Genomic DNA, 72,089 nt, shown 5'->3' on the forward strand with positions numbered 1-72,089 from the left:
TGCAGAACAGGGAATCAGTGATCATAAGGCCGTTGCAGCATCCCTGAATATGGAAGTAAATAGGAATATAAAAAAAGGGAGGAAGGTTTATCTGTTTAGCAAAGGTAATAGAAGGCAGATTTCAGACTACCTAACAGATCAAACCAAAAATTTCTGTTCCGACACTGACAATGTTGAGTGTTTATGGAAGAAGTTCAAGGCAATCGTAAAATGTGTTTTGGACAGGTATGTGCCGAGTAAAACTGTGAGGGTTGGGAAAAACCCACCGTGGTTCAACCACAAAGTTAGGAAACTACTGCGAAAGCAAAGAGAGCTTCACTGCAAGTTTAAATGCAGCCAAAACCTCTCAGACAAACAGAAGCTAAACGATGTCAAAGTTAATGTAAGGAGGGCTATGCATGAAGGGTTCAGTGAATTTGAAAGTAAAATTCTATGTACCGACTTGACAGAAAATCCTAGGAAGTTCTGGTCTTACGTTAAATCAGTAAGTGGCTCGAAACAGCATATCCAGTCACTCTGGGCTGATGATGGCATTGAAACAGAGGACGACACGCGTAAAGCTGAAATGCTAAACACCTTTTTCCAAAGCTGTTTCACAGAGGAAGACCGCACTGCAGTTCCTTCTCTAAATCCTCGCACAAACGAAAAAATGGCTGACATCGAAATAAGTGTCAAAGGAATAGAAAAGCAACTGAAATCACTCAACAGAGGAAAGTCCACTGGACCTGACGGGATACCAATTCGATTCTACACAAGAGTACGTGAAAGAACTTGCTCCCATTCTAACAGCCGTGTACCACAAGTCTCTAGAGGAACGGAAGGTTCCAAATGATTGGAAAAGAGCACAGGTAGTCCCAGTCTTCAAGAAGGGTCGTCGAGCAGATGCACAAAATTATAGACCTATATCTCTGACATCGATCTGTTGTAGAATTTTAGAACATGTTTTTTATTCGTGTATCATGTCATTTCTGGGCACCCAGAATCTACTCTGTAGGAATCAAGACGGATTCCGGAAACAGTGATCGTGTGAGACCCAACTCGCTTTATTTGTTCATGAGACCCAGAAAATATTAGATACAGGCTCCCAGGTAGATGCCATTTTCCTTGACTTCCGGAAGGCATTCGATACAGTTCTGCACTGTCGCCTGATAAACAAAGTAAGAGCCTACGGAATATCAGACCAGCAGTGTGGCTGGATTGAAGAGTTTCTAGCAAACAGAACACAGCATGTTGTTCTCAATGGAGAGATGTCTTCAGACGTTAAAGTAACTTCTGGCGTGCCACAGGGGAGTGTTATGGGAGCACTGCTTTTCACAATATATATAAATGACCTAGTAGATAGTATCGGAAGTTCCATGCAGCTTTTCGCGGATGATGCTGTAGTATACAGAGAAGTTGCAGCATTAGAAAATTGCAGCGAAATGCAGGAAGATCTACAGCGGATAGGCACTTGGTGCAGGGACTGGCAACTGACCCTTAACATAGACAAATGTAATGTATTGCGAATACATAGAAAGATGGATCCTTTACTGTACGATTATATGATAGCAGAACAAACACTGCTAGCAGTTACTTCTGTAAAATATCTGGGAGTATGCGTGCAGAATGATTTGAAGTGGAATGATCATATAAAATTAATTGTTGGTAAGGCGGGTGCCAGGTTGAAATTCATTGGGAGAGTCCTTAGAAAATGTAGTCCATCAACAAAGGAGGTGGCTTACAAAACACTCGTTCGACCTATACTTGAGTATTGCTCATCAGTGTGGGATCCGTACCAGGTCAGGTTGACAGAGGAGATAGAAAAGATCCAAAGAAGAGCGGCGCATTTCGTCACAGAGTTATTTGGTAAGCGTGATAGCGTTACGGACATGTTTAGCAAACTCAAGTGACAGACTCTGCAAGAGAGGCGCTCTGCATCGCGGTGTAGCTTGCTGCCCAGATTTCGAGAGGGTGCGTTTCTGGATGAGGTATCAAATATATTGCTCCCCCCTACTTATACCTCCCGAGGAGATCACGAATGTAAAATCAGAGAGATTCGAGCGCGCACTGAGGCTTTCTGGCAGTTGTTCTTCCTGCGAACCATATGCGACTGGAACAAGAAAGGGAGGTAATGACAGTGGTACGTAAAGTGCCCTTCGCCACACACCGTTGGGTGGGTTGCGGAGTATAAATGTAGATGTAGATTTCATTAACTGATGGTTATCATTAGTGCTGCATAAGAAAGTATATTGAACTATAAAACTGCTTGTTCTATTACCAATATTCAGGATGAGCACAAAGTCTTGCCCTGATTATTTTTTTTATTATTTTATCTATTTATTAATTTTTTGAAGACCACTTACATTACTAAACCTCAATGTGTTCTCCCTTGGTAGTTCGGAGAATGTCGAGGCAGTATTCCAGTTCCCACCAGGTGTTTCGTAACATGTGTTCTGTCACATACCCACAGCAGCTTGTTGACCTCAGCAACTGGTGTGATGAAGACTCTGTCCTTGATATAGCCCCAGAAAAAAAAAGTCAAGGGGCATAATGTCTGGAGAGCGAGGTGGTCAGGGTGTTGGACCGTTCCTTCCAATCCACCGATCCGGACATTACTCCTCTCTCCAGACATTATGCCCCTTCACTCTTTTTTTTCTAGGGCTATATCAAGGACAGTGTCTTCGTCACACCAGTTGCTGACGTAGACGAACTGAAGGCTAGGATACAAGCTGCTGTGGGTACTGTGACAGAACACATTTTACTTAACACCTGGCAGGAACTGGAATACTGCCTCGACATTCTCCGAGCAACCAAGGGTGTACACGTTGAGGTTTACTAACGTAAGTGGTCTTTTTAAAATAAATAAATAAAAATAAAATAAATAAAAAAATAGTAACACTAACCTATGTAACGGCATCAAATGTAAATTATTTTGTCAAATGATTATTCTGTAATAAACTGTTATAATCAGGGCAAGACTTTGTGCTCTCCCTGTATTATTGATGCAAATTGTTGGAAAAGAGCTAGAAACTAACACTTTATTAAGATGGTTAGTGCAGGATTGCTGAGTTGGATTCAGCCAAACATCCCCACCTATGTTAATTCAAAGTACAATCACTATTGTCATCTATAAGTTTTCCAGATAAGTACCATTAAAAGAGACAATATCACCTAGTTAATTAGCCTACTTATTACGGGGTGTTTAACCATATTACATCTAACTTAGCTTTCTCCTGAGATGATTCAGTGTACCAACCACTTAAGAAGTTAAAGCACTTGGAATCATCTCAGAAAAAAGCGAAGTTAGACGTAATGCACATGAAGTTGCTAGCATGTGCAATCAATCTGGGCAGAACCACGGAACTAGCGTATCAAAAAACACGATTAATCCAACCAGGCAACACATTTCCAGTGGTCTGTGATCCAATCTCAAAGACCCCACTGCAGTTGCAATTGGGAATGTCACTGAGTCAGTATGGAAACACAAAGGGATTGTCTCATGTAGAACCCCAAGTTCGGTAATGTGTACTGAGCTCTATGCTCTGAAACACTTGGATCCACACTAGCACTGTACTGTGTTGTTAACATTTCCCACAGATCACCGCCTAGTTTGCTTTACAGAGAGGATAAACAACTGACCAACGCTTCATATACTAAGGTGGGGACACCCAGCACCTTGTTGTTTACTCATAGTTTATTTATCCTTCAGCCACTTTTCGTAAATGCCCGCAGCAGCAGCAGCAGCAGCAGCATAGGAAGGGTCAACCAGCGTTACATTTCTCAGCTATTCTTTCTAGGCAGCAGGCGATGACAGTCTACCCTTTATTAAAATCGCTTATATCAACTGAATGTTTTTCAGAACTGTATGTTGATACGATGATTTTCCTTATGCCTATGTTCCACTTCTATAATTTCCTTACCACATCATATGCCCGCAATGCCACCAGGTGACATTAACTGTTGTGATGGGCAGTGTTCGCAATGTTTTGGCTCAATTGTGTGTTAACTCAATGTAAGGTATATCATTTGTAATAGCTGCAACTAGATAAAATGCATGTATTGTGGAAACCATAAGTTAGGAACAGCATGGAATAAAAGCCCCTTTTTACACTCTTCAGTGAACTGTCACAAAAAAGGCGTACAAATACTGCCAACTTTAATGTTTTAACCAATATTGTGTTATTTACCATAATTTTATAATGGTTATCAATAATAAATCTCACATTAGAAAATGACTATCTTTTTAATGTGGCTTCATGAAAGGCTTTTGATCTATGTTTTATTTATGCCATTGGACACGATCGGAATGAAAAAGGAAGCGCATATTTGTGTGTGTTACCACTCAGCCAATGCCTTCATAACCACACAGGCAATGGCTGAGTGCTTGTGTGCCCCCCCCCCCCCTCCCCCTCCCCATTACATACAGATTTTTCCTTCTTTATTATACAAACATGATTGTATAAATTAATGTGAAATTAAATTAAAGCTGTTGTAAAACAACACAATGACCAGAAGGAAGGCTGCTCCTAGAGTCACTAACGCCAGATAGTGATCATTGTTAAGGCACTGATTCAGCATACTTTCCCACTCTTCCAGCCTATAATACAAGCATCCATGACCCAACATGCCAACAATGAAAATCTTGCTTATCGTGCTAAAACTATGTTACATGATTGATAACTTTGTATATAGTGTGCATTTTCTACTTTGTTCTGAGGCCAGCTTCGAGCACGAATACAATGCACTTTTGGCAGAAATTTGTAGGAAATTCAGTGCTAAACGTTGTGATAACGCCAAAGAAAACTTAAAATGTAGGAAATGTTGTGACACAAAATCAGTAGTGACATGAAAGCATTGTATTGAGAGTACAGAACTTCTGTTGGGGCTAACAAAATTAATGTACAAAGTGGGAAAACATAAAATGCAGGAAAGTGAAAATGGGTTTTTACAGTGTATGATACATGACACCACCAAGAAATCCTTCTAGTCCTATTACCACTCCTGAATGTCTGTCTGTATCTGTGAGTTAGAGAGAGAGAGAGAGAGAGAGAGAGAGAGAGAGAGGTGTACAAAAGAGAACCAAACATTACGCTTCAGGACAGAACTTTCAATCAGCTGTAGAATGAACTTATACTGGAGAGAAGCTTGCTGACTGCAAGTGTCGTAACTCTTGTACTTAGCTAGAAATTCAGGATTAATAGCGGGATTTCCAGAGTGACCATAAGCAGAATTTCAAAGCCACCACTAACATTTATTATATAATTATCAACACTTCAGATAATATAAGAACACAATCTTCAAACTGAATGCAATTGAAATACAATAATGTACATTTAGAAATAAAATTTGTACCTACAATTCATAAAATCAGTCATGTGTAACAAATCAGTTCAATAAAACAAATTCTCTAGTGGAAATCACATACATGATGTCAAGTTCTGACACGGCACAGTTAATTATACATTACGAAGCAGTAAAAGCACAATTTCTGAAAAGTCAGCTAACTGGACAAGAATCATTCAAGAAACCACAACACACCAAGCTTTGTCGTTAGATATGGCAAAAGGACACCACCATGACAAAGGTGCCACTGATGCCCACACAGGAACACTTCAACAAGCAGAAATAACAAGACATTAACAAAAAAAATTCTTTTCAGTTTGCCACTGTACAATTTATAACTGTTACAGCCAAACAGTACAAATCATTGAAATACAATACAATAATAAATATCAATTTAAATTCAATGGAAACACATGAGTGTCATTACTTCAACACACTACATAAAATCATTCCAAAAAATGTAAAAACTCATGCTGTTATACAATATTTTCAAGTAGCAATGACAAGACAAGAAAATCTTATATGACTTCAGCTCGCTGCGAGTTCCATATGCAATGTAATGCAGAAAATTTCTGTAAGTTAAATACAGACTCCTGTGACAGTTTGTTTTTAAAGTTAGAGGCACTGTAAATTATATATGTTGCTCAGAATTCATAAATTACAGGTAGAGGTCTGCACAGATGTGGATATCCACAGTAGTATTAGCTTTGTGGATAAGAGACTGCATCTATACAGATATGCATGGGCATATTTGCAAATATCCGTAATGTCAGAGCTGCAGATGGTAGTGATCATGTGTGTATGGCGAGTGCTGGCTTGTGTGAATACGTGTGTGTGTGTGTGTGTGTGTGTGTGTTTTTTTCTTTACTGAAGAAGGCTTTGGCTCAAAGCTATAATGTGTAACAGTATTTTCATTGTGCCTGTCTACAGCTCAACAAGTCATCTTTACTCTGAGTAGCAAGCTATCTTTTTCCTAATATTGTTGATATTCCAACCTTGAGTTTCTGTTGTTTGATAATAATTACTTTGTTCTTTAAATTTCAAACACAGCATCAAGATTACAATGTTTATCTGGTTTTGTCTTACAAGCATCCTGTAAGAGTGATTATTACTGTTTAAATTATCCTCATCCTCAACTGAAAATTCTGGATGGAAAAATGACAACATTACAAAACAAACAGGATAGACTGATACCACATACTGGAGATACTGGGTCGGAGACAGAACAACAAGAAGACTACTAAACAAGTATGCTTTCAGTCAAAAGCCCTTCTAAATTATGCCACACACACACACACACACACACACACGCATGCACGCCCCCCCCCCCCCCCCCCACACACACACACACTAAGTATTATTATTATTATTATTATTATTATTATTTACCCATTTGAGATAAGTAACATTTGGTTTAAAATCAATGTTTATTTCTAAAATATTTACAGGTACACAAAACTATGTATATTAACATTTGATAAATAGGCTATATGGCTAACACTAAATATTATGCAAGAAGTGACGACAACTCTTAACACAACTTTACTAGACTTCCCAATGTTGAAGGAATCTTTTGCTGAATGTTTTGCAAAATCAATTTCTGTAAAAACAGTTGACAGTGGTAACTTGGGGAATGTATAAAGATTCTTATATGACTATGTCACGAGTGGCCACTACATTCTTAGTAAATAAAATGTGAATTATGAGGTCCAGCTTCAATGTACCAAATAGATTAAAGTGGTTTATAATATTTTAATAGCTGCAATTGCAGGTAAGACTTGCAAATGCAGGTAAGGAACTTGTGGATGCAATGTGGCTAACATTTTTCTTATCTGTGCAGGCCTCTAGTTACAAACTATAGAATGAGATGCCTATGATACCTGACTTTGGACATAAATTTATACACTGTATACATTATTCAGCTATTATCAGGTTCCTTTGTATGTGGTATGGTAACTTATTCATCAGAATTCATTCAGTCTGAGATACAAAGTATGCTAACTTATCATAATTATTCCCCAATTTCCTTTGCTCATGTTAAACTCAGAACTGAATGTGTGCCACTCAGGCATCCAAAATATACTGATAATTGCTTTCCCATTATTCAGTACAAAATTATTTGCTGCTGTATAGCTTTCTGAATTCCATTTTTCTTCTCGACAGAAAGCCTATTTAATTTCATAGAAAAGCAGTGGAACAATTGTGAAATGTAACAACTATTACAAACTGAGTTGGTGTAACAAATTCTTGATCATTTATGAGTGCCTGGTAGTGTTTTTTAATCTTAGCAGCTGCCTTTTCTCTTTAAATACTTCATGTATGTCTATTACTTGACAAATAACACATGTAATTAACACATTGACTGCTGTGTGGTCACCGGTGGCCATGGCAGAAATGCATGCCTGATAGCATGTAGCCACCGGCAGCAAAAGCAGAGCTTCACGCCGTAATGTGTGCCTCACCTGGCATGACCATGAAACATCCATCACTAAGCATATGGCAGTCAATGTGATGAACAGAAGGAGGCTTTGGTGGGTAGTGCTACAGAGAAGAAATTGAACATGACAATATATAAACATTAACATAAAATTAAACAGTTTCACTGAGTACATTTAGTTAGGCTTTAGATAAATATTGTTTACCTCACACAAAAGCAAGTACACAAATTGCAACCATTTGCTTCATTATGTTTCTTTTGCTACAGTGCTACCTCATGTTCACAAAAATACTTCTCTTGGTAAATACTTTATGAGTCAACAAAAAAGCTTTCTATTAATACAAAAATCTTGACCTATTCATCTTAGAAATTTTGTACAATGACAACTGATGTGTTAACTGAAGCATTCAGATAAAGTCTAAGGTAACTGTGAAATTAACTAAATGATTTGCTTTGGTTGTAGCTCCTAAAACAATACCATTATTCACACTAATGTCTGTCGAGCATTTCTATAAAAGCAGTTTTCTACATTTTTAAAACAAAAAGAAAGAAATTAAGAATGCAAGCAATTCATTTAACTGTGAAATCTGGTACCTTGCTAATTTTTATTTAAGAACAGCTACTCAATTAGAATAAGCAGGTACTTCTGACATTAATACTGAAGTTTAGCAATCTACCATTTTCACATGTGCAACCAAAAATTTTGTTTGCATGAATGACCAAGTTTGTTACCATATTGATAAAATGAGCTGCATTCAGCTCAATCTGTCCTTGAGTAACTAGCTTTGAGCAATACTCTGTATTGTAATAATACAGTTACAAATTTCACACTTAATTTGGCTGGTTTTATGCAAGTTAAAGTAACAAAATTCAGTATATTTATTTTGTTGACAGCATTAGTGTCAAACTCCCTGAATATCACCAGAATGACATTCTGGGTAGTTAATTGCAAAAATAGATGGGAAAAATTTCTTCTTGCCAGTCTCTGCAATCAAGTGCCTAGCAGTCACTCAATGCCCCCTCCCCTCTCCCCCATAACCAGTTGTATGCAGTGAGTACACTGGTAATATATAATATTGCACTGCTGTAATTTGTAACTTTTAACAATATTAAGTACTTTAACTAACATGAGGCAGTGAACAATCAATATGACATTCACACTTCGAACACAGAGGAAGACTATACAATGTGACTGAATTCTTCTACGACTTCACATTTAAATGTCCAGCCATGATGAAAATGATAGCATATGAGCCAATTTGTGGTTCACATACCAAAATGTTTACCACAAAAGGTCCTTTACAGAAATCAAAGCACAAATAAGAGACATATTCCACATTTCCATTTCTAGTCTACTTCAGATCTGTAAAATTCTCAGAAAAAGATTGACATTGTGCCTTCTAGGGAACAGGGTAGGTTAAAAGCTGCTCTCAATCAATTATTAGCTGTTAACAGTAACAAAATATTTACATGAGACAAATAAAGAAATACCTTGTGGTGAAAAAAATACAAAGAAATACAAAGACATTTCTACAGGTAACACAGAAAAGCAGAAAAGTAGTTCTAGGATACGAATACCACACAACCTGTTGCTATTCTGCGTATTCTGTACTTTTTTCAAAGTAGAATTAGATTCCAGGAAGCTATTTTCTTCATAGTCTCAGATTTGCCAGGTACTTAGCTATATCTTGACAGTCACTATTTGCAGTATCTGCATAATATCATATCTTTTTAGATCCCAACAAGAGTAAGGACTAGACAGTCTTAAGAGATTCATAACAAGTGAGCAAAATGATTTGTTATCACAATTATTAATTTTGTCAAGCAGACGGTTTCATGGAAATGTTATGATAACAATAATTTCATTTTCAATCACTACTGCCAACAGGAATAATAATGCTGTAACAAAACATATCACCCTACATATGGTAGATTGTAGCTGCTACCTGACAAAAAAGACTGCATACTATATGTAAGTCAGAACTCAATGATATTACATATCTTAAAAAAACTAAAAAGTATGCAACTCTTCATATTGTTTAGGATATCTATACTGAGTACAAGAACTACAGCCATTTCACAATACTGGTTTAAAATAAGTATGGTAGCAAAACAACATTACTTTTGCTTAACAACTGACACTATTTATCAATTATAAAAATAAATAAAGCATGTAATTACATCTAACAGTCAGTCAGAACAATACAAACAAGCGCTATAAGGTCGTTATTCATATGTACGATAATGAATGAAAATGGAACTTTGTAAAAAGTGGTGCAAACAAAAGGATAACAGAATAAAATGTTAAAACATACAATAGTACAATTGATCTTTTCCAAGTGAATATTTTGCTTATATAAAGAAATCGTTTCTATTACTAAAATGAGTGCTTTACGCAACAGAATCGGCATCAGATAGTACAGAACAGAAGAATGAGATGCACGATCATGACCAGTACATGAAGAATTTAATGATTAAACTTAAGAGAGTATCCAGCATGAAAGGCAACAATTTTTTATGCAGATGGAATAGTTTTATCTTCAACCCTTATGGCAAGAAAGAAGTGAGAATATGATTGAGATTCAAAATACTGGGAGGCAAAAAATAAAACAAGTTTACATAAAACTACTTAAACCCAATTACATACTCTTGGGTAACTCTTCCTGATTTTCACCTAAAATTATTTTTTAAAATGATCAACAAATGCCTGGATGTCATTACAAAAATGCTGCCAATAAAAACTTATGAACTACATTCCATTATTGACACACATTTGTAGTGTTTCCAGGAATGAATGAGTATCTGAATAATACCTATGAAACTGGTAACATATTTTAGTTTCTATCAGCAAATAACATTTTATTGGTGTTTCAGTACACCAATCTCCTATCTAAAATTGCAATATATCCTAAAACTAATATAAAAAATAAGTTTTAAAAGAAAAAAGTGTTGCTTGATAAAATCGGATCTGAATTGGAAAAAAAGAGCAAACATAATTACCACATTAGGGATAAAAGTATTCTGAAATGAGGAAAGTAAGAGTGCACAGGCTAGTTACTTTTTGCTGTCAAACTCTGTAATAGCATCTAAAAGAGATGGACATCCATCAACTTTTATACCACGGCGACGGAGGTCGTCTAACCTTGCTTCCAGGGGTCTTTTGTCACGTCCAAGTGCCCACCACAGCCGAACACAAAGTTGTAGCAGTGGTACATAAAAACGCAACAAATCAATATCACTTACAGCTTCATAGCGATGCAAAGCTAAATCAGCAAAACGTTCAGGGCGTGCAGACTCTCCTGCTGCATGGCTGCATGCTACAAGACGACACAGTGCCAACAGGACTGCTGGATGCCTGTGAATAAATGTAACTTCCATAAAACCATTTTTGTTGATGCCGATATTAATGATCATAACAGAAAAAGATATAAAATATATGTGACAATATTGTGAAAAGGATAGTTGCTACTCATCATATAGTGGAGATGCTGAGTCACAGATAGGCACAATAAAAAGATTTTCACTTTTATAGCTTTCGTCCAATGGCCTTTGTCAACAATAGTACACACACACACACACACACACACACACATATACATGAATGCAGTCTCAAGTAACTGAAACCACACTGCAGTTTCAGTTGCCTGAGACTGCAGTCATGTGTGTGAGTTGCGTCTGCATGAGTTTTTAGTGTGTGTGTGTGTGTGTGTGTGTGTGTGTGTGTGTGTGTCTACTACTGATGACAAAGGCCACTGGCCGAAATCTGTAAGTGTGAAAATCTTTTTGTTGCACCTATCTGCGACTCAGCATCTCCGCTATATGGTGAGTAGCAACTTTCCTTCTCAGAATATTATGTTCCAGCCTGGATTTTCCACTGTTTGACTTCTCATAATATTATTACATTCCATCCCGGATTTTTCATTGTTTAAAATATATGTGCCATACATATAAAAATAACACTCAACAACGGTCCACTGTATATCAGCAAACCTACCTTTTTTAGGGAAGTATTTTTTCTCAAGAGCAACTGCGATACAGAAAATAATAAAATCACTTATTAACTACAAACACTATGTGATCCAAAGTATCCAGACACCACCAAATAGATATGTTTTTCATACCAGGTGCATTGAGCTGCCACCTACTGCCAGTCACTACATATTAGCCACTTCAGTGGTCATTAGACATCGTGAGAGAGCAAAATGGGGCGCTCCGCAGAACTCACGGACTTCGAACGTGGTCAGGTGATTGGGCGTCACTTGTGTCATGTGTCTGTACACATAATTTCCACACTCCCAAAACATCTCTAGGTCCACTGCTTCCGATGTGGTAGTGAAGTGGAAACGTGAAGGGACACGTACAGTATAAAAGCATACAGGCTGACCTCGTCTGTTGACTGACAAAGACCGCCGACAGCTGAAGACGGTCATAATGTGTAGTAAGCAGACATCTATCCAGACCATCACACAGGAATTCCAAACTGCATCAGGATCCACTGAAAATACTATGACAGCTAGGTGGGAGGTGAGAAAACTTGGGGTTTCATGGTTGAGTGGCCACTCATAAGCCACACATCATGTCAGTAAATGCCAGACCATGCCTCGCTTGGTGTAAGGAGCATAAACATTGGACAATTGAACAGTGGAAAAATGTTGTGTGGAGTGACGAATCACAGGACACGATGTGGCGATCCGATGGCAGGGTGTAGGTATGGTGAATGCCCGGTGAACATCATCTGCCAGCATGTGTAGTGCCAACTGCAAAATTCGCAGGCGGTGGTGTTATGGTGTGGTTGTGTTTCTCATGGAGGGGTCTTGCATCCCTTGTTGTTTTGCATGACACTATCACAGCACAGGCCTACACTAAGCACCATCTTGCTTACCGCTGTTGAAGAGCAATTCGGGGATGGCGATTGCATCTTTCAACACAACGAGTACCTTTTCATAAAGCATGGTCTGTGGCAGAATGGTTACACGACAATAACATCCCTGTATTGGTCTGGCCTGCACAGAGTCCTGACCTGAATCCTACAGAACACCTTTGGGATCTTTTGGAACACTGACTTCATGCCAGGCATCACCTACCGACATCAATAACTCTCCTCAGTGCAGCACTCCATGAAGAATGGGCTGCCATTGCCCAAGAAGCCTTCAATCACCTGATTGAATGTATGCCTGTGAGGGTGGAAGCTGTAATCAAGGCTAAGGGTGGGCCAAAACCACTTACTGAATCCCAGCATTATCCATGGAGTCCGCCACGAACTTGCAAATCATTTTCAGCCTGGTGTCCGGATACTTTTGATCACATAGTGTACATGTATCAGCTGCATTAATATGTGACACAGTATGGGATATGACATACGGTATTAATTAGTATTGTCTACTTTCTTCACTCACTTTGATGGAAAATTAGCATCTATATCAATATGAAGCTATGGTTGTTTTGTGTGCTTGCAAAAAAGAATGACTGATAAAATCATCATCCTGGTAAGAATACATTACGTACTTAATTTAACACAACTATAACTTTCTTTAAGCATTTAGATATTTCTTCATGGATTACATTTGATATCTCCTACCACCAACTATTCATTTCAGTCCCACACCCATACTAAACACAGATCACCACTACTGTTGGAGTGAGTGTACGGCCAGCTTTGCTGGCTGGAATACTGATGGTTTTTTTATGTTGTTTCTGACACAGGTATTGACGTATTTGCAAGGTTTTCTGATCATACAGTGCTATCCAGTGCTATTTAGTAAATATAGTACAGGTCTATTTAAGTGTTTTTTTTTTAATTTATTATGCATGAATTAAATCACTTTCTCCTCATACCATTTATACAGTATGTCAGCTGTCTAAGCGGTAAGATTGCACAAAATGAACTGATTAACGTGCAGATCATAATTACAAGTAACTTTAAAGCTCATATCCTTTCCCTTCAATTTTTAATAACCCCTTTCCCTCATATGCTGTGCAGCGCTTAAGATAAATCCTCCTTCAGCTTCACAGCTCTCCCTCCCCGAGAGAGAGAGAGAGAGAGAGGGGGGGGGGGGGGGGAGCTGTCATCCCAAGGCAGAGACAGCAGGTTGTATTGCTGCAGAGATGAGTGGTTGTATGTGTGCAGTTGTTAGCTATAAAAGAACATTGTTAAACATTTTGAAATCACCTATCAGAAAAAGAAATAGATAAATATTTAACTCTACATGAACGCAATTTTGAGGACTGATAAAAAGTAGCACTTTTGACATAGTTTTACATAAGTTATACACTGCCATTTCAACTGTCTACCAAAGAGCCTGCACGGAAACAACATACCGCAGCCAACTGTTTAAAACTTCACAAGATTATTTTTCTACAGTGATTTATAATTAGAATCTACAAATTAATCAATGTTGAGAAACTTCAACTGTAATATAAATGTTGTATGTGTGCAAATGCGAATGAAAGTAATCTATTTCAGACAGAACCAATTTGTGACAAATTATATATAGTTGAAGCAAAGCACTTCCTATCATTGAACAATATAAAGTTATGATCTGTACTTCAGAATCCATCAAAGAGCTTGCAGTTTCTCAAAAGTTTAACTATCTAAAGACACACATCCAAAAAAGTTCTGCATCACCTCAGTTCCCAGAGTTCTGGAACCTGTGCAGAAAATTGGAATAGAGATCAACATAAACTTCATTTCTACCTTTTTTATTGCTCATGAAAACCACACACTGCATGATGTATCACCATACAGCAAGACCTTCAGAGCTGGTCACCCACATTGCTGTACACAGTGGTACCTCTAATACCAGTGGCATGTCCTCTTGCAATGATGCATGCCTGTATTCGTCATGGCGTACTATCCACAAGTTCATCAAGGCACTGTTGGTCCAGATTGTCCCACTCCTCAATGGCAATTCGGCAAAGATACCTCAGAGTGGTTGGTGGGTCACGTCATCCATAAACAGCCCTTATAAATCTATCCCAGGCATGTTCGATAGGGTTCATGCTTGGAGAACATGTTGGCCATTCTAGTTGAGCGATGTCGTTATCCTGAAGCAAGTCATTCACAAGATGTGCACGATGGGGGCACAAATTGTTGTCCATGAAAACGAATGCCACACTAATATGCTGCCAATATGGTTGCACTATCGGTCAGAGGATGGCATTCATGTATTGTACAGCCGTTCGGTGCCTTGCATGACCACCAGCAGTGTACGTCAGCCCCACATTATGCCACCCCAAAACAGCAGGGAACAGCCACCTTGCTGCACTCGCTGGACAGTGTATCAAAGGTGTTCAGCCTGACTGGGTTGCCTCCAAACACATCTCCAACGATTGTCTGGTTGAAGGCATATGCGACACTCATCGGTGAAGAGAACATGATGCCAATCTTGAGCGGTCTGTTCGGCATGTTGTTAGACCCATCTGTAATGCACTGCATGGTGCCATGGTTGCAAAGATGAACCTCACCATGGATGTCGGAAGTGAAGTTGCGCATTATGCAGCCTATTGCGCACTGTTTGAATCATAACACGACATCCTGTGGCTGCATGGAAAGCATTATTCAACATGGTGGCATTGCTGTCAGGGTTCCTCTAAGCCATAGTCCTCAGGTAACGATCATCCACTGCAGTAACAGCCCGTGGACGGCATGAGCAACCATGTCATCAACAGTTCCTGTCTCTCTGTATCTCCTCCATGTCCGAACAACATCGCTTTGGTTCACTCCGAAACTGGACACTTCCCTTGTTGAGAGTCCTTCCTGGCACAAAGTAATAATGGGGATGTGATCGAACTACGGTGTTGACCGTCTAGGCATGGTTGAACTACAGACAACATGAGCCGTGTACCTCCTTCCTGGTGGAATGACTGGAACTCATGGACTGTTGGACCCTCTCCATCTACTAGGTGCTGCTATTGGGCGAATTTAGTGACATCTCTGAACAGTCAAAGGGACTGTGTCTGTGATGCAATAGCCACAGTCAACATCTATCTTCAGGTGATCTGGGAACCAGTGTGATGTGAAAGTTTTTTTGATGTGTGTGTATCTGAAAAGTAATGACCACTGCACTTTTGCTTCTAAATAACTTGCAAAGATATTTTCTGAAAACTGCTAAAAAACAAAAATAGTAGTTAATTTAAATCATTATTTATGACCCAGCTCCCCTTTATTTGTAACGGAGAAGATTATCTTTTACCATCTTCTTTCAAACTGTCAACAGCTGCAACATTATATTTATCTTATGATCACAAGGCACCATAATTGAAGGGAAACGTGTGCAGAGGAAAATGATTCTGTTCCTTCCATGCTGAAAATGGGTGTAATAAAACATAGGGTAATCACAAAGTTTTTTTTAAAATGCAAATACACCTAAAACAAACTACTACCACTGTGTCCGATAAAAAATAGTGAACACATGAAAGTGTTGAAACAGAAGACTTAGTTTTCCTCTAACCTGTATTGTGTCACACACATATACTTAATTGTGCATCTGACATAACATTACGGAGACTGCAGGAAATGGAAATTTCCAGCAGATGTGATACTAGGTTGTGCCAGTTACAATGATTTTCCTTGGCATCGAACATATATTCATGACTCCCTCAACATTTGGTTCATCGCTACTAAAGCCTTTGTCACTGTTGCTTGCTTTGTAGCCATTAGATGACCGTCGCATTCTCTCTATGTTTGACAATAGTCCAGATTACATGTCGCCTGCAAATAGTGTAAGTCTAGATTTGTTTGGAGCTAAGTTGCTGCATATCTTTATTGTTAATATTTTTACAGACTGTGTTGATATGAATGATTCTGATGAAGGTATGTGGTATGCGGTGAAAATGAAAAAAAAAATTCGCAGAGAAGGCTGACAGAAAGGACATCTCATAACAGTGCATAAACTGGCTGTAAAGGAAATACAAACAGAAAGAACACATAATTGCTTATGTATTTTTGGCAATAAAAACTACTATACAAATGCATAGTTTCACGCCGATATATACTAGTAAAATTTTTTCTGGCTTCCAGACGCGTCACCACTTGACAATGGCTGAGGAAAACTCAGCCGAAAGCTTGTAGATTTTAAACGACTGGACGTGGCTCGAAGCCTCAGAAAATTTTATGAATAAAAACTACTGAAATAAAGTTTAATAGTGTATTTAATTTTGACACCAGCAATATGAAAATTAGTGAGTTGAAGTAGAAAGACCAATATACCAAACAATGTTTTGAAATTCCAACAACAGATTTCTACACACAAGTTGGACCTTCCTGAAAGCCACAGACTTCAGCCAGTTCATAAGTAATGGCAGCTATCTATGAGACCAGCACCATAAGTGTTTTTAAAAAATGAATAAATACAATGGCAGATTTTAAGTGCCTACGCACGATATGTTTAACCTTTTTTTCTTCACATTTTATTTGCATTTTTCCATTTTAGATAAACCACAATTTTATAACTACAGCTCTTAATTTGTATATACAGAACTAGGAGTAGTATATGGAAGACTAGGAGTACACTTTTACATCAGAATGATAACACTCTCCCCATACCTCAGATATTGCACCCTTTGGACTTTGTGACAGAAAACTCTCTTTAGTGCATCTTGTGTTTTTGCTATTTCCTGGAGAGAATTACAAAAATTTTGCAATGATTTCCTCCCTTTACAAATCATTCCCAGTTAATATTTGTCTTTCTTGATTTTCATTGTTCATTCCATCTTTCCTATCACCATCCTCCTTTAATTTAGTCCTCATTTTAGTTTTGTGTTGACCATTTCACCCTTTTTCCATGTATTATTATTTTATTAATCATAATCGTTACGCTGTGCTCACTTCCCAATAGTATATCTAACCCCTGTTTACCAGCTACGTAATACGAGTTGACCACCAGCTGAACACATGAACATGACTTCAATATGAATTGCACCACTAACTACTACACTAACTACTAGCTGCAGACTCAATGTTCTACTCTTCATTTGAATCTTTGGACTAGTCTCTTCCATTTAGTGATTTCAGTAAGAAAGGAGTTTAGTATTTGAGATAATTATACATACCTGTCAGTGTACAATTTATTGAGCAATCTGAAGATGTTTTCAAGAAGGGGGACAGCTTGGTCATACTGCTGAGCTTGCATCCAATGCCGAGCTTCTGCCTCTTCCCTATTCTGTAAGAAGTTCATGAGGGCAGCAGACTCTCTCAGCTGTGTTTCACGACCTATATGTTCCAGTAAAGCCTCAAATCCTGAACTTCGGGCAGATATGAGACTAGGATTCAAATTTCCTAAAAAACAGAGGGAGATAATGAAAATATACATAAAGATCAAAACTTTTAATGCACTATAGTACACAGGGATTTCAAACAGTAAGTTAAACATCATAATGACAGTCACAGTAGCTTTTACTGAATGGTGCATTACACTTCAAAGTGACACAGATACATAACACTATTTTCCAACAGTCCATAAACAATGGTTGAAACATTCTATCAATCATTCACTTTCTTTATGGTAGAAATTTACTCTTTGGTCACAGAGCCATTCAAGAACTGATGCATGAACGTCCTGATTGTCAGAAAAACTGTGACTATTGTGAATCATTTCTTCGACTGCCTGGACATTGTCGCCGTCAGCATGACATGCATGTGTAGCCGTTGTTAAGTTGATGGCACCATTTCACTACAGCTGGATGTAAAATTGCATTTGGTCCACATGAGACTACAATTTGTTGTGACTCTGTCTACAATTTAGATGCTTCTCATACAAGAATCATTCTGTCGTCCTGTGTACTTCAATTTTGGAGTTGTTTCCATTTGATGCAGTATTTCAGCCATTATCCGTACTGCAGTAGAACTGTTTCTGCAGGAAACCACAACATGTACTCTCTTCTGACAATGCTGTGTAATGGTCTTAGTGGGGGACATCGTCTGAAATTCACTTTTTGAAGTCCCTTTGTGCGCAAGGGGGAAAAAAGAATAAACTCCCCTCTGTTTTGCTTCCCTGTCTGTTTATTACAAGTCACCATTTTTGAAAGACACACATTATCATTTAACACAATATGCACTACAGCAGATTTCTCTCGGCCCACGCTGAAAGCAATCAGCCGGCTAAAAACCAACAATAAGTTTGTTTGTAACTTGTCTATAATGAGATCATACCAAACTTTCGAAAACAAATTTTGCGTTCCGTACAGGCCCTTTTTTACTCAAATAAATCCACTTCAATGTTACCTGTTCTGAGGGAAAAAGTAATACATTTTTGAGCACTGTCGCTTAAGAAATATCTCACATCCACTTAACTACACCTGGAAAGCTCAAAAGAAATTAAATACAGATGCATTTATTGTTTACTGCCAATGGTTTGTCATATTTAAGCCGTTCATTTTCAAACTGGCACATTGCATACTATATTAGGTTTTTTCCGAACTTCATAACCCATAGCAAACTACTGCTTTTGCCTACCTTCACAGGATTCGATAACTTGACAATCATGCTTAAGCATTTAACCGTAATATTTTTCCATCTGTTAACATCAAGGTCATTAGAGTAGGGACACCAGCTGAACTTGACATGGCCGAGGTAGGGAATCAGCCATGACATAACTAAAGGAACTTTCCTTGCACTCTCCTGAAGTGATTAAGATGAAGCATGGAAAAAGTGAATCAGAACTGTCAGACTAAGACTTTAATCCCTCTTCTCCAAAATATGAGTCCAGCTTCTCAATCATTGCACACTTTCATTTAGGGCAAAAATCAAAATTTCTTGGCACATAATAAAAATTCAAATTGGTTTATTATTTGGTTTTGAAGCTCTAGCAGTAGCCATGTTCACAAACAAAAAATACTGGGTTTCAGGTCCACCTATTATGCAAACAGCCATTTTTTTTCCCAATAAAGCCCAAATGTGTGTGAGTACTTTTATGCCACCATTGGAGGGTACATTAATTCAGTTTTGTAAAATGTCAACTTGTTTTAAGTTACAATTATTGTAATGAAATTACACCTAAAACAGTTTTTGTCTGTTGTTGTTATTACCTTAACTTTTCTACATTTTTGGGTTCTGTAGGACACTTTTAATTATAGCATATCGATTGCTAGTGATCACCAATTACACGACATTACTGTGAATTTGGTTGTCACATTAACAAATCACTTTATCTACACTCCTGGAAATTGAAATAAGAACACCGTGAATTCATTGTCCCAGGAAGGGGAAACTTTATTGACACATTCCTGGGGTCAGATACATCACATGATCACACTGACAGAACCACAGGCACATAGACACAGGCAACAGAACATGCACAATGTCGGCACTAGTACAGTGTATATCCACCTTTTGCAGCAATGCAGGCTGCTATTCTCCCATGGAGACGATCGTAGAGATGCTGGATGTAGTCCTGTGGAATGGCTTGCCATGCCATTTCCACCTGGCGCCTCAGTTGAACCAGCGTTCGTGCTGGAGGTGCAGACCGCGTGAGACGACGCTTCATCCAGTCCCAAACATGCTCAATGGGGGACAGATCCAGAGATCTTGTTGGCCAGGGTAGTTGACTTACACCTTCTAGAGCACGTTGGGTGGCACGGGATACATGCGGACGTGATTTTGTCCTGTTGGAACAGCAAGTTCCCTTGTCGGTCTAGGAATGGTAGAACGATGGGTTCGATGACGGTTTGGATGTACCGTGCACTACTCAGTGTCCCCTCGACGATCACCAGTGGTGTACGGCCAGTGTAGGAGATCGCTCCCCACACCATGATGCCGGGTGTTGGCCCTGTGTGCCTCGGTCGTATGCAGTCCTGATTGTGGCGCTCACCTGCACGGCGCCAAACACGCATACGACCATCATTGGCACCAAGGCAGAAGCGACTCTCATCGCTGAAGACGACATGTCTCCATTCGTCCCTCCATTCACGCCTGTCGCGACACCACTGGAGGCGGGCTGCATGATGTTGGGGCGTGAGCGGCAGACGGCCTAACGGTGTGCGGGACCGTAGCCCAGCTTCATGGAGACAAAGTCCGTCAACTGCACATACGATTCACGTCCACGCTGTCGCGGCATGCTACCAGTGTTAAAGACTGCGATGGAGCTCCGTATGCCACGGCAAACTGGCTGACACTGACGGCGGCGGTGCACAAATGCTGCGCAGCTAGCGCCATTCGACGGCCAACACCGCGGTTCCTGGTGTGTCCGCTGTGCCGTGCGTGTGATCATTGCTTGTACAGCCCTCTCGCAGTGTCCGGAGCAAGTATGGTGGGTCTGACACACCGGTGTCAATGTGTTCTTTTTTCCATTTCCAGGAGTGAATAAATGTAACTTTGCTGTGTGAAAATATTTTGTGATTAGTTACAGTTACTTTCAAAATATCTGTTCTCACCTGTTTTGGAGATACACAGACAAACACAATTTATGTTTTTGTAGAACTTCACACCCAAGGTATACTGACTGACGAGAGTTCCACTTAAAAACCTGTAAGCCTGCTTGGTTGAATTTATCTGTGGGCTTTTCTGTGTTCTGGATTTCTTCTCTGTTGTGTCTGTATGTGAATTGTTTTATTATTGTAGGTGAAGTGTGTGCCATTTTGTTTTGTGCATCGGTTTTGCTCGCCTGTACTCTTTGTGTGGTCACTGTGTGTGTGTGTGTGTGTGTGTGTGTGTGTGTGTGTGTGTGTGTGACATGAGTTGTTTAATATTGTTACTTGTTGTTGCTGTGCAAGGTCAAAATGGACCACTAGATGATCAACAAAAATGACAATATTTCCCGGATACTCAACAAAATTGACTGTCTAGGTGTGAGATTGAAAGGTTGTGCAATAACATTGGGAACTTCAAAACTTTGGAAATATATTGCACTGCCCAGAAATATTATGCTGTCTCCGGGCAGTATTAACAATATCTTTGACACTGACAGTCTCTCGCATGCTACACAGACCAAGAAAGTTAGATTTCTGTTGTGTGGAAAATGAGTTCAAAACAGGACGACCGAGCATTATTATTAGAGTGCATTGAAATGTATAAGTTATAGCCAGCATTGTGGGGTGTATCGGCAAATGAGTACAAAAACAGAGTGCCTATGTATGGAGATACCAATGTATCAAATTTCAAATGTATGGATTGGGCATATATTAAGAAAGAATGATGGACTGATAAAAACAGTTTTAGAAGGTTATGTAGAAGGGAAAAGGAAGTGAGGAAGGAAGAGATTCCAGATACTGGATGACTTGATGGACGGTACAACATACAGCAGCCTTAAGAAGGAAGCAATGGATCACAGAAAATGGAGAGGCAAAGGACCTGCTAATATAGCAGATAACTGATGATGATGATGATTTAACTCCTGCGTGCAAATTCGTTTGTTTATGAGTGTTCTGTTTAATCTTTACATGAATCTGAAGCTTGCTTGCTTGGGCATCAAGGGTGGTTTGATTGACTGTCAATAGTGGTGGTGCTTGTGGTTGTGGGTTTCCTATATACTGTGAAATCATGCGTGTTGTTTATTCTCTGTGTGTTGAGATCCAGAAAATTTAGTGTGTTATCTGTTTCTAATGTGAAATGAATTTTAGGATGTAAATTATTTATTTCATGATGTTTTACGTGTGTATATGGTTCATCAATAACACATATTATGGCAATAACAGTACCAGTATATAACTTTGTATTTTGTTGTTTTATCGTATGTCTGAAGACCTGGTCCTCTAGGCTGTTCATGAATTTGTGGCTAAGAACCTACTATGTGATGGTCTGACTGACAGTCATTGCCTTGTTGTTTTAGTCCTTGTATGATGATATTGAATGTTTCATTTATACTCTAGTGTGACCCCCCCCCCCCTCCCCGCTGAAAGCAGCGGTGTTTGTGTAGAGTTGTCAGAGCTAACAGCAAAGCAACACTGCATGAATTAACCACAGACTTCAATGAAGGATGTACGATGAATGTATCCTTTACGACAGTGTAGTGAAATTTGGTGTTAATGGGCTAAACAGCAGGTAACTGATACAAGTTCGTTTGCTAAAGCACGACATTGTCTGGAGTGCTTCTCTTGGGCTTGGGAACATATCAATTGGACCATAGACAACTGGAAAACAATAGCCTGATCAGATGAGTTCCAATTTCAGTTGGGAAGAGTTGACGCTATGGCTCAAGTGTGTTGCAGGCCCGATAAAGCTATGATCCAAAGTTGACAACACAGCGCTGTGCAAACTAGTGGTGACTCCATAATGGTGTGAGCTGTGTTTACACGGGATGGATTGGGTCATCCAGTCCAACTGAACTAACTGATCATTGACTGGAAATGGATATGTTCAGCTACTTGGAGACCATTTGCAGCCGTCCATGGACTTCATGTTCCCAAACAACGATGTTATGTCACCAGGACACAATTTTTCGTGATTGATTTACTGAAGTCAGTTCCTGCAGGACATCCTGCAATGGCAACACTTTCGTAATTATGAACAGCAACAGAGGCAGCAATGCTCAATCTTTCCACAGTGGACTTCCTACAACTTGCCGAGTCCATGCCACGCCGAGTTGATGCACTATGCTGAGCAAAAGGAGATCTGATACAATATTAAGAAGTATCCATGACTTTTGTCAACTCAGTGTAATCTGCAGTTCTTAACCAATAAATTAGGTCAAAGTCCACATCTGCCCATGCGAATGCCCTGCAGATTAGGATCTGGTTTGGAAATATCTGTATTACCATTAAGCTGCCTATCTGAAACTTTCCAATGTCTCCGAGTACCTTCCATACACATAACCTCCCTTCATGATTCTTTAGCCAGGTACTGACAATGATTAAATTATGCATTACAAAAAGTTCTGTTCTTTCCTCTGCTTTCTCCCAGTCCGCTATCTCATATTTTCCTTCTCTTCTGATTCCTAATATCAAATTCCAATTCCTTATTACAGATAAATTTTCATCTCTCTTAACTACCTGAATAATTCTTTCAATCTCTTCATAATCTATGAAAACCACTAAGCAAATAATAAACTTTAATTACAATGGTGAGTGCTGGTTTTGTATCTATCTTCGCAACCATTAAGCATTTACTGTACTGTTGGTACGAGCTTCCTGCATTCATTAATTTTCTCATGCATTGTTAGTCCAACTGCTACATTATCCCTATTTGATTTTGAGTTGATAATCATGTACTCATCTGACCCGAATTTCTGGTCTTCCTGCCTCCACATTTCAGTAACTCCCACTATATCTAACATCAACCTATCCACCATTGCACTTTAGATCATCTGTAGCTATATACAAAATGTGGCCAACACATCTTAATAGTTTTTAAATTTAGAAGAAGAGCCATACCTCATTTTAATATTTTGTAAATGTATTTTATGTAATGGCTGTACATAATATAGTGCCAAGCTTAACCCTTAACTCAAGAAGTGTGGTCTCTCAGATCACGCCAGAGTTTTCTAAGTCGCTCTCATAGGTCAGCTACGGAGGAATGATTTAATACACCAGGTACCCTCTTTTAATCACAAACCCTACAAATTATTATTGTCAGTTGCATTATTGCCTCAATTGATTGTTGTTGACATGTGATGGGGTCTCTTAGACCGCGCCTTGTGAACTATGCACCTGTTTTTGTTAGTTTAGTACAAAATGTGTTTTGCAAGAATGTGACAATTTTATGCACTCTAAATTTTATGAAACTTTTAGTCAGTGGATGGCGAATGATGTCAATGATATAGAACAAAAAGTAGGAGGAGGAGACAATGATTTTTCAATAGCCTGTGATCAAAATTCTGCTAGTGAACAAGAGAACCATTCAGAGAAACTTCAGGACAATGGTGATGAGGACCTTTGTGTTTCTCCAATAAAATAGTTAAACTAAACTCCAATAAAATAGTTAAACTCTTTTAAAATAGTTAAACTCTTTGCCTTTGAATATGTCTGCTTGTGTCTGTATATGTGTGGATGGATATGTGTGTGTGTGTGTGTGCGCAAGTGTATACTCGTCCTTTTTTCCCCCTAAGGTAAGTCTTTCCGCTCCCGGGATTGGAATGACTCCTTACCCTCTCTCTTAAAACCCACATCCTTTCGTCCTTCCCTCTTTCCTGACGAAGCAGCCGTTGGTTGCAAAAACAGAATTTTGTGTGTTTGTTTGTGTGTCTATCGACCTGCCAGCGCTTTCTTTTGGTAAGTCACATCACCTTTGTTTTTAGATATATAAAATAGTTAATGTGTTAGTTAAAATTAAATGTGTTAGTTAAAATTAAATGTGTTCTGAGTGGTGGTAAAGAAAACTGTAGACCTCAGTACTGAATGTCAATTTTCCAGCCTTTCTTTTTCTGAGTTCAGTTTTTACATGCAAGTTTAAACACTGGATATTAGTTTTATGTGAAAATTTGCTTTCTATACATACCATAATTTTTCAGAACGTAAAATTTAGTTCTCTAACAGTTCGTTTACGTGCACTACTGAAAATGCTTCACAGAAGTATGTGATTTCTGTGTGATTCAAAAATAAAATACTGCTGGCTTTATTTAGTGCAATATAATCAACAAGGAGTATAGAAACATCACTTAATTTGCAACCATAAGTGTTATATAACATAAATTAAATTTTCAAATGATTTACAGCTTAAATCACAGTTTAAAGATAGGGGTTGCAGAGCTCAAACCTTGTAGTATACGTTACAGAAAAGTCACCTAATGAGTTAAGGGTTAAATCTAAATTGCAATGGTGTAAAGTACACAGTGGCCACATTGTTCATTGTTCATTGTGACTTAAATTTGGCAGACTACTTAATTGTAAAACATCATAATAACAATGCCCATATAAAAAATTCACTACCAAGCAACTACTAGAAATGATGTGGTGTGTTTTATTTTACTTCATAGTTTTGAAATCACTAATAAACTGATTGTGAAGAAAAAATGTGAATTCAATTTTTTATACAAAACAGAAAAACTTTACTTGCAATGGTGCAATTAGGTGTCCTGCTATAGAAAGTTCACTCTCCTTTGGTGAGTTCTTCAGAATCAAGCCTGCCCTAGTTGACAGTTAGTGTTTCTTGGCAAAAAAAAGTTGTAAGAAAAACTAGCCACACTTTGACAGGGTCCAAAATTCAAATTTCAGATCTGATTATCCACCAAACAAGCAAAAGTCATTGAATGAAAACAGTGATTTATTATCACTTATATGTACAAATTTTAGGACACCAAGCCCATACTAATTACAGAAGGGAATTAACATGTCCTTGTGTTAAGCTGCATTAGCAATGTGTTTAGTTTTCTCCTTTTGTACACAGTTTATCATGTCACCTAAAGGTATCATTCACGTTTATGTAAGACTAAAAGATTTTTTAAATCTTGGTTTGAAATTTAACAGAGACACACTATCGCCGACCCACTGGTTTACTTTAAAAAAACTGTAGTACTTAGTATCATACAAAACCATACTGATTATGCTAAATAGGGAAAGGGTTCACATTACAACAGGATAATTAGCCAAAACATCACTTAGCATTCTGTAAGAAGTACATCGAATTAAAGGAGAAACAGAAGGCACTGAAAAATGTGGTGTGGCCATCCCAAAAGACCTGACTGTAACTCTGCTGAAATGGTCTGTGATGATGTGGACACACCTACCCAGAAAGTTCACATAACAAATAAGGAACATCTCTTGAAAGCTACAAATACCTATTGACTGCATGCCTCAAATTGGTGAGGCAGTCATTAAATCCGTGGAAGGACACTGATGAAAACAAAATAAAACTTTTTTGGTTGTATTACATATGTGTACATGTACATAATTCTATTTTTGAAGAAATAAAGTTTTGTTTTGTTCATATTTGAAATTTCAGATAGCAGTCATGGCTTATTGAAAATAATAAAAGTTAAAACATGATACAGTAGCTGACACCACGCTCGTACTCATCGAGGAATGTAACAGATTCTTTTCCATGTATTTTCTTTGGCAGGGATCTGGGGAAAGCTGAGTGATGGGTGTTTATACAGGGTGAATATTAATAAAACCAACAAACTGCATGGATGTATTCCCGATCGACAATGGAGGAAAAAAGCTCCTATGAACAAATGTCCGGAAATGCATCGTTGCCACGGCAGATGGCACTGACAAATGGCAGTTCCTCTGACAACATGCCGTGTGTTTATTGTGTGCTGCAAGCTGTGTGATTGACGCAATATACTGTAAGCAGCAGAATGGTCCGGTATTCGTATTGGGAACAAGCCAAGATGGTGTTTGTGTACGGCCAAGCAGATGGGAATGGGCGAGAGACAGCATGGCTATAACAAAACAAGTAGCCTCACAGACAACTGCATCACACAACGTTTCAAGCCTGGATCCTTTAAGACAGATGAACATGCAGGTAGGTGGCAGGCTGTGCTTACACCAGATCTGGAGGATTGCGTTCTGCAGGATATTGAGACAAACCCTAGTACAAGCTCCAAATCAGGCGTACATACAGTCCGCTGCCTCCCTGTACATTTGTCTTGTCTGAAAGGATCCATGTTCACACAAGCACCCAAAAAAGGCTTGAAATGTTGTGAGATGTGGTCGGTGTCTGTGAAGGTACTTGTTTTGGTATAGCCGTGCTGTCTCTCGATCATTTCCATCTGCTTGGCCGTACACAAACACCATCTTGGCTTGTTCCAGACATGAATATCAGGCCATTCTTCTGCTTACAGTACACTGCATTTACCACACATACTTGAATACACCAGGAAGATAGGGCATTGAGTCAGAGGAACTTTCATTCGTCAGTGCCATCTGCCATTGTAACAATGCATTTCCAGACACCTGTTCACAGAACCTTTTTTCCTCCATTTCCAGTCAGAATCCGTCCCTGCTTTCTGTCGGTTATATTAATGTTCACCCTGTATAGGTGCAAATTACTGAATACCATGAAGAAATGTACAATAACTCATATCGGTGGTAGCATCGGGACTTCTTGAAGAAAACCTTAAGTAAGCAGTTCCTAACTTTAATGGACAATGTCTCACATCATTTGACACTTTTGATAAGGTCCCTTGAGCTGCCACTTTTCAGCTGTCTATTGGCTACAATGAAATAAACATAGATAGGTGAATTATGTGATCCTGTAGCAGCTGTATGTTTAACAGGGACTTAACTGAAATGTTACCATTAAGGTTCTGCCAACCAAACCATTGCCATTTTAACAGCATAAAGTTTATATGAGCTAAAATTAGAAGCTAAATGACCAAAGATCAACAAAGACATGCATTGGCACAAGCAGAACAATTGGCAAGGGATGGTGCAAACCAACACTCATCATATGAGAGGCATACTGTTGTGGAACACAAACGGAAATTATGGGAGAACAAATGCATAATTGAAAACAACATTAAGAACGTCCTTATTCTGTGATGTTCTGATAATATTTTTAATGAGAGCACAGACAACAGTGAAAACAGTTCACAATTCAATGAAACTGACACGCATTTTTTGATGGTACAATCCACACCAAACAAAACCTATGTATGGCAATCCCTGTTTTCATCATTGATGGAAAATATCTCTCAAATGTGTATGACAAAATTTTAGACATACGTAGTGAGGAGCATTTGAAATGGGAAATGCATCTTTGAAATTTCAATAAAAAAACTGGATACACTTATGTATGCTGCTAGAATTCTGAGTCAAAACACAAGTTGCTCACCAATGGTGACAAAGTACAATGGCAGTATGCAGGCACTACTGATAAACTGCATTATTTTTTGAGGGAATTCCACAATTTAAAAAGAAAGATACTAATCTTTACAAAATAAATCCCCATAAAAGAAGAAAACACCTTCACACATGGTTGTTCCTTTTATACGTAAACATAGTATGTATAAATGTGTGAAAGTGAGGAGTGTATCATACTGGAGATACATTACATAACAGTGTGGCTTCTTATTTACAATGCATACAACATTAAATATATTTAAAGTAAAATTAAAATAATTCTTGCTTGACCACTGCTTCTACTATTTCTCTGAATTCCTGGAGCACCATATTATGTAAAACCTGATTTACCAAATATTGTAAAATATATCTTTGAGTATTATATCACTTTGTACTTGATAGTAGTTTCTCTTACAACTACTGTAATTATAAAGTAATTGTTATACTTCATGTGTCTCATACATACCAGCAATGTACTAAAAACTATTTACTGGGGCAAATAAATACTTAAAATACATTTGCTTTTTCAATCAAGGTGAAAACTTGTCAAAGAACAGTTGATATTTTTGTTGATACTGAGTGCAGCTGTCAGCTTCTCAGGCAAATGGCATCACAAGTTCAACAGGAATTTCACAGCATGCCTTTATGCAACCTGCTTGTCCTTGGATTCTACTACAACAAAATCAAAATTTTATGCCGTAACTAACAGTTGATTTTGAGATTGTTATATCCAGAAGTAAATATAAATGTTGAAAGAACACAATAGCTTGATAGTAGAGAACAGAAATTGTTTCACCTAACATCATATACCAAGTGAGGTGGAACAAAGAAAAGACAAGTGAATCATATTCGGTAGGAATGAGATACAAATCATCCTCAGGTAATCCTGACTTAGGTTTTAAATGATTTCCCTAAATCAGTGCTGGCCACAGTGTGGAAAACTTCACATAGGCCATATGTGAGCCATGGCTTGGCCTGTCTTGACTTTGCTTACTCCTTCCTGGAAGTACTGGTACAGCATGACATTTCATCTAGTACTGTGGTGTGGCATTTTTTGTTCAACACGGCTCTCTTCAGTTCAGCAGAATTGTAGTTTCAGCACTGTTTACCCTTCACTATTGGTTCATGTATGAAGGACATTCATAGGTCCAGAGCCTGATTGCACAAAAGGTGGCAGTCAAGTGATTTGTCATCCCAAGTCTTTAAAAATGAATAGGAATTACAAAAGAGACGGATGAAAATTCTCAATACATATTATGCAGCTGCAAAACAATGGGAACTGCGAATTTGCAATGAAAGGATATTACAATACTATGAAGAAAGAATTTAAAGATTTACTTGACAATGAAAGAGCAGAAAATTACTACAATCGACACGTGAGATTCTTTGTTCTGTACACCAAAAAGCATTTGGTGCTAAATTTGCAGGCATTCAGACACGATGAAAAATGGTGGTATCAGTAATACAACTGCATGCATTATTCCACTGTCAGTTGCAACATTTTCAGGAACTGAATGTATGGAGATTACATATTACTGCAAAGTTCATTGGTTAAGTCACGAGGCATGCCGGGAATGATTTTTCGATTGAAAACTCACTATTGTTGAATTCATGAAGTACAAAGGACTGCAGAAACAAACATTATAACATCCAGAATGCATTGCAGCCCTCGCGGTTTAAGTGGACTTGACAATGCACTCTCCACAGCACGACACTGCAAAGTGAGAAACAATTTCTTTCTGATTTGATGGTGACACATTTAAAAACAAAATTGCATTACAGAAGGAACACAATCCGATAAACACAGTCCAGCACCCTATGCTCACTGTTGTTAAACAAAATGTGAGGTTTGATGAACTGTGGCCTTAAATGAATTACAGAATAGTTTCCTAAATGTTTTGAGGACACTGTCAACTTTACATCTGTTTTCGAGACCATTTGTTGTGACAAATTCTCTCACATTAGAATTTTCCAGGACACGTACGTTGAGAGTTTTCATGTCTCCATAATGAGGTTGCAACAGTGCTACAATAATCTGATTGATCAACTGCAAAACTAAATAGGTTATGATTACGTGGCCTGTCTGAAAATTGTGAAATTGTCTGAGTCTGCGCGTATGCCAATAGTTTGCACCAGATAAAAATTATATTATATCTTCAGTAGAGCAAAAGTAATTAAATAATACAGAAAATCTCATTCATTTATGATCTACTTGCTGCAAAATGCGAACTATAAAACCAAGTAGTATGCAGGGCATCTCAACTGGCATTTAAATGCACCACTTTCACAGTTTCTCCCTCTTCCCACTCCACGGGTTTATACAGCAGTGTGACAGTGGGGGAAGTGTGCAACGAGGCTGGGGGATAGGGGGGGGCTAAGAGGACCATGCATTTGCTGAATCATGCTGAGTGTCAATGATAATGAAGAGCCTGAAGCACCAAAATACCCCTCCCAACCCCATCCTTACTCAAGTTCAATAACTTCTCAGTTTCACCCTCTGACACTTGTACTTGCTCGAGATTACAGTTTAGCTTGAACCCAGGGCCACATCAAATGCTACAGAAGTGATACGCATCATAAAATAAACAAAAGATTGAAAAAGACACGGTCTATTAGGGAGTAATATACAATAGTATACAACAGACATCCTAAAGAGATACTTTATTTTACGGACTATAAGGTGCACTTTTCTTTGAAAATTTTTCTCAAAAATTCAGTAGCATATTATATTAGAAATTAATATAAAAATGCCCAGTTTCTGATTTATAATTCCCACCACTCTAAAAAATGGCTATATATATTTGATTCCACGGGAAACCTATCTCTATCTGGTAACAATGGATTCAATTGAAAGCAGCACTGCACTGATGCAACCAACATGAGTTGCAGGGATTCATAAGCTTGCTAACACTTCTCTCTCCCGCCTCACCATCACAAATCCAAAACACTGTATAGCCCACAAGGCGTCATAGCAGTCTATCGTGCAAGTGGACTCTAATTTAAAGTGACTTGTGTTATCAGTAACAGTACAATATTTTTGTTAGTAGCTAGTTTCGTAATGGAAAAAAATAAAGGGTATTCATACAATGCAGGCTATAAATTAAAAGTAATGACATATGCAGAAGAACATGGAAACAGAGCAGCAGAATGGCATTTTGGCTCTCAGCCAAAATCTATTAAAGATTGACAGGAAAAAAATGTGCAAGTAGAGGACTGAATGCAAAATGGCCGAAACTAGAAAATGACATATTGAAATGGGTTCAAAGACTCTGTCAAAAAGGCACTGGAATTAATACAAAAATGATTCAAATACATGCTCATAAGCTAGAGTTACAGGCAAACCTACAGACTGTAAAGGTTGAGTGGGTTGGAGCCACTAGTTTATCAAGCTTCATGGGCTTAGCATGCGAACCCAAACCAAAATATCTCAGAAAATTCCATAAGAACATGAAGAGAAATATTATCTTTTCATTGTTTTACTATTCAATATCAAAAGAAAACCAGTGTGGAGCTAACTCAAATAAGTAATATGGACGTGCCGAGTAATAAAACTATTTCCGTGAAATGTGCTAAAACTGTAACTTTAAACAAGTGGACATGAAATAATGCACTACCCTGTTATCCTTTCATGCTGTGTTGACAGTATTAAACCTAATCCAATGATCATTTTCGAGTGTAAAACAATGCCACGCCTTCAGAAACACCGTCAGGTGCTGTTGCTCTCGTACATGACAAGGGTTGGACAGATGAGGCTGGTATGAAGTATGGATTAACAGAGTGTGGGAGAGAAGGAGAGGTGCTTTACTGAGGAAGACTTCTTTTCTTGTGCAAGACCAGGTCAGTAGTCAATTGAAAAAAAATCTGTGAAAGAGAAATTGAGACAAGGAAATACAGAGCTTGCTGTTATTTTGGCAGGACTTACTTCACAATTGCAACCTCTTGATGCTTCGATAAACAAACCATTTAAAGAAATGAATGATGGATGAAACCCAACACGAATTCATGCCGAAGGGAGTTTTAAAACGACTTACAATCAAACAAGTGTATCAACGGATAAAACAGTCATGGTCTAGAGTGTGGGAAAACATTATTGCTAATCTTTCTTTCCAGAAGTGTGGCATAAGTAACACTCTTGATGGCAGTGAAAATCTACTTATATATGAAGAAGACAATGATGATGATGAAGAGGAAGAAGAAGAAGAAGAAAGTTGGCATGATGCTTTTTAGAAATTTTAAAGGTCAGTTCGGTTTTATAAACTTAAGATTTTTTTTAGTCTGGCTTTGTAATCTAACAATAAAAATGTTATTTTTTTTTCAAAAGAATGCTAAAGAATTAAGGCGAGTCTTATTGTTTCCTTAAATAGGTTAATAAACATACCTCCAAAATAGTTATTACTACACATTGAAGAAAATAAATAACTTTCTTTTGAATACAGTAATACAGTGTGGTGCATTAGCTTGAAAAATCTCACATCAAACAACAGCAACACTGATAAAATCTCTCTTCTGCATGTAATGCATCAGCAATAAAGTCTAATTTCTCTAACAGAAAATAAGAGAATAATTCAAAATTGTGGTAATACAGACGCATTCATGCTGCAGTGTCCTTTTCCCTCGACTAGATTCTTTTTAGTATTTTATTTACAGTATGTTTGTATGTGTGTGTGTGGCGGGGGGGGGGGGGGAGGGGGAGGGGGTGCATGATAAATTTTTTCACACAAAACATATCTTTATAACAACAAAATAATCAATTACTGATAATATAATGTAAATGGATAGATAAAAATCTACCCACCAAGTGGTGGCAGAGGACCATACACACAAAAAGGTTTTCTTTCCTTCTCATCCCATCCGGTAAGTCTTACCGGACTCATCCCTGACCTGGGGTTCTAGGTGAGTTTTCTGAACTGTACCCCTTTCCCTAAACCTCTCCAGTCCTTTTCCTTCACCCCTCTTCTTTCCCCTTCAACTCTTCTGCCAGAAGAAGGAGTCACTGTCTCCGATAGCTTGTAAAAGTTAAATCCTTTTGTGTGTGAAACATATCTTTAAGTAGAAGAGAAGTCATTTCTTAAAAACACATGTATCTCATGAGATTAATTTATTTGTAAGAACATAATTATGTCTGTTAATCCACAAGTGGGTGCTCTAATTTTCATAACACAAGCAGGTGCACGGCGTACTCTGCACACACGTAAAGAATAGCTGTAGTCATACAAACATGCTTGAGCAAAACTACAGTTTAATCTTAGCTTAATTAAACAATGATAAAATGAACTGATATCATATGAGCTATATCACAGTCTAGTTAAACCATAATAAAATAAGCTTTTGTTGCATCACTCTGTTGCCGCATATAATTGTTCCCCCTAAGTAATAAGCTCGGAGCATTAAACAGTATAGTTTCATCAGATCCCTGCCAAACATTTATTTTATCACTAATTGTCTCGTAGATAACTGCGCCATTGTGAGATTATGCTGCTGAGTCATTTTCTTGCATGGATCGTAAATTTTTTCTCACCTAGCTCGCTGTTTATTTTATGTTACTGCTGCTCACTTGGACATATGACAACACAACGCATCTCTGTTTTGGCTGAAGCTATGACAAAGGCATACACGAGGACTGACAATTGTAAAACAACAATGGAACCATGTAAGACAATGTTACTTGTGGTTGGTGCACTGTGTACATAGACACGCCCACTTGACGTTAAGATTGTAAACACATATCATTACCTGTCAAGACCTTTCTGGGGAAAGCGATGCCTGTCATTAACGCTGGAAAGTTTCGCCGCAATCCATCATAAAGTTCAAGGAAATCTGTGTAACGTCGCTCGATGACAGCGGGGTTTGGATCAGGTTGTACACCGTCCTTACGAATCATTAATGTGTATGCCTACAGCAGATAACAAAAGTAGTAATATTAGATTGACAGTTGAGTAACAACTACAGGACAAACAATTACAATGGTGATCAGGATTGCAACTCACATTTTTTATGAAGTAAAAAGCTAAACTATAATTCTGAAACTCACCACATGTTTCTTTTCATTTTCTTTTTCTACTGTCCTCGCAGACACTATTTCAAACTTGAGAACAGGCTCTGCAAAAATGGCTGCATCATCCACTTCATTTTCCTCTGTTGAATTGTGACTGCTAATAACACCTCGTTTCACCTTGGACCACGACTCTAAAATAAATTATCAATACATAACTTTTACTGCCATTACACAAATCTGACCCAGTCAGTATATATGCTTTTCTTTTCTTTACAAAAAATAATAATAAAAAATCAAAAATAATTTTTAAATGGGGGAGGGTGTACAAAGATTTTATGGCACTCCTTAACATCTGCCTGTTGCACAGTCCCAAGAACATATTCAGAGTTAAATATACTATGTATCTCCACACATGACATCTTCTCTCCAAATAGTAGAACAGGTTCAGAAAACATCATTCATGTGAAATGCAACTGATATATTTAACACAATGGTTTGCAAATTCCAGATGCAGAGAAACAGGCACATGCCACATTCCCACATTTCCAAAAGGCACTGGGCACCACATGGACAGAGACAAAGATGGGCATTTGAGCTGTTTTGGAGATCAGTTTTACAGTGATACTGGTAATGAGATGAATTAATACTGTCACTATACAGCATTGTGTCAATAGCAGCATCAGAATAGAGTGATTGGTGCATATTGTTTGGGCATGCCACACTGTCTGCTACCACCATGAAGCAGTCCTTATCAGTTGCTCCCAGAGTACTGGTTCTTCATAATTTATTGTCCCAGTGAAGACAATAATTGAATCGAATACCGCACTGCCTCTCTATTGAAAAGCACCTAAAACTCCATTTAAAAAAAGATACTAATGAAAAGGAACAAGTCAAAGTTTCCTGTCAATTCTGTGTTGCATGAAACTTGTGATGAAAAGAATTAGTTTGAGGTGACTGCATCTACATCAGTCTTTAGGCCAGGGTTGCTTTCCTCTGGGTCTCGTAAAGAGGGAACTGCTGTACTGTGTTATCCACGGTGTGCTTTATTTTGTTGTGACACCTCTACTGGCTATTGGATTACATTGCAATTTCAAAAGAATGTTGATACGATTGTGGAAAGAAATGGAAACTTAATAAAGTTAGTTTTCTGTAGTGCAAGGAGTGGCACTCTGCTGTTGCCCATTGACATATTTTATATGAGTGTGCTGAATGAGATGTAGTTTACTGTGACAGTTGGTAGCCTCATGAGGGATATCTGTTGTGCTCATCTCATTAGTAACACTTATATCTGATGCTGTTAGCATACCCTGTTGGGCTGTGATGGCTGGCACCAAGGATGGTCCAAGCCTATAGTTATCTGCTCTATTCAGATTATTTGGGAGAGATATTTGATGGAGGTAGTAGATTAGATTTCCCATGTAACTTCAGAGGTGACAGCTTTGTGTCAAAGATGCTGAGTGGACCACAGCAACTGTTAATGGCAGTCAAAAGCAATTAAATTTCACAACCCCCAGCATTGCTGGCCACTATAAACAGTGAAACATTAGCCAAAATCTGACTTAGCAAAATATTAGAGAATATAAACCACACAACAGCTAAAACAAGGCCTAACTCCACTTTGTCTGACGTTCAAAGCCAGACCGCATTCACAGGATGTAGCTGCCTATTCATCTCCACTTTATTATGAGTGTCACTCTCATTGAGAATAAAGGTTTTTGACACAACTGCTGGTGTTCCTGTTGAGCGGCTGCACTGCAGCTTCCTTTTCAAGCTTTTGGACCCTGTTCTCCACCACTGCTGTCTGAACTCGCAACAAGTGGGCACGGAGCAACTGTATCGTCTTGACTGACAGAAGAACAGTATCTCACCACCTCTGGTAGCAATATTTACAAACCTCACATCTACATTTGGTGGCATAAATGGAATAACACAAGTGGAGGTAGAACTTATATCCTTCTGACACCTTCTACAGGTGAATTCAAAAGTAATAGTGCCAATGGTCAGCTTAGACTCCTCATCACCTGATGGCAGCAACAAAACCAACAACGGTCATGCATTGGGGAGCAACCAAGCCGTGGAATGCACTACACCATTGTGATTAAATGGCAGCCTGAGGATATCATTACTACTCACAGGTTCCTTAAGTTTCTTTTGTCCTCTTTCCCTTCCTTGCAGACATTCCACAGGCAAATAGGCTAGAAATAATAGCGCAAATTTATTTCGAGGGCAAGAGCCAAGGCGTGAGCTTGTGAAACCTGTAACATGTGCTCAGCATAGCCTACCAGGTCATGCAGTTTCTTGTACACAGTCACACAAAGTAATGTGTTTTACTTCTCGATGGAAGGGGCATTATGAAGAGACAGTGCAAAAAGAGTGTGCTTGGCCAAACCAAGCTTCTGGGCAAATACAGACAAGCATAAGCTACATTTGACAATGGTGGAATTGACCTTCATTCCACTGAAGCTGAAATTGCTATGGACAACATGTGACTTCTAAGTTCAAGAGTCCTCCATCGATCTCCTTCAGTATATTTTTCTTTTCATAATCCATATTAAGCTTTGAGTCACATGTGCAGTTAATACCTTCTATAGTGACATACATTTTGACATGTGTTAAACCATAGTTTGGTGGAAAGTTAACTGCCTCTAATGGCACAGAGCAAGATAAGGTCAAATGTCACTCCTCAAACTTCAAAGGATAATACTGAAGCTCCAGCTTCAAGGAAATGAATCACTTAATCTGATCCAATTTAAAGTTTGGTCAAAAGTACGCCGTTGAATACCAAACCCACTGGTTACTGGAATTTTCACTGATATAGTGTCCATCTTATTCCATTGCATGAGCACAGAAAACAAGAACCTGAGTACAAGATGTATGATATGCACAAGAAGTATACCTCAGACTTTCTCCATTGTTCAAAGGAATCTGTTCATATAACTAAGTAGTGCACCTATGTAGTTTCATGCCACAATTTGTTAGGCAGTATATCCTTCCCATCATTTGGGCAGCTGAAGGCTCTATCAGTTGATAGTTCACATGAAGAAGTACTGAAGTTAGTATGAGTCTTTTGTTTTTGAAAGCGTGGCGATGATCTACTTGAAATGGCCAAAAGCTGTGATGAAGAACTGAGAACTGAAGTTTTTCCTCCATTCTTTACAATGAACTGAGAGCAAAGCAAAAATGTAAAAGTAAAGGATGTCCACGAACCCATTGCACTTTTAGTTTCATGTATTGTATTAAATAAAACACACACACACACACACACACACACACACACACACACACACACACACACTAGACAGTTTGTTTGCTATCTAATGAACTCATAAAAGAATGCTTATTATATCACTTGAAGCCAATTCCACATCTAAAAATTGGTTCAGAAGGGCACATGCTTGATTCTGAATTGGAATTTATGAATGTACTGAATTGTTCAGAAAAGCTATTTCTATTAAATCTCTCTAAAGAATTCCAACTGATGACATTACTGCTGAACGGTTGGTTATTGACTTAGTTGGGCCTCCTTTGGACTGTTTATTATGTGAGATTCTTAAACTAGAAGCACACAGAATGCAACTTCAAAAACGTTAAAAACATATGTTGTGACAGAGCACAGAGAAACTGTGTGACTGTGAAACTGTTGCATTCATTTGTTGCAGCTTATGTGACAAACTACATTTTCCCCAAGGTTGAAAATACTGCTACAGTTGTAATGTTCTTTTATATAGAACACAACTGGTTTCGGGCTCTTATACGCCCATCTTCAGGTGTCGTACCGAAAATAGCAACAGATGGGAGATATTTTTTTTTACAAACAGCAATACACATAAAAAACGAAACAAAAAATTCCATAAAAAATTTAAAATCCACCGGTTGGGCTAGGTGCTGTAAAACCTAAGTCAATGCCAAAGTGACACCAGACAGTACTATGGACGACTGCCTGGGTAAAGAAATATGCAAAGAATACCAGAACACTTGTACTTGGTGCTGTGACCCCGAGCGGCGCGGTGTACAAGACTCTGTGTGCTACCAGTGAGTGCAAGAGCATGAAGTGGCGCACATGAAGGAGGAAGCAAACTGGTAAACCAGAGTGGCAAAAGTACCGCCATCTGTTGTAGGAAGAACGCGGGGCCGCTAGCCAGGCCATTAACAATCTGAATTAGTGATTTACATTTAAAATGAAACATGAAAAAAAGAAAAAAACATTATTTAGGAAGTCACATGAAAAAAGTTAAAGCCTTGATTGGTTGTCAACTTTTAGTTAGCAGTTTTTAAACTGACCCCACTTTTAATGTGTCCTTGCTCCTCGGAGTATGGGATCTCATCAACATTGGTGTTATTACTACTAGCTATTAATTGGCATAATAGTTTTTGACAATGTGGGCTGTAAGGTTTTGCTACTTTCCATCTCATTTTGGAGCTTACAAACAGAAGTGACACTTGTGTATGTTCTTTTAACTAATGGCTGTGGAGTATTGTTCCATATATATAGAACCTTACAACTGTAGCGGTATTTTCAACCTCTCGTATAATGTTCCTCCAACAGGACTGTTTATATTATATTTTCATATATATACACCCCCACTAAACTAAAAACTTGCATGCCACTCATGTAAAGGGAGAAGTTTCATTGTGTTTTATGGTTTATACATAAATTTTATGTTGCCAGCTTCCACTCAGTATTCCTACAGTTTTTTACTACTCTGTTCAACATGTTCCTTCACCACGCATAATGCACTTTTAATGTAGTATTGTCTGGCATCACTTTGGCATTGACTTAGGTTTTACAGCACCTATCCCACCAGTGGATTTTACATTTTCTACCTGGAATTTTTTTTTTTTTTTTTTAATGTGTATTGCTGCTTGTAAAAATAAATAAATTCACCCGTCTCTTGCTATTTTCAGTGCAACATCTGAAGATGGGTGTATAAGAGCCCAAAACCAGTCATGTTCTAAATAAAAGAACCTTACAACTGTAGCGGTATTGTCAACCTCTCGTATAATGTTCCTCCAACAGGATTGTTTTTATTATATTATCATCATTTCTTTGGGAGTGATCACACTGACATAGCAACATCTAAATCTGGAAGGGAGGCATACCTCACTCACTCACCAGGCATACAAGTTAGGTGCGTAGATAAGAGATTCCTATCATATGACACACACACTCTCACCAATATCGTGTATGACACACCAGACGTGTTTTCCAGTGGAGGATTCAGTTGACTTGTTGCCTCGTCATCAAAGGTTTGCAGTTCCCATTTGAAATACACTTCCTTTCAACTGCTGACAGAGTAGTTGTCCAGAATCAACAACTTTCATTATAGGTCCCTTCCTTACACCTCACCATTGTAAATGGCCATTACACCTTGACACAAACACAAATTTGAATACGGCGAACAGTGAAAAAAAGTAAAACAAAATTTTAAAAAATGCACGAGGGAGCTTTCAACACGGCTCTCCCACATTGCAGCCTAACACCGTGACCACTTGATAGCGACAGTGCCACCTGTCTCCTTTGCTTAATGTTGCACTTGTTAAGCTTGGTCCATTCACTGTTTCTATTTTGCTTTTTTTTTTTTCACAGTTTAGTAGACTTTCTTCTTGTTTCCATGCTTGATCTGTGTTCAGTTTTTGACAGGCTGTCCACTGAACCCTCTTACCACTAAATCTGAGGGGGTGGGGGGTTGCTATGGGGAGTTTCCCTTGGTATAATTGTTACAAATCAATAGTTTGCTCTCTATACATTAGCAGCAGCAAATGCATGTCATACCAGCTGATCTCAAAGGGCTGACCCAAAAGTGTTGATTTCTATGTGCAAATCAGAGTTGTAAACAATCCTAAGCCAAATCATTAGTGTGTGATGTAATAATTAAGAACACACCTGATAAGGAAGTTTGTACGCAAGCATTTAAATTAACAAACCTTGTTCTCGAGGAACAGCAAAAAAACTTGGAAATGTCATGTGCAGCAGTCAAATTTTGATGGAAGTGGTATATTTTTGGTAAAATAATGTTCCTGTTTAATGTTCCTGTTCTCGCCACAGAAAGCGTGATTAGAACTCATCATGATCATTATCCAACTCAATGATTCAAACTCTGATGTTCATTTAGAGACCTGGCACAGACAACAAATCAGCAGCGGCACATATTTGACACACAGTCTTAAGGTAGTCCCTATACTACCCAATCTCACTATAACAGCAGGAAGTGGTACCCAGAGTGTTTTTCTAAACATATGCACAATCAGTGCCCACATAAGGATATGTGCTGAGACACTGCTGTAAACAACGACATGTGACGAAAGTCTGCAAAGGCTGCATTGCTCTGCTCGACATAAATAGGCTACAGCCGCCGCTGAACCCTTTCACAACATGCTCACAAAAGTTCTATTTCCCACAAATAATCAACAACCTGCTAACAAAATTCCTACTTGATACCAGTTCACCAATTTCTATAATAAATGAGGAAACCCATTCTCAGATTAGTTCTCTGCCTCTTCTACATCTACATCTAGAATCTGCAAACCACTGTGAGGTGCATGGAAGAGAGTACATATCCCACTGTAACATTCATTAGCGTTTTTTCCCATTCCATTCACATGCGGAGCGCAGGAAGAAAGACTGTTTGAATGCCTCTGTGAATGCAGTAATTATTCTAATCTTATCCACACAATCCCTATGTGAGTGATATGTTGGAACCACATTTGTTGCCTAGTTTCTAAATCAACATCTTCCATTAGCTCCAACATATCATCACAGAGAAGTTGTAAATAAGATTCCCCAGTAAAATTTCGGTCATAAAAATACGGTCCTATCAAGTAACCATTTAAAATTCCACACCAGACCATTAACGACCATTTATGTTGATTGTCAACGGGTCTGTGCCAGTGCGGATTGACAGGCGACCAATAATGACAATCATGACGATTTAATTCACCATCGTTTTTGAATGTGGTTTCATTGGTGAACATAATGAACCTAAAAAATTCATTGTCACCTCTTGATATTTCCAAGGCCCATTGGCAGAAATGCATGCGTATTTGCATATCTTTTGGTGTTAATGCCTGTGTCAGTTTGCATGATATTTATGTGCCTTCAAAATCCTCAAAACAGTTGATTTTGGTATTCCAGTTTGTCTCTGAATCGCACAACTACTAATTTCGGGATCCAGTTGAACACAGGTGAGAACAGTAAGGGTAAGAGCATTATTTTCATTGCATTCGCGATGACGAGGTGGATGGTGCACATATCCATTTCGAGCTTGCTGAGTGCAATTTCGAATAATGGTCTTGCTTGGATGTCATCCGTTTGGGTAAAGATCCGCATACAATTGCACAGCAGCAGCGTAATTGTTATGGCAGTCACCTAAAATTAACATCATATCGACAATCTCTGTAGGAGGATAGAGAGCCATGTTTCGCTAAAGAATAATTTACTTTCGTCAATTGATGTTTACAGTTCACAATCTGAAAGTGAAGTGACGTCTGATCGCATTACACCAACCTTTATACTGAGCCACAGTTCGCAGTTTGGCCATGGTAGCGCCACAGTCGGGTGGGTAATGCAATTGTGAAGAGTTCCCTAATGAGATTTTAATACCATTCCACCTCCCTTCATCAAAAACTGTGGCAGGTAGGATACATTTTGTAACAAAAAGCTTAATTTGGTGTAATGAAAGAATTGCTGCACATTTTTTATCGATTTGGTGCATCTTTCTTGGATAATTCTAAATAAATTGGAGTTCTTCCCCAATTTTAATGTTTCTCGATTTCAGTGCCATCTGTCACCGGTTTAAAAAAATGTTTTTAAGGAAAATCAAAATCTGCAATAAAAAATGGAGGTTTCCATTTAAGATTTACAAGTTGCCCCCCCACCCCAACAAAGGGGGCAGGGGCTGGGGGTCACATGTAGTATCATTTGATGTCCCCCATTAAGCTTACAAACTTGTCTTACCCACTATTTTTACCCGATGTATAGTTTTCAAGATAATATCATCCGAAACTTCAGATGGACCACCCTGTATACTATGACTGCTGCTTCCTACATCCATTCATCATTCATTTCTGCCTAGCAAAAAAAAAAAAAATCTAACTATGCCTCTGAAGATTCCAAAGGCACTTGGCACTCCTCTGCCTCACAGTTAGTGACAAAATCATAAAGTCTGCTTCTTGTCAGCTCCATTTTGGAAAGGAAGACACGCAAAAACTACACACAATACTACAGACAGAGCAAAAACAAACAAAAGTGCTGCATACCAGCATTTAATGGTAGCAGCCTAGGAACAATGTCCCTTTGATCTGTACACACACAACCGTGAAACACTGGTTTTGTGTTGCCAACATGTTGATGACATGCTGTGAACATCTGCAGTCCAGTACTAGCTGCAAACAATATTGCAGACCATGTTTGAAACTCAGTGTAAACACGTCTTTAGTAAGCTGTGGTGACAATATGATTTGTAGATTGGATTTCTGTGTATTCAGGGAGGAAACTGGTACAATTTACAAAACATTTTAGTAGCATATGATTAGCAAAGTGCAAACCGTACCTCTTTTGATTTTTTAAAAACATCAATTGTAAAATAATAATTTCCATAATTTTTTAGTGACTTCCCGTAACTCTGTAATTAAGGTGATAAATTATGGGCAATCTGTAATAATTGGCAGCCATGGAAACGCAAGTCACTGAAGTGGTGTCCAATAGAAAGACTAGCACTAGGTCATTAAGTCATACACAATTATTACTATTAAACTATTTGATGATCCTTGTTTACTATGCACGGAATTTTCAGATCTATTTCCATCATGCTTAGGGTGTGCAAACTATATTGTAGCTCACACTCAGTTAAAATCTTCTGCAGTATCTTGCTAGTTTAGTGCTAGATCAGAACTAGTAGCATTGCGTGATGACCTCAAGATGGATGTAGATAATCTTGGCAACAAGACCTCTTCACACTCAAGACATCAAGTCAACGGGCAACACCACTGGCACTTTTGTGCATTCCAAATGCACAATCATAAATGCACTATTGATTATTTGCATCTATCCCATCCCAAGGGCAGAACGGCTCTTGTCAAAACTATGAGGTGGCCAGTATCTCTCCAAATTTGATTTATCCGAAGTATATTTGCAACTGCCGTTAGATGAACAGTCATTCCAATTCATGATTATTAACACACCATTTGGATTGGACAGACATAACAGGATGGTCTTCAGAACTGCTAGTGCATCAGCAATTTTCCAACATTTTTGGAGCAGCTGATTCAAAACATTTTGAATGCAGTAAACTATATGGACAATACAGTTGTCACACTACAAGAGAGCAACACCTGACAAACTTATTATGTCAAGTGTTCCAGACACAACAACAAAACAGATAAGAGCACAATCTGTCACATGGGGTACTAAGACCACACATTGAATCATAAAGGACTCCAAGCAACTCAGCAATATATATAACCCACAGACAAAAATTCAACTTACACAGCCTTTAGTCATTTCCTGGCAAAACCAATCTCAGAGTGACATTAGCACCTGACAACAGTACTTTTCCACCCAGCCTCTAATGGTGAAGTGGAGCGGATCGTCCACATATTTGAAGTGCTGCTGTGAAAAATGATGTCAGTCACACCCAAAGCTGAAGTCCTAACCCAGTTCATGGCCACCTACAAGGCGACACCAATCCAGGGTCACACTTTGGTGGAACTACTGCAGGGCCAATGACACCTGACACTCTGGAACCCCCTGCAGCTTAAAATACATCCATGCCAGCCCAACCATAACCCCTCAAGAAGTCTGGACTTGCCTTTGGGAGAGCTCCATGATGGCTACCACACATCATCAGAGACAACTGAACATGACAGGTGTTCACCAAAGAAGCCAATGGGCCATCATGATATGACATGTAAACCAGCTGCAACCATGCTTAGCAACTTCCACTACAAGCTCCGGTCCCAGCACCAGCTCAGTACAACTTCAGATGCCAGACCGAGACAGGCCAACAACCACAGGTTCAAGTCTAAACAGGTTCTTTGTGGAATATGGTGTCTTCCCATATCCAGCACCAATGACTCCCAGCGGTGACCCAAAGACCAGAGTACCAGCACCAGTGAGCTCCAGCATCATGACAATGCCCTTGCTGTAAGTAGAGGTCACAACACAACCACAAACACAAGCTGATGTGATGGTGGACATTGAACCCCTAGCTTGTCTGCCCAAACATGACGCACCTCTCCCCTACCGGTATGGAACCCCACTACCAACAAGGTGACTTTTAAAGCTATGGACCAGTTAAAGAGGGGCAGGATGATATATATACATCCTCAATAGCAAGGCCAATAATCTGCAATGTATGCTGCCAAAGACTTCACCAGCAACCGATAAGAGGCACCTACAAGCAGTTATACGGGCTAGGCCTCTGACAACATGCAGAAAATAAAACCAACCACCTTGCCAGTACAAGCTCACTTGATATCGTGCTGTGCTCTAGTATCTACCTTGCCGCCACAGTGTGTACATGACCAGCTGCTTATTGGATCTCACTTGGAATAAGAATTTATGATTTGATGGATTTCTCTGAAAAATCCACAAAATCACTTGTAGAAGTGAAAAAATAATAGCGGGTGAAGCCATTAGATAGACATGAAATTCAATAACTAAGTACTCATCCCTCCAGTAATAAATCCCACTGCTTTAGTGGTTACCTTTTTTTTTTTTTCATTATCTGCATCATTTCTATAATTCTTATTACAGTGTCACTATCTGTCACATAGCTACAATGGTCAAATCAACATTCAAGATTGACACTGAGTTTTCTTTCTTGTATTAATATCCATCTATGTCACTAACAAGCCCTGCTGCATAAATTCAATAATCAATTAAAAAAAAAAAAAAAAAAACACTACTAGTTATCTGATAATATAAGCATCTATTATCACATTTAAATGGTGCACTACCAGAGGCAAAAGAACTGTGACTGTTTACACATCAAGTTTTCATAATTGTTCACTATTTTATTGCAATAAGTAGCTTATTTATTGTTTTTATGCGCATCACTACATACATGACACAAATACCTGCAAAGCATACATCTTACGCTTACTTTTCACTAGTTCACATTTTAAATTTTGTCAGCACATTAAAATTAAATGTGAAATTATTAAACAGATTTATAGCAATGCAAGAAAAAGTAAACTTTTTCTAACAGCTGTAAATATCACAATTTGGATCCAATAACACAGAATGGGATTCCACATTCTTAATACAAAAGAATAAGGTAAAACACAATCATTTACTTCTAATAGTATTTAAAGTGGCACAATTAATTACTTATATGGGCACTGGCTTCACTATGTGCCCCTGGGGTCTCACTAAAGCTCAGTGTTCCTTGTTCCAGTCGTGTATCTGGTTCCTCACCAAGAACCAGGTTTTCAAGATCCTGGCCACCATTCAGAAGGTTATCTGTTTTATCTGTGTAAAATTAAAGCACAATTATTTCATAGTTACAATATTGTTAGTTGAATTAAGCATAAAATTAGGCTAAGTAAAACTGTCAATGTCTTATAGTTTCTTGAATAATATCTCTCACATCAAACAACACACAAAAGGAATAGTAACAAAGAAATACAAATACAACATCTTGCCTGTGAATGTGGTGCAGGAAAAATGAATACAAAAAAAGAAAGAAAGATTATGCTCTCTCTCTCTCTCTCTCTCTCTCTCTCTGAAATGACAGAAGTCATGGGACAGCGATATGCCCATATACAGATGGCAGTAGTATCACACACACAAGGTACAAAAGGTCAGAGTTTTGGCAGGGCTGTCATTTGCACTCAGGTGATTCATCTGGAAAGTTTTCTAATGTATTTGTGGCCACATGATATAAATTAACAGACTCTGAACATGGAATAGTAGTTAGACCCAGATGCATGGAACATTTCATTTCAAAAATTGTTAGGGAATTCAATATTGCAGAATCCACTGTGTCAAGTGTCTGCCAAGAATGCCAAATATCCGGCATTACTTCCCACAATGGACAATGCAGTGGACAATGGCCTTTACTTACCTACAGCAGCAGCAGCATTTGCGTAGAGTTGATAGTGTTAACACTGCATGAAATGACCACAGAAATCAATGTTGGGCATACGACGAACATATCCATTACGACAGTGTGGCAAAATGAAGCGTTAATGGGCTACGACAGCAGATGACGATCATGAGTGTCTCTGCTAACATCACAACATTGTTCGCAGTGCCTCTCCTGAACTCGTGCCCATATCAGTTGGACCCTCCACAACTGGAAAACACTGGCCTCATCAGATGAGTCCCAATTTCAGTTGCTAAAAGCTGATAATAGTGTTCAAGTGTGGTGCAGACACAAAGAAGCCACAGACCCAATATGTCAATAAGGCACTGCGCGAGCTGGTGGTGGCTCCATAATGATGTAGGCTGTGTTTACAGGGAATGGACTGGGTCTTCTGGTCGAACTGAACCAGTCACTGACCAGAAATGGTTACATTTGGCTACTTGGAAACCATTTGCAGCCATTCATGGACTTCGTATTCCAAAACAGCAATGTACCTTAACACCGTGTCGGGTCTGAAGCGCATCCTCGACAATCCAAGTGAATGATTTGGCCAACAAGAGAGCCCAACATGAATCCTTTTAAACATTTATGGGACATAATTGAGAGGTCAGTTGGTGCACAAAATCATTCACTGCCAATATTTTCATAATTATGGAGGGCTACAGGGGTAGCATAGCCCAATGTTGCTGCAAGGGACTTCTAACAACTTGTTGAGTTAATGTTGAGTTTCTGCACTATGCCAGGCAATAGAGGTATCCCATGACTTTTCTCATATCTCTCTCTCTCAAACCAATACATCATCATCACCATCTCTGAATGCATGATGCTTTTGTGGTGTGCCAATGAGAAGGTTTCCGTTTTCCCCCCAAGCTGAACCTACTTCTTCCCCTTTCAGTTTTCACTCACAAGAATAAAATTTACAACAGCATTGTTGGCCATTCTCTTTATAAATACACAATTTTTAATTATCCCATAAATAATACTAAAATATGTTTTACATTAACTCACTTATCAAACTAGAAAGGGCTTTTCACATGTACAGCATTTAAATGCATGCACTATTCTGTGTGTATGAGAACCTCAATGAAAAAAAAAGAAGAACAACCAAAGCAAGCTGCTGCCACCCAGGCTGACAGCATAGGCTTTCCAGTCATAACAACTACTTGTGTCCTTGTCAAGTTTGCCAGACAACCTTGCAATCAAGTAAACATATTTCAGCAGTCCACATCACTGCCATCTTGAAATGAAACTTGATGCTGTACCTCATTGAACTGAATCTACACCACAGATGCTCTATCATTCACCAAACAAAAAATGTACCACATTTATGAAAATTAACATCAGTTTTCATCAATAATCGTTTTGCAATGCCAACATCACTCTTGCTACATTCACTACACTTTGGTCACACACTTGTGACAATTCAAAACAACAGTAAAAAATGAAGCAAATATGCATTTCCAACATGTGGTAAGACTTGTCATGACACTGAACGGATTGGGTACAAATATATGACTCCAAGACTTTATTTCAAAGGTCAAATATATGATTTCAAGATTATTTCAATGTATGGAAATCAAATTTTCAACATTTCTTATCAGGTACAAACACACAAATGGGTGCTCTAGAAGGCTTTTTGTTAATTTCATTACTTTCAGTGTTATTTGTGCTTGTAAGTAATGGATGGCTTATTAACCCCCTAAACTTAATGGTTGAGACCTCTGCACATTTATAATTAATTATCCATTAAAATATTTCTTTGGATTGCTTAAACTTATATTATGGAATAGGTTCAAATGTTACAAACCACCATAAAAAAAATGGTTCAAATGGCTCTGAGCACTATGGGACTCAACTGCTGAGGTCATTAGTCCCCTAGAACTTAGAACTAGTTAAACCTAACTAACCTAAGGACATCACAAACATCCATGCCCAAGGCAGGATTCGAACCTGCGACCGTAGCGGTCTTGCAGTTACAGACTTCAGCGCCTTTAACCGCACGGCCACTTCGGCCGGCAAACCACCATAAAAACTGACTGTATAACTGATACTGTATACCCAAATGGTATGTGAATTCTGATCACAGTCTTTCGCAGCAGTTGCAATCTTTTGCGGAGTTGGAGAGAGGGTGGGGAGGGAGAATTAGAGAAGACTAGTGGATGCGTAAGTGGAACAGAAGGAAGGCAAGTGAGATACTGGGGTGGGAGCAGGGAAGCAGATAGAGGATTGGGACTAGCAAAAGCCAAGGCCAAGGGCGTTAAGAGAAAGAAGAATGCATTGTAGGGACAGTTCCTAGCTGCGGAACTCAGGAAAGCTGTTGTTGGTTCCAAATGATGCAGGCTGTGAAGCATTCACTTAATTGAAGCACATTGTGTTGGGCAGCAAGTTCAGCAACTGATTAGTCCAGCTGTCTCTAGGCCATAGTTTGGCAGTGACCACTCATGTGGATGGACAGCTTGTAAGTTGTCATGCCCATGTAGAAAGCAGTACAGTGGTTGCAGCTTAGTTTGAAGATCACATAGTTGCTTTCACACACAGCCCTGCCTCTGATGGGATAAGAGATGCCTGTGACAGGACTGGAGTAGGAGGTGGTTGGAGAATGTAGGGATAGATCTTGCATCTATTTCAGGGATATGTACCACCAGGCAAGGAGTTGGGAGCAGGGGTTGATTACGAATGGACAAGGATATTGTGTAGGTTTGGAGGACAATGGGAAACCACTGTGGGAGTGGTAGGGAAGATAGTGAGTAGGATATTCCTCATTTCAGGGCACAACTACGTCTAGTTGAAACTTTGGTGGAGAATGTCATTCAGTTGCTTCAGTCCAGGATGGTACTGAGCCATGAGAAGAGTGCTCCTTTGTGGCCAGATGGTGCGTATTTGGGAGATGGTAGGGGACTGGAGAGTTGGGACAGAGAGATCTGTTTCTGAACAAGGTTGGGAGGGTAATATCAGTCTGTGAAGGCCTCGCTCAGTGAGACCATCATGTGGAGGACAACATTAAGAAAGGTTGCCTTTTGGGTTGAAGAGGACTAGGCGAAGCAAATGGGGGAGAAGGTGTAGAGAATTTAAAGAGAGATATGGGCAGACTGCAATTAAATATAGTGAGAATTACTGAAGTGTAATGGCAGGAAGAGCAGAACTTTTGATTGGATTTATTTGTAGGTGATGCCTTCAAATGAGAAGTAACTGTGGGTGAGGATGTGGCTGGTCATGATGACCCGGAATGAGGTTGCAGCCTTGGAGTCAGTTGGGTATTGGGAAAGGTATAGTTCAATAGCTGCAAGGCTATCAGCATCAGTGATGTTTAGTATAGAGGAAGGTGGCATCAACAGTGATGAGTGGGGTGCCAGGTAAAGGAACAGGAACCGAAGTATATAAGGTTAAGTTGCAAGTAATAGGCTGAAGATATTGGTCCATGAGAGCAGAGATTCTCTCTGTGGGGGCAAGTAATCTGTCACAATGGGGTGTCCTGGGTGGTTGGGTTTATGGGCTTTAGGAAGCATGTAGACAGGAATGTGGGGAGTGGCAGGGGTGTGGGGTGAGATAAAACTCAGGGGAGAGGTTCTGAAATGGACCTAAGGATTTGAGGGGGGACTGGAGATCCTGCTGGGTTTCTGGAATGGGGCCTCTGTGGGATGGTTTGTACATCTATGAATCTGAATCCCTGCACTTCATAATCACAGTAGTGGCACCTTTGTCTGCACATAGGGTTATAGGGTCGAGATTAGTTTTTAGACAGTGGATTGCAGTTTTTCCTGCAATGTAAGACTGGCTTCCATGTTGATGGATTTGTGGAATGACGATGATACAAGGTTCAAGGTTAGAAAATTCTGAAAAGTCGACAGGGGTTGATTTAGGGGTAATGGGAGTCAATCACAGTAGGATGGGAGTAGTGAACTAAGTAAGGTACGGTTCAATATTGTTATTGGATTGAGACTGATTGGTAGGTTTAGTATGAAAAAGTCTTTCCACTGTAGGGACCAGGAGATGGAGAGCCTATTTCATCTTTTTTTTCACTTCTTTGGTCAGTCTACACCCAGCCCACAGTGAGTACAATGAGTTTACTATGGTCCATGGCTGGAGTCTGTAACGGGAAATCCTCTAGCATTACTTTTCCTCAAAAGTAGTTGTCGATACCAGTATTATTTTTCAAATTTTGGACAGGTCAATATTATCTCAGTTGCTTTTCTGAAAATTTCCACATAATTTTATACACAGTATTTCAATTACAGTACATTTCAAGTTAAAATGTATGAAAAGGAATTACTTTATAAACTATTTTAGTTTTAATATTATAATCGATAAGTACTAGTTCTGAATGTATAGTTAAAATTATATTTTTAAGAAACAGGAAATTATGAATTACTGGCACACACAACATTTCTATAATTAATTACACAATCCTGTACTTTACTATGTTTATTCTGAATTCATTTATGAAATAATAATTAAAACTAGCAGACTTCATCTGTTAAGAAAAATTAAAAATCCGTTGGAATATTGATATGTCCGCAGAGCATGGAAGTCATAAGCATGCCTCTGATGTTATTGGACATATTTTTGTAAGAACAATGTAATTTCGGCTTTGTTAATGTGAAAAATCAAAAGACTGTATGATGTACTAAAATGTGAGACAATATAGTTACATAAAAATAAAAATTCTCCAACAATCTTCAAATTTCTTTAGTTCAGTCCAACACCTGAGATTTTCAGCTTCAAGAATCAGACCCCTAGACAAGAAGAACTGGAGCCATCTCAGCATGCCACACAAAGTAAACTAGAAAATTTATTGTAATCCTCACTCCTCTCAAATCTTCCTAAAAGACATTGTATTATATGGACTATAGATGGAAGTAGGAGGGAGGGGGGTGGATTACAAGTCCAAGCCAAGAAGCCAGTGTGCTACCTTCTGCAGCATTCATCAGTGAGCGGTAAAGCGTAAAGCAGAAGGTCTGGGTTCAAGTCTCAATCCAGCACAAATTTTCATTGTCACCAATACATTGTGCAACTGAGGTCTGGTCATTCTGGGAAAAATAAGGATAATCTGTAAGGAAAGATAGAACATGTACAAGAGCCAAGAGGGAATAATAAGAATGGAAGACCAAGAATGAAGTGCTCAGATTAAAAAGGGTGTAAGACAGGGATGTAGTCTTTCACTCTTTCTGTTCCACCTATCCATCAAAGAAACAATGACGAAAATAAAAGAAAGCTTCAAGACTGGAATTAAAATTCAAGGTGAAAAGATATCATTGATAAGATTTATGATGACATAACTATCCTCAGTGAAAGTGAAGAAGAATTACAGGATTTGCTGAAGAGAATGAATAGTCCAATGAGTACAAAATATGGATTGAGAGTAAATAAAAAAAGGACGAAAGTAATGAGAAGTAGCAGAAATAACAACAGTGAGAAACTAAACATCCGGATTGGCGATCACAATGTAGATGAAATTACGGAATTCTGCAGTCACTGGTGAGTGGTAAAGCTTAGGGAAATCTGGGTTTGAGTCCCAATCTGGCACAAATTTTCACCGTCACCAATACACCGTGCAGCTGAGGTCGGATTGTATTTGCAATAGTGACTACATTTCTTGCTTTGTTATTTGCTGTACCTTGTTCTTGGAAGAGGGATTGGTGTTCAGTTATACCAGAGTTCCATTTTTAACTGAGCATACTAATAAATGCAGTTAATGTATTTGGTTTATTTATTTGTATAGGTGTCTTCAACATTACACTGGCGCAGTTATATTTGAGGTTACATGTTACTGGACACATACCCAAGTCAAGGCAGCTTCTTAACACTTGTTTGCACATCCATTAATCTGTCAACAGTCAATCTTTTTTTTTTCAGTGGTCTTTGGTGCTTCTTCACTGTGTTCTATATTTACTTTTTCTTTTTCAAACTTACTCTTCCTTTATGTTACAACAATTCTTCTTTTTCCTGTTCTTTTTGTTGCCTTAGCCACTCTTTTCTCCTCTTCAAAGTACTGTTTATATCTGATATGAGCTGTGTATGTCAATTGAAGAAGCTCCTGAGTGATCACCACAGCCTTTCCCTCGAACACATTCACAACAGCTTCTCTTAGGCACAGCTCACACTGAGATAATATGACACATGATATGACATGTTGCAATAAAGTTCATGTGATGTGACACTTTTTGGTGCAACACTGGTCTTCCCACTGGGGAATTGCACAAATTGCGTTTCTGTTTCAGCTGCAATCATGAGTTCGCCTGAAGAGAATGTTACGGTGGTTTACCATTACTTAAAGCTCAAAACACTGAAAAAGAAATGGAAGTACTAGGTGCCCCCAAACAATGCTATTAAATATCAAACATACTTCATCTGTCTTTTTTCACGAGCTCTCCCAACACTGAACACAAATTCCACAAATTCTACAGACAGTTTCCAATTTTTTACAGCAACTAGTATCAGCTACTCTGGCAAAGCAGGACACAAATTTTCGACTTGCTCCTTCTCCTGCTGAAAAGCATTCTGGAGTTAGCAGTGTGAGTGCATGAGGTGTCTTTGCTTGTGTGTGTATGAATTGTGTGTTTCTCTTTTGCTGATGAAGGCTGTGGCCAAAAGCTGTCTCTTAATTGTGCCTATCTGCAACTTAACATGTCTTCCTTAAGGTAAGTAGCAATCTACCTTTTCCTACACTGCTGATATTCCTACTTGGAGTTTCCATTGTTTTATTTGTCAATCCATCCATCATACAAAACATTACTTTACCTTTATTTTCATATCCTGTCAAACTCTTACAATGGCCATGGTATAAAATTGACTTTATAGACCAAAAATGAAAAATACAGATTAAAACTGATTGATCTGAAAAATAGTGTCTTTTTCTGATTTCATTGGCCATTTTCCATATCTATTTACATAGATAAATCTATTAACAAAAACTAAGGAGAAATTTGGGCAGGGTACTGAAGTTCAGGGTGAAGAAATAAGAACTTAGTTTCGCCATCTCTGAAGATTAGTTGGATATAATGGACAGTGTCTTCCAAATATGCTGTAAGCTGAATATTAACGAAGGCTTACGGAATGTACTCAAATTAAATCAGGTGACTGAGGCAGTGAATTCTTTTAACAGTGAACATAAATAGTTAAGTATTAGGCGGCCTTTTCTTGTACAGTTCAAGCAAAATGTAGTACTATGAACGATTCAGACAAGAAGAAAATAGAAGCTATTGAAATTTGGTGTTACAGGTGAATACTGAAGATTAGAAGAGCAGGTCAGATAACTAATGAAAAGGTACTGAATGGAATTGGGGAGAAAAGAAATTTATAACACAACTTGACTAACGAAAGGTACGAGTTCATAGACTGGATGTAAGCTGCAGTAGTCATAGAGAAGAAGAGGCTTACAAAGGATAGATTAGCATGGAGAGCTGTATCAAATCAATGTCTGGACTAAAGACCAGAGGCCTAAAACATTTGAAGCATGCACTATTTGAGCCACTACTAAAGACGGCTAATGTGAAAATATGGGAAACTCTCCCCCCCCTCATCATTTTCAAATACTGTAAAATCAATTACTGAAAAACAGAAAACTGAGTTATTTTAATGTGTAAAATCTTCTTAATGAAGCACAGTTTGCTTTCTAAGGCAGCACAGATTTACAAAAGTAGTACTTAAAGCTCTTGACAAGGATGGCTGCATAACAGGCTGCCCACAGCTTTTGATACTGTTGATCATAAAATATTACTAAACAAACAGTGTGTAGTAGGCATAGGGGGAATAGTGAATGAGTGGTTCCAGTCATACTTACAAAATAAAGTACAAAAAATGCAGACATATTAACAAATGGAAAAGGATTCTCTTTGCTGATGAGAGCATCAGTCAAGTCACTGATAAAACAAGAAAACATTCTATTTATATGACAAATGAAAACCTTAAGAATGAGTGCAACTGAGCAATATGACACAAAGAAAACAAACAGCATGAATTTCAGCTTAAATAGGTAAAAATGATAATGTTGTAGGCTGTGTAGTTTTTAGGGTGAACATTGAGTGCCAACTGAGATGGAATGAGCACATGATGATATTGGCAAAGAGTGTGTCATCAGCATGTTACACTCTCAGTGCCATATTATCAATGTGTAACACCCAGTGTCTTGTAGTGACATGCTACGCCTATGTACAATTGATTCTTAGTTATGGGTTTCTTTTCTGGAAATAAAATCCAAAAAACTTGGACACAATTTTCAGACTACAGAAAAAAATCATAAGTTAAAACACTGAATATGTTTACAACAACTACTGTATCATCTACCAATCTGACATTGTGCACATCAGGAAAATCTCCAGTAATATGTCTCAAATTATTCTATTCACAGTAACCGAACAAGATATAATTTGTACTTACATTTACCAGGGAAGAACAAACCAAAAATTATAATCAGTATTTTTCATAGGAAGTAAAACTGTGTAACAATGCATCCTAGGAGATGAAAGAGATTACTAAAATACATTTATTTACAAAGGTTGTCAAAACACACATTTACCTCTTAAATACTGTTTACTACAAAAATAAAGATTACTTAAATAACTCTTAATTGTGGATTAAGATGACCGCTGATGCATAACACCAATTCTCTCCGTTTTTCTGTGTTCAACATCTCACTCCCAATAGGGGGGGGGATTTAGTTTTTCAGACATGCAGAAAGGAAGAGGAGGAGCTGTATCAGTGGTGTGAAAGTGTAGTCATTCCTAATCATCTGCAAGTATGTGTAGTTGTAAACAATGAAAAACATGAAGAGAGTACAAAATATGCTAACATTATAATATTCAGCTATTTCTACATGACCACTCTGCAATTCACACTCAAGTGCTTGACAGATAGCTCACAGAAATACTGTCAGACCATTCCCCTCTCTAATAGAACATGGTACAATAAACACCTACATTCTCCCTATGTAGATGGGAGTCAACTAAATATTTTTGCATTCGGAGAAGAAATTGGTGATTGGAATTTCGTGAACATAATTTGCCACAACGAATAATGCTTTTGTTTGAATGATTACCATCCCAACTTGCATATAATATCTGTGACACTTTCTTCCCTATCTCTTTACAAGCTTCCACCAATCCTGTTACCTAGGTAAGGGTTCCGTACACTGCAACATTTCAGAAAAGGACAGACAAGTGTAGTGGAGCCAATCTCTTTTGTAGATTTGTAGTGCCTCCTAAGCGATCTAGCAGAAAACACAATCTTTGGTTCAGTTTCTCAACAATATTTTCTATGTGATGATTGTAACTTAAAAGTAAACTGTTCACAAGCTCTAGATTGCACCCATGGTCTAGCGATAGCGTCTTTGATTAGTAATCAAAGTGTCCTCAATCTCGGGTTCAAACCCCATGTATGTTTAAATTTTGAATAAAAATCATCAGCAGTGCTGGCTGAAGACTTTTGTCTTAAGAAGTCATCCCTTGATTAGCAAAAGGCCTTGTCAAAGAGGGCAGAGGAGAGGACAGAGGTTCACGGCACTCTCTTGCCCTTAGGTGGGAAACTACCCCTACAGGCAGAAGAATCAGCAATGATCAATGGCATGAGGAGGCACAATACAATGGAAACCACTGCATTAAAGACACATAACATGTATCCACAGGACATGTGGCGTGTACTTGAAAAAGTGTCATGGTAATCTCTCCATTGGCAAAAGATTCTGGAATACCACCCCATTCATATCTCAAGAAGGGTTCTGCTAACGTGGATGTGACCATGAGAAAAAGATTGAATAACCAATGAAAGGACAATGTTCTATGAGTCGGGGCATGGAATACAGAAGCTTGAACATGGTAGGAAAGATACAAAATCTGAAAAAGGAAACGCTAAGGCTAAATCTAGATATAGTGGGGGTCAGTGAAGGGAAATGGAAAGAAGACAATGATTTGTGGTCAACTGAGTACAGGGTAAATAGATAGCACAGGGAGGATAAGATGAAATGGCTGCATGAACAATGTGAAGAAATCGAAAATGAAATGATTGTCGGAAGAATTGACTTAGCATTGGGAAAGTCAAAACAAGCTTTGCTGAAACTAATAGCAAGGGCGGTAACATTAACAGTGCAATGGGAATACCACTGCTAAAAGCAGAGAGGAGAGCAGATAGGTAAAAAGAAAACACTTACGGCTTCTATGAGGGGAGGACTTGTCTGATGATGCAATAGAAAAAGAAACTTGAGTCGATATAGAAAAGACAGGGGATCCAGTATTAGACTCAGAATTTAAAAGATCTCTGGAAGTCTTAAAATCAAGTAAGGCAGAAGGGATAGATAGCATTCCCTCAGAATTTCTAAAATCATTTGGGGAAGTGGCAACAAAACGACCATTCACATTGGTGCATAGAATGTATGAGTTTGGTGATATACCATCTGACTTTCAGAACAACATCATCCACACAATTTCGAAGATTGCAAGAGCCAACAAGGGCAATAATTATAACATAATCGGCTTAACAGCTCATGCATCAAAGTTGCTGACAAGAATAATATACAGAAGAATGAAAAAGAAAATTGAGGATGTGCTAGATGATGATCAGTTTGGCTTCACAAAAGGTAAAGGCACAAGAGAGGCAATTTTGACATTGCGGTTAATAATGGAAGCAAGACTAAAGAAAACCAAAGACAAGTTAATAGGGTTTGCTGACCTGGTAAAAGTGCTCAACGATGTAAAATTGTGAATATCTCTGAAATTCTGAGAAAAATGGGGATAAGCTATAGAGAAAGATGGGTAACATACAATATGTCAAAGAACCAGGAGGGAATAATAAGAGTGGAAAACCAGGTATGAAGTGCTCGGATTCAAAGGTGAGTAAGACAGTCTTTTGCCCCTACAGTTAAAACTAGAAATTGAAGAACCAATGAGGGAAATAAAAGAAAGATTCAAGAGTGGAAATGAAATTAAAGATTAAAGGATATCAATGATAAGATTAGCTGATGACGTTGCTATCCTCAGTGAAAATGAAGAAGAATCACAGGATCTGTTGCATGGAATGAACAGTCTAATGAGTAAAAAATATGGAGAGAGTACTTTGAAAAAAGACGAAAGTAATGAGAAGTAGCAGAAATGACAACAGTGAGAAACTTAACATCAGGATTTGTGATCATGAAATGGATGACATTAAGGAATTCTGCTACCTAAGCAGTAAAGTAACTCATGGCGGATGGAGCGAGGAGGACATAAAAAGCAGATTAGCTCTGGCAGAAAGGGCATTCTTGGCCAAGAGAAGACTACTAGTCTCAAAGGCAGACATTAATTTGAGGTAGAAATTTCTGAGAATGTACTTTTGCACCACACCATTGTATGGTAGTGAAACATGGGCTGTGGGAAAACCAGAAAAGAAACTCAAATAATTTGATATTTGGCACTACAGAAGAATGTTGAAAATTAGGTGGTCCGATAAAGAAAGGAACGAGGAGGTTCTCCGCACAATCAGTGAGGAAAGGAATAGGCTATATGGAAACCACTAACATGAAGAAGGGACACAATGCTACGACATCAGGCAATTACTTCTATGGTACCAGAGGGAGCTGTAGATGGGAAAAATTGTAGAGGAAGATACGAGATTGGAACCCATCCAGCAAATAATTGAGAACTTGGGTAGAAAATGCTGCTCTGAAGTTATGAGGTTGGCATAGGAGAAGAATTCATGGTGGGCCACATCAAACCAATCAGAAGACTATGAGTGCAAAAAAACCCTGTAAGTATTTTGTTGAATCACTGACCTTTATATTGGTGGAGTTTATCGTGTAGGGTAACTGAAATTCAACAGACTGTTTATAGTATATAACTTAATTTGTTCTCGGTATGTACTAACACATGACAACTGCAGATAAGGGATAACTAAATGAAGTAGCGCTTGTTAAGACACCGGGCTCCGATTGGGATGGAGCCTCATGCTCTGTCCAGCCATCATGATTTAGGTTTTCCACTGTTTCCCTAAATCACATTAAGCACATGTCAGAATGGTTTCATCAATAAAGCCACAAATGTGTAACAACCTGGCCTACGCTCTCCTTGACAAATCCTGTAAGAATGTAAAACTATCCTGTGATAAATAAATTACTAATACCCAACACACACTTAAGGAATTAAAAATACACCTTAAAACAGAAACAAAAAACTTCACATTGATAATTAATTTGACAAGGATTTCAAATTAACTGATTACATTTTACCAAACAAAAAAGACAATGAGCAAGATATTTCACTCTTAAACCAACAGACAGTCCTTTGTAAATACAGCCTAATGTTGTTGTTTGGCTTCCCTACATTTGGTTCAATGCAATGTTCCATTCCTATCATTTACCAGTCATCATCTTTATTTAAACATAGCTGCTGTATTCCACTTTGACAATGAATTGACTTAGACACTTGTTTCCAGTTCTGTCCTATGATAGAAACAATAGGCAGTTTGAGGAAAGACAACGACTCAACTATGGCTGACTTATTTGTGGTATATGTACAGACATAGCAGACATATGTAGAGACATGTCAGGAAAACAATAATACATGACAAATATTTACAACTAAACTAGAGGTGGCGTCGGTGCATTTGGGATTCTGTATGGCACCCTGATACAATGTGTACCACATTATTCAAGAGCAATAGCTCAAAATATAGAACTCAGTGTTTGAGCTGTTATGTGTAACGACAGCTATAAGTGAGTGGTTGCTTTTCTTCAAGTTTGTTTACTATTCAGTAATTTCTTTGAGAATATATCACAGTGTAAAATTAATTGTTTATATTTAAGAGCTGGCCAATGAGTAATAAAAAGAAGCAATCTCAGGATAGCAACAACAAACATTAATACGAGGACACTAGTGACAGGTACAAAACTAGTTTACGTATTACAATAATAAGTTACTGAACAGGAAATGCACTGAGCATATGGCCAACGGGACTGGAACAAAATTTCAAAAACCTCTCTCCTAAGTCGTTCGCGATAAAACAAATTAGCGACTACCTAAAGGAACCTAGCTGTAAGGTATAAAGAAACAAACATAGATGCACAAACTGTCTGTAATAGTCCCTACGTGGGAATGTTTGGAAGAAGACTATCTCCAATAGTGTGTAAAAAATAACTGCTGATGATGAATTTAATGTTCTCAGTTAAAGTTCACATAAGTTGGTAATGAAGATGTGTTAGTTTGACTAAAGGCCAATGCAAGCGATTAACAAAGAAGAACAATGTTAAATTGCGAGAAATTCCTGGAGAATTCTCAGTTATTTGCCCTTTATCTTGCAGAGAAAAGCTACAGAGCTGGATATCCTTATAATTGGTCACAGGGCATTTCACCTTATATTTACAATAAAATATGCTTTTTTTTATCGTATACCTAGACAACGAGGCAACATGTTTCCACAGGTCTCACGGAAAGTACATGGTAACTTAAGGACTGAAACTTTATGGGTTCTACTTTTAGGATAACATTTCAAAATGAGACTGACACATTGTCTTCTTGCAAAATTTTGCTGGCAGAAACGTAAACTTTACATATAAAAAAAGTACGCGGAACGACAATTCCTCGTCTCCACAAACACTGGCTATTGTATTTAAAGTTGTTGTTCATACTCCGATAAAAACACAACATAAATTCACAACAATCACATTCTGTCGCAAGCGTAACCCATTGTTTGACACTGATTACTAAGCACACAAAAGGGATGTTTATTAATTCTTACCATTCATTTTGCGTCCCACGCTGGCCGCTGCCTGTGGAAGCAATAATACTTCATCTATGTGAATTTGCTACCAACGCTGTGAACTGCGAACATTTGTTTACCTTCCCCACCCCCACTACTTCACTACTGATGACGCATCAGTCAAAGCGCTTCCATGTAAACACAACGTACAGATATGCATATGTTGTGAAAGGTCCACTTGCAGGAAATCACTGTTGTAACCACAGTCTGACATGTTAGACTGTGGTTGTAACTCTAAGCAGGTAAACTGAAAGAAAAGGGGGAAAGCAGTCAAAAGAATGCAAGACAGATACCACGAATGCAAACCAGAAAAATATTCAGCGCAGAAGCAACTATATACTACAGAAATTATCAGGTCTACAATGTTGTTTGAGCCTATGTCAATAGAAACATATCACGACTGAACAATAACGATCTTGCTGTCTACATTTATACACTGCAAGTCACTGGTAACAGAGGGAACCTTTTACTGTACCATACAACGTTACAGTTTCCTTCTATTAGTAGATGAAGTTTGCTAGCAATAGCTTCCCGATAATTTAAGTACTGCGGCAACAGAAGAATATTGTAAAATACATTTGTATAAAACTAAATTCTGCGACATTCTGAGTTTAGCTGAAATGTCATACTTATTTTCGAATGCCTGCAAATTAAGATTTTCTCAGTTTTCATGAGCTACATCCTTCTAAGTAAAACATCTTTCACCAGTGAGTTTATACGTAAGCCCAGTGGACAGAGATTAGGGTTCGTGTCTCACTTCAATACATAGAGCAATTCTGGCCGTTAGCTTAACTGATGTATTTACTTTTCTCCAGAGAGAAATTTTATTCTGAAAATGTGTGGCTTTTCACACTTTGTTATATGTAAATGATAGGTTTCCCCTGATACTACAAATCGACAGCTATCTGATTTTCTTATTATTGCTTTTTCAGTGGTACTGCTGCAGTTTTCAACAAGGTCATTCTAGATTCGTATAAAGGATTTTATTCAATAAAGAGTGTGACAAATATTCATATTTTAGACCTAGACTGGGATAAAAAGCAACCTTCGATTATTGGACTATGTCAGATCTGACTACTTATAGTAAAGAATGTACCTCAAATCTATTTTTTTCGTAAAGTATTAGATAAGTACGTCGATTTTACAAAATTACACAGACAAAGAGGGCATTCATGGTCAAAAAAGTCTGCTAGTATCAAACATCCGCCTTCATTTGAGGAATAAGTTTCTGAGAATGTACATTTACAGCACATCATTGTTTGGAACTGAGTGTGGGAGCATCAGAAAAGAAAAGAATCGAAGCATTTGAGATGTGGTACTGTAGAAGGACACCGAAAGCTAAGTAGACTATCAAGACAAGGAATGAGAGGTTCTCCTTAAAATAAGGAGAGGAACATGCAGCAAACATTGACAAAAAGGAGGCAGGATGGTGGGACATGTATTAATAAATCGAGGAATAACTCGTGTGGTATTTGAGTGAGCTGTAAGGAGAGACAGAATTTGGATTATATCCAACAAATAATTGAGGCGCCAGATACAGGTGCTACTCTGAGGGGAAGAGGTTGGCACAGGAGAGGAATTTGTGGTGGGATGCCTCAAACCAGTCAGAAGACTGACTTCCCCGACCCCCAGCCCCCCCCCCCCCCCAAAAAAAAGGGTGACTCAAAGAAGAAATGGATGCATAGTAATTTTCTGAGCCAGTTCCTCATGTTTCGACTTACTCATATTGTATTTAGTGCAGAGAACACAGCAGAAAAATGGTCCTATGTATTTAGGTGTGCCACTCTATCCTGTTGCAGGAGGAAAAGAACTGTTTGTGTACTGGGGCATGTGGGCATTGGTGCAAAAAAGTGTCAGTACATAGCAGCCAAGATGGTCTGCAGAGATTGCAATGTGACACAATATCCCATTCCGCTACTGTCTGTCACCTAAATGTTGAATCAAAAAGGACTGCAACTGTAGGACCAAGAGTAACTGGCGTTCCCAGACAGTGAACTGTTTTCAGTGAAACTATTCGTACAGCCATGGCATACCCCATATCAGTCACAGAATGTGGTCATACTGACGTATCTCTGAATGGGGCAGTGACCATTAAAATTGGCTCATACACCAATAGGAGCAGCTGGCACACAGGACTCGTGTTTAGGAGGATGGATGTTAAAATTCCAGTTAGCTATCCAGATTTAGTTTGTCATGGTTTCCGTAAATCACTTAAAGCAAATGTCAGGATGATTCCTTCATAATGACAAGGCTGATGTTCTATCTGTACCTTCCCCAATCCCTAATTGTGCTCTGCATTTAATGACCACCTATTTGATAAAACATTGCACACTAATCTTCCTCTGTTTTGACTGATAATGGAACAACTTTAAAATCATTTTATATTCCAGCCTAAGCCATCAAACTAGATTCCAGTGTGTTTTACGATGGCTGTGTCAGACTTCTTTTGTTTAGTAATTAGCTAGACATACTAATTTGCTGTATAACTGTAGTTCTTTCACTAACTAATTTCTTTTATATATGGCAGATATTATAAAATGATGGATCAGAGTGTTACACACACACACACACACACACACACACACACACACACACACACACACACTATGTGATCAAAAATATCCGAACACCTGTTTGAAAATGACTTACAAGTTCGTGGCGTCCTCTATCGGTAATGCTGGAATTCAGTATGGTGTTGACCCACCCTTAGCCTTGATTACAGCTTCCACTCTCGCAGGCATACATTCAATCAGGTGCTGGAAGGTTTCTTGGGGAATGGCAGCCCATTCTTCACGGAGTGCTGCACTGATGAGAGGTATCGATGTCGGTCGGTGAGGCCTGGCACGAAGTCGGCGTTCCAAAACATCCCAAAGGTGTTCTATAGGATTTAGGCCAGGACTCTGTGCAGGCTAGTCCATTACAGGGATGTTATTTTCGTGTAATCACTCCGCCACAGACCGTGCTTTATGAACAGGTGCTCGATCATGCTGAAAGATGCAGTCGCCATCCCCGAATTGCTCTTCAACAGCGGTAAGCAGGAAGGTGCTTAAAGCATTAGTGTAGGCCTGTGCTGTGATAGTGCCACGCAAAACAACAAGGGGTGCAAGTTAACTCCATGAAAAACACTACCACGCCCTAACACCACCGCCTGCGAATTTTACAGTTGGCACTACACACGCTGGCAGATGACGTTCACCAGGCCTTCGCCATACCTACACCCTGCCATCGGATCGCCACATCGTGTACTGTAATTCATCACTCCACACAACGTTTTTCCACTGTTCAATCGTTCAATGTTTACGCTCCATACATCAAGCGAGGCGTGGTCTGGCAATTACCGGCGTGATGTGTGGCTTATGAGCAGCCGCTCGACGATGAAATCCAAGTTTTCTCGCCTACCTCCTAACTATCATAGTACTTGCAGTGGATCCTGATGCAGTTTGGAATTCCTGTGTGATGATCTGGATAGATGTCTGCCTATTATGCGTTACGATCCTCTTCAACCATCGGTGGTCTCTATCAGTCAACAGACGAGGTCGGCCTGTACGCTTTTGTGCTATACGTGTCCCTTCACGTTTCCGCTTCACTATCACATCGGAAATAATGGACCTAAGGATGTTTAGGAGTGTGGAAATCTCGCGTGCAGACGTATGACACAAGTGACATCCAATCACCTGACTACGTTCGAAGTCCATGAGTTCCGCGGAACGCCCCATTCTGCTCTCTCATGACGTCCAATGACTACTGAGGTCGCTGATATGGAGTACCTGGCAGTAGGCGGCTGCACAATGCACCTAATATGAAAAAGTATGTTATTGGGGTGTCCAGATACTTTTGATCACATAGTGAATGACCGTGTGTGTGTGTGTGTGTGTGTGTATTTCTGTTCTAGAAGAGGTTTTATTTTAAAAACACTTGTCTTATAAGATTTTAGAATGAGCACTAAAGACAACGACATCCTGCATCTGCATAGCAGCATAATCTCCTTTATCACAATCATCACTATCATTATCTTGTGCTGGATCATCCACTTTCTGTTATCTAATGTCTTCTTCCTTATTGTGGGCCACTCCACGGCTCAAGTCACGTCTACAGTTTCACAGGTGTCTGACACTTCACTTTAACATTAGCATATTTAAGCTGTTTAAGTTTCTCTTTGCCCTTATTAATGCTGTACTTAACATCACATTCCTAATCAGTCTCAGTTACAACATCAGCAGCAAGAATCACACTATCTTTTGCTGTTGTCTTATGCTCTTCAGTTGCCGAAATGTCGTAGGATTGGATGACAAACTCTCTTCACGTATATACTACAATGGTACAGAGTGGTCACTATTCAGAGTTATGATTTATTCTGGTTACCTCTCATAATACGAGGCGTTTTTTTTAAAAGTAAGTACCGTTTTGAAATTTAAAAAAGATGTGGTAAGATATCTCAATAATTTTATTTTTACATGAAAGCCTGTACCTTAATATACCTTTCTACATAATTTCCGTCAATACTGAGGCACTTGTCATAACGATGAATCAGTTTTTGAATACCCTCCTCATAGAAGTCTGTCGTCTGACTTGTTAACAACTGCATCACCACTGTTTTGACTTCGTCATGAAGAGGCTGACCGCCCAGGTGTTTCTTCAAGTGCAGGAACAGATGGTAGTCACTGGGCGCAAGATTGGATCTGTACGGAGGATGATCTAGAGTTTCCCATCGAAAAGATGTGATGAGATCTTTGGTCTGATTCGCCACATGCGGACGAGCATTGTCTTGCAGCAAAACGATGCCCTTGCTCAACTTGCCACGTCTTTTGTTCTGAATTGAACGACGCAGATTGTGCAATGTCTTACAGTAAGCTGCGGCATTGATTGTCTCATTACGAGGCAGAAATTACACAAGCAATACTCCTTTTCTGTCCCAAAAAAAGTGCACATTATTTTCCAGGCAGAAATTGTTTGCTTAAACTTCACTTTTCTGGGTGAAACTGAATACCGCCATTCCATGGACTGTTGCTTTGATTCTGGTGTGACGTAGGCCACCCATGTTTCATCTTGATGAAACATCTGGATAGTCAGCGTCTTCAAGACAATGATGAAGTCAAAACAGTGGTGATGCAGTGGGTAACATGTCAGGCAGCAGACTTCTATGAGGAGGGTATTCAAAAACTGGCACAACGTTATGACACGTGTCTCAATATTGACGGAAATTATGTAGAAAAGTAGACTAAGGTACAAGCTTTCATGTAAAAATAAAATTACTGAGATATCTTAGCACGTCTTTTTTAAATTTCGAAATGGTACTTACTTAAAAAAGACGCCTCATACTATTTATGATCTATGGTCTTCACCCGGTATCAAAACGTTCTTCTTGGGCTCACACAATAAACTAATGGAAGGAGAAAGTTTATTCTCATTGAAGAAAATACTTTTTGTTGTATCAGTTTACTGAACTATAGCGTCATGTCTGAATTCTCTGACTTTGATGTTCCAGAGGTATTCCACAGATCATGTAATTCAGCTAATTATGTCATTAATGAATTTTGACTAAGAGAAGTTTTAATTATTAAAAAGCCATAATTCATCACCAAGAGCTGATAACAATATCTCTTTATTACAACCAGTTTCAGTCCTCAGACCACCACCAGAAATCACAAGACATTTAAAATGGCTTCTATAACGACATAAACCCTATGGCATCAATTACCATAAAACTCATCAAAAGTCACTGTGATCAAATTGTAAAATATATTCCATTGTCAACAATAAAACGTTCCAGACACTATAATTCTTACTTCTATGCATACAATCTGATTGTAACATATTGTGTGGAAGTATTCAACATACTCAAAAAGATTTTAATTTTGATGAAGAATTCTTTTAGAGTTTTTATAAGACTGAAACTTGCATTTCAATTACTCACTTCCAATCACTGGTTGGAGTATCTTGATCATGGCAAAAATACCATCACTGCGTCGGCCGCTGTGGCCGAGCGGTTCTGGGCGCTTCAGTCTGGAACCGTGCGACCGCTACAGTCGCAAGTTCGAATCCTGGCTCGATCATGGACGTATGTGATGTCCTTAGGTTACTTAGGTTTAAGTAGTTCTAAGTTCTAGGGGACTAATGACCTCAGATGTTAAGTCCCATAGTGCTCAGAGCTATTTGAACCATTTGAATCATCACTGCTAATTTCAGTTTAGATAAAATTATTTTTTCAGATACACACAGTAACAGTTTTATGATCCTTTTTACAATAAAACTTCGAGGTTCAACAACATAGTTCCACTTGTCACGTATTTATAATAAAAATTGTTGAGAAATACATTATTGTATTCGCAAAGTAAATCTGCCATGATCAGCAATAACATCTTCAGTGTTGTGAATGGTTTGGTAGATGGATATAGACTGATTCATTTCTCAACTTAAATGAAACATTTTTCTTTTTAAACAGTCAACAGTAATTTAAAAACAGTGATGCAGGTGACCCTACCGGCACCTTCTCCTATGATCTGGCTGTCATTTAGGAGGATTTCCATGAACAGCACTATCAGACCCATCGTGAAGGAAGTGTGTGGTGCTAGTCTTTTTGGCCTTCACTTTGTACCATGTAAGAGAAATCATAATCAGATTTGTATACTTTAATTAATTGCTTTGATACTAATATATCATAAAAATATCACTTAGTAAAATAACAACATGGACTCGTCTAATATCATTCAACTCTTGAAGAGCATAGCACACCATTTTACACTGTAGTAGTTGACGAACCCTTTGCATTGGACAACAGGGGGAAAATTCGTATGAGGCATAGTTTACCTTGCGACTGTTGGCTGGCGTTTATTTCTCAGAGATATACGTAGCAGATAACACAACATAAAACGAGTGGGCATTAATGAAATTTCGAACATAGTGGTTAAAAATGGAAAAGTACTTTGTTGGGTGTAAGAATATAAATTGGCAGAAATTGTAGCAACAGCTACGATCAGTAAACGAACTTTAGTTGTATACAAAACTACAAAACCATTGATTATGAATGTAACACATTTGAGTTATCTGGCTGATTAAAAGGTATCCAAAGATTAAAGAATATCAATACTAACACAAATGTATATCTCATATTGAGGAGGCAGTAGGCTAATTGCAACAATATACATGTTGCAGAATTTATGCAGAACAGGAAATCTCTTGTCAGTTGATCAGTACTATACAATTACTCTACAGGTCATATACCTCTGGAACATATTATTCAGTTAGACATTTTTATTTATAATAGAAGCTGTACTGTTATGCTATTACTTAAAAAACTTATGTAATGAGAATGTGTAATCATACTGACTGATATACTAAAATACACATTATCACAAATTTCGAGTCTCATTCGGCATATATGCCTGGATATGTATTAGCTATCTGCACATGAATTACTGAATTATACTGTGTAGACGATTGAATATTCCCAAAAAGCTTACTAAATGTTGTCTCTGTGCTTTGTTTTACACAAACTAAGAAAAAATTACGAAAATAACACTAACTCAATGTATGTAATGTGTCGAATATCATGGAACTTCATTAAATGGTAAAAGTGTGTCACAGCATGAACAAAAGGTGAAAAATGTTCTAGAGAGAATTTATCTTCAAATTTAAGGTGCATTTGAAATATAGAAATGCATATCTCAACATTCGTTTTATTAGATTGATAAAGGTGTCTGTGATCCTCATAGAAAGTAAGTACCGCTCTTGTACGTTGAGGGGCTAGGGAGGAGGATTGTAATCAGTAAGACACAATCGAATAGTGTTCAAAATATTGTCTATGGAATTCCGTTTCATGTGTCAGATTAATTTATTACCTACTGAAAATATTCATCAAAGAAAATGAGCAATGTGCAATCGGACTTTATCTTGTGAGATATAACCATCATCCAGTACAACAGCACAAGGACAAAAGTGGGCATCAAGGACATCACACGACATTTAGTTATTCTTGGACATCATGCATACGGACCTAAAGAGTCACAATTACAAACAAAAAGACATGGTCCTCTATATGCCACAATACATGACCCAATATGCTCATCAGAGAAAATATTAGTCAGTCTGTAAAAGAGAGCATCGTTTACATTGGTGGGCTGTGGATGGTGCAGAAATGGTTTCAGACAGTCGTGTCACTGTCCTCCATTGATGTAAGTGATAGCAGTGAAATGATTTGTATGTACCATTCAGTTGTATGGAATCAGCAGAATAAAAGGGATTGGCGTGCAGGTATAACAGAATGGCAGAATGAAGCTATAGTATTGGGCTGTGCACAAGACCACACTGTGATAGAAGTTGTGATTTGTTGGTTTATCAATACTGACAGTTCAACTTGTCTATAGTGAATGGTGTACAACTTGCAGCCACGTAACGCAACATAAAAAGATCCTAACTGAGAGCGGCAGGAACAAATGTCGCGCTGCAGGTACAACTCAATCAGTTCCAGCTCGAATATTGAGAATGGTGTGTACTCTATGCAATGGATATTGGTGGAGTCGGGTACCTTGCAAAAAGTCATAGCTCACAGTGGCACATAAAGCTGGACGTTTTCAGTGCGCCAAACAACTCAGGAACTGGACGTTAGTTGACTGGAGGCGTGTAGTGTGATTTTGCTTCATTTCAAATAATGCGAAGTGTCACGTGTCCAAACAGACCAGTACGACAATAAACAGTGTGTGGAGGGTGTAGTTCATGCCAGAGATGATTCCTCGATGTTTTGCGGTGTTTTTTGTCACATTACTTGGGTCCTCCCATTTGGGCTGTCATGAACATGAACGAGGATCCTTATTTCAATATTGTAGGTGACCAAAAGTTGCAATTTCTTCTACATATTCATGATTCTCCTGTCTTTCAAGACAAAACAGCCATGTTCACAGGGCTGTACGCATATGTTCCTGGTTCGATGAAAATTCAAGAATCCCACTGCACCTCAACTGGCTTGCTATGTCATCGGAGCTTAATCCAGTAGAAAATGTCTGGGACTGTTTGGAACAGTGAGTGAAATGTAGTAATTAGCAGCCACACAATTTGATAGCTCCACAAAATGCAATCACCAATGGGTGGCTTCAACTGAATATACATGGTTCAGTCACAGTAACGTGGCCACCGCTTATGTCCGACGTCAATGTCCAATAACCGTTCACAGACAGGAGATGGCAGCACAGACAGGGGAGAGTGTATAAAGCGTGTTGGGGAGACACGAGAAAAAGTACAGTTGTTGTCGTAATGCGAAAATGGAGCGATTTATCTGACGTCCAAAAAGGCATTATGTTTGGCTTTCGGGGCAAGGGTGGAAACATTTCCGAAATGGCTACACTTGAAAACTGTTTGCATTCCAACATGGTTAAAATATACCATGCATGGCAAAATGAGGCTATCCAAAACCGGCACCGAGGCAACGGTGGTGCACTGCGGGCCATAGCCAAGAGGGATGAACGACAGCTGCAGAGATGTATAGCGGTGAACAGACGCATAACTGCTGAGCAACTGACTGCCCAGATTAACTGAGGGTCTACCAGCAGCGTGTTCTCAACGACCGTTCAGCGAACTTTGGTTCCTTTGGGCTTCCCCAGCAGGAGCCTGGTTCATGCACCTATCCTGACTGATGTTCATCGGCGATGTAGGCTGGAATTTGCACGCCAGTACCGCAACTGGACGTCCACTGAACGGCGACACGTGGCATTTTCAGATGAACCACGTTTTATGGTCCATCCGACGTATCGCTGTTGGCATGTATGGCGTGCAACAACCGAAAGCAAACACCATGCAACAATCGGCAGAAGCGTTATGGTCTGGGGAATGTTTTCGTGGCATTTCCTCTGTGATCTCAGCATTCTGGAAGGCAAAATGGTTCAACACAAGTATGCATCCATCACGTCATATTCACGTAACTGGACAATGTAGCATTCCTGAAGAAACTTGTGGATTCTCTTCCTTCACGAATTGCGGTCATTATCTTGGCTAGAAGCAGTATTACACGGTACTAGCCTTGTCTCCCAGGTCTGATTATTACAGTCTCACTTGATGCATCTCTTGTGGAAGTTTTTGATAGGTCATGTTCTCGCCAAATCAAAGCAAATACTCTGCTATTTTGCAAGTTAAACTAGATTTGTCCATGAATAGAACATCCAACTTCCATTTTTCGTGAAGCAGCAGGCAAATGGCCCTTCTTCAGACGAGCTGCAAATCTGGTGACTCTATCATGCAGGGCCCCTTCGAGAACATTTTTCCACACAAGTGACTTACGATTTGGCCCCCCCCCCATTTTTTTCTCATATACTTCCCCCATGACAGTTTTCACTACTAATTGTGATACTGTATACAAATCTTGTACTTGGCCACCTCTATCAGCTAGCACCCAAAGTGGCCACTACTGATTGTGGTACTTCCTGCATAGAAATCTTACAACTGTGACGCCTCTAGCGCCTGTTTCAGCAGTGGCTGGTGTTGCTTGTGCCTTAAACCAGTCCTTCTAGTGTGCCACATAGTCATGTGTGGTATGGATATAAGTGAACACACCTCAGTTGCTAGTGTCGATAACACATGGTGGAACCCTCTTACACATCAATATATGCTTGGCAAAAGGATGAGATACACCAGCATAACATTTGTGATCACCAGATGATGGGATTCTAAACCACTCTGCAGTTATAAGAGTCGAGGGACATGAAAGGGAAGCAGTGGTTGGGAAGGGAGTGAGACAGGGTTGTAGTCTCTCCCCAATGTTATTCAATCTGTATATTGAGCAAGCAGACAGCAAAGGACTTGGAAGAGCAGTTGAATGGAATAGATAGTGTCTTGAAAGGAGGGTATAAGATGAACACCAACAAAAGCAAAACGAGGATAATGGAATGTAGTCGAATTAAGTCGGGTGATGCTGAGGGAATTAGATTAGGAAATGAGACACTTAAAGTAGTAAAGGAGTTTTGCTATTTGGGGAGAAAAATAACTGATGATGGTCGAAGTAGAGAGGATATAAAATGTAGACTGGCAATGGAAAGGAAAGCATTTCTGAAGAAGAGAAATTTGTTAACATCGAGTATAGGTTTAAGTGTCAGGAAGTCGTTTCTGAAAGTACTTGTATGGAGTGTAGCCATGTATGGAAGTGAAACATGGACGGTAAATAGTTTGGACAAGAAGAGAATAGAAGCTTTCGGAATGTGGTGCTACAGAAGAATGCTGAAGATTAGATCAGTAGATCACATAACTAATGAGGAGGTATTGAATAGGATTGGGGAGAAGAGGAGTTTGTGGCACAACTTGACTAGATGAAGGGATCGGTTGATAGGACATGTTCTGAGGCATCAAGGGATCACCAATTTAGTATTGGAGGGCAGCGTGGAGGGTAAAAATCGTAGAGGGTAGACCAAGAGATGAATACACTAAGCAGATTCAGAAGGATGTAGGTTGCAGTAGTTACTGGGAGATGAAGAAGCTGGCACAGGATAGAGTAGCATGGAGAGCTGCATCAAACCAGTCTCAGGACTGAAGACCACAACAACAACAACTGCTGTAGCACTGCTACCTGGTTAAGAGTAAAATTTGTAAGAATGAGTAGTAGAACATTGCATTAACCGCTGGTGAGCGTAGCATGTCGACATTTCTGTTAGGACAACAAGCACGTGAAATTACTGCAAAACTGGCTAGTCTCATTAGGCATAACTTGCCGAGCAGTGGTATAAGGCATAGTGCAGACAAGGCCGTGTCTCCATCATTAGGGTTTTACTGGTGTGCCAAGTACATTACCAAGAGTGTTGCATTAACACAACAAGTGCACTGCTATCTGGTATAAATAATTGTTGATTTTGTAGCAGATTCATTGACAGTCCAGCAGTACCATTAGCACACAGGGGTTACG

The 72,089-nt window shown here is 38.8% G+C and overlaps 1 protein-coding gene across 1 annotated transcript; it reads right to left on the reverse strand.

Annotated features, from left to right (window-relative positions):
* Positions 1-6,701: 6,701 nt before the first annotated feature.
* LOC124595713 (sorting nexin-21) lies at positions 6,702-60,318 on the reverse strand. Its single transcript, XM_047134579.1, has 6 exons — positions 60,191-60,318; positions 45,736-45,876; positions 34,443-34,597; positions 34,145-34,304; positions 17,810-18,035; positions 6,702-11,114 (listed from the first exon to the last, which is right to left on the reverse strand). The coding sequence occupies exons 1-6, from the start codon at positions 60,195-60,197 to the stop codon at positions 10,814-10,816; spliced, it is 990 nt and encodes a 329-aa protein (XP_046990535.1). The 5' UTR covers positions 60,198-60,318; the 3' UTR covers positions 6,702-10,813.
* Positions 60,319-72,089: the final 11,771 nt, after the last annotated feature.

This window comes from Schistocerca americana, chromosome 2, assembly GCF_021461395.2.
Source record: "Schistocerca americana isolate TAMUIC-IGC-003095 chromosome 2, iqSchAmer2.1, whole genome shotgun sequence".
NCBI classification, from domain to species: Eukaryota; Metazoa; Arthropoda; class Insecta; order Orthoptera; family Acrididae; genus Schistocerca; species Schistocerca americana.

What these genes read in the sequence shown, in the direction of transcription:
- LOC124595713 (XM_047134579.1), bottom strand. An exon ending in TGAAGCCAGTGCCCATATAA is followed by an intron (nt 34,598 to 45,735) that starts GTAATTAATTGT and finishes AATTTATTTTAG; the next exon opens with AGTCGTGGTCCAAGGTGAAA. An exon ending in AAAATGAAAAGAAACATGTG is followed by an intron (nt 34,305 to 34,442) that starts GTGAGTTTCAGA and finishes TATCTGCTGTAG; the next exon opens with GCATACACATTAATGATTCG.